At 41.5% G+C, this 72,089-nt stretch overlaps 2 protein-coding genes across 4 annotated transcripts in view; both read left to right on the top strand.

The window, feature by feature from the left end:
* Positions 1-4,276, top strand: part of LOC125466746 (proproteinase E-like) — a 15,133-nt gene extending 10,857 nt beyond the window's left edge. Inside the window, exons 6-8 of the mRNA XM_048561708.2 lie at positions 397-539; positions 2,218-2,370; positions 4,253-4,276. Of these exons, the coding sequence (XP_048417665.2) occupies positions 397-539; positions 2,218-2,370; positions 4,253-4,270 (314 nt within the window). The 3' untranslated portion in view covers positions 4,271-4,276. The remainder of the gene's footprint in view (positions 1-396; positions 540-2,217; positions 2,371-4,252) is intronic.
* Positions 4,277-15,511: 11,235 nt separating this feature from the next.
* Positions 15,512-53,099, top strand: LOC125466748 (CTD nuclear envelope phosphatase 1-like). 3 transcript variants are annotated; one of them, XM_048561712.2, is made up of 9 exons: positions 24,550-24,721; positions 26,271-26,374; positions 26,694-26,760; positions 29,861-29,979; positions 40,998-41,069; positions 42,581-42,697; positions 43,297-43,408; positions 49,226-49,310; positions 51,325-53,099. In XM_048561712.2, exons 2-9 carry the CDS (start codon positions 26,303-26,305, stop codon positions 51,383-51,385), a joined length of 705 nt encoding a protein of 234 aa, XP_048417669.1. In that variant the 5' UTR covers positions 24,550-24,721; positions 26,271-26,302; the 3' UTR covers positions 51,386-53,099. The 3 variants fall into 3 exon arrangements, with proteins under 3 accessions (XP_048417668.1, XP_048417670.1, XP_048417669.1); XM_048561711.2 differs by lacking the exons at positions 24,550-24,721; positions 26,271-26,374 and adding an exon at positions 15,512-15,646; XM_048561713.2 differs by lacking the exons at positions 24,550-24,721; positions 26,271-26,374; positions 42,581-42,697 and adding an exon at positions 15,512-15,646.
* The last annotated feature ends 18,990 nt before the right edge of the window (positions 53,100-72,089 follow it).

The following is a 72,089-nucleotide window of genomic DNA, read 5'->3' as shown; positions in this document are numbered from 1 at the left end:
GGGAGGTTGGCTTCCGTGATGGTCTGCAATACATACTGATGCCAACAGAATAGGTTCAATTCCTGCACAAGCTGAGGTTACCATGAAGGATTCTCTTTCCTGACCTTCTAACCTGAGGCATGGTGACCCTCAGGTTAAACCACTATCCAACAGCTCTATCTCAGATGAGAGAACAACCCAACAATAGGATCATGGTGACTCTACTTTACTGGAATATTTGTGAAAGTGTGCAGAGCCGTGGAGAGTGTGTGAATATATGCTTCTCAACTTTTCCCCACACTAAACCTTCAAAAGCTACCTCCTTCTTTGACCATCATATTGTGAATGTTGTTGTTTACTACAACTGTATTTTACTACAACTCTAATGAATCAACATTAATATCTGGAATCCTGCAGCTAATGGCCCACTTCCCTCAAAGCTACAGCAGGCTCTTCTGCCAATCGTTGACCATCAGACCTGTCAGCAAAGTGACTGGTGGGGTAACAATGTGAAGACCACCATGGTTTGCGCAGGAGGATATGAGAAGTCTGGATGTAATGTAAGTAATTTCTACTTCATTCCATTGAAAATGTTTTGTGCGAAATTGTGGTTTGAGAGAGAAGGGCTATCTGTGGGTCAGTGGATATTCATTTACCTCTCAATTAGAAGATTCCAGTCCCATTCCAAAGACTTGTGCAGAGAATATCGTTTCACACTCCAGTGCAATACCGCCTCCAGGTAGTACCAAGGCAGTATTGCACTGTCAGAGATGATGTGATTTGAATATGGAGTTAAACCAAGGCCCATTTCTCCCCTCAGGAAAATGTAAGAGATTCCATGGTCTACTTTGTTCTCCTTGATGTTCTGGTATCCTTCAACCAACATTCACTGAAATGGATTATTTAGGCATTATTACATTGCTGTTTACAGGATATTGTTCTGTGTAAACTGATTGTCAAATTGCAGCAGATGCTAATTATAAATGTACCTCCTTGACTGTAAATTGTTCTGGAACATCTCCAAGTTAAGTCCTCCTGAGATTCAATCCTAATCCCTTTCATAGTAACTCAAGGTAGATGATAAGGATCTAGTGATGGTTAAAACGATGTCGAGTTTCTCTTATCGGGGCAGGTGTCTGTAAACAGTCATGTTTCAGTTAAAAAAAATTGTCCTTTGATGGGTCATCCCTCTGTCACCTCCAGCATCAAATCTAGCCTTTTCTTGCAAACTCTCCTACCCTTCTTTATTTTATCATTACTAATATGGTCATTACTCCTCTGAACTGATTTTTCTTGTTGGCTCAAAACACCAGATCCAACATAATTTTCCTCCTGCCTGCAACTTCTCACCATCTCTCCATCTATTTCTGCAAACATCTTGATTTGATGTGAGCCCAACTTCAGAAACTGAAGGGTCAACTGTTGCTCCTGACTCTGCTATTTGTAAATGTATATATGCACTTTTGTCTCCAAGAGAGTCTTTTATCTGCAGCAATACTTCTATGATGTCTTGTAACCTAAGAATCTGCATATGGATATTGTAGTATAAAAGAGTCCAAAAGATATTTATTACAGCTGATGATTATATACGTACATGACGCTCCTCAGACATTTAAGTAGCTAGGCCAGTCACAACAGACACTGTTTGACACTGGCTTCTATTGATTCAAGTTAAGATGGATCTTGAGATCTTTATAGCTTTAGACAACATTGCACAGTACATTAATGATGTTATGAACACGCTTCTTAAAGACATGCTGACATGACATATCTCTTAAAGGTATATTGATATAATGACTGTAGAACATAGCGCAATGAAAATCTATGTCTATTAATTTATCTGTATATGTGTATGTTTGTGCGTGTGCGTGTGGGTGTTTGTGTGTGTGTATGTGTGGGTGTACGTGTACATGTGTGTGTGTGTGTGTGTATGGGCGTATGTGTGTGTGTGTATGTGTATATGCGGATGTATGTGTATGAGTGTGTGCGTGTGTGTGCATGTGGTGGGGGTGCATATGTGCGTGTGTTTGGGTGGTTCCACACAAGCACACACGGTCTGGAGAATTATCCCCATCTCTGAGGTGACAAATATGGATCCAGAGTTGAAGAGGTACTTCGGTACTGGACTTGTACGATCTTCTAAAGTCTTGGCTGAGGCTACCATTTAGGAGGGGTTTAGTAATAATATTCATACCTAATATTGCTTTGGCTAACCTGTTTTATCTTCTCTTAAATCAGGGGGACTCAGGTGGTCCTTTGAATTGCCAAGGTGCTGATGGATTGTGGTATGCATATGGTGTTGTCAGCTTTGGATCAGCTTGGGGCTGCAACACTCTGAAGAAACCCACAGTCTTCACCCGAGTATCAGCTTTCAATTCCTGGATAGATTCGGTGAGCAAGGCACTATACAGCAGGAAACTGTGACAAAAATGGTTCAAATCTATTTTGCTTTAGCTTCATGGAGGTTCCTTTAATTAATTTGCTAATCACAATGGGTTTAATCAAAGAATCACTACCTTCAGAATCTTGCCCCCATTCTTCGCTCGTTGCAAATGTTGTCAGATGGATTATTCATCTGCAAAGCTTGTCGGTGGAGTTGAGCTGCTTTTGTATAAACATATGTATGACATTTTTGTAGGTATGTGTTAGATAGCTTGTTATTTTCCAGTGAGATCAACAATAGTCAATCCAGAGTCCAGATGACAGCTCTTCATGACATTAAGGAATGTTGAAGAACTATAACTCAGACCAGCACAGCTCTCGTAATGTTAGGAAATACTACACAGGAAGACAAGGAAGCGCAAGCAAGAAAGACTATTTGAAAGGAACTGCTAGCATTTCGTACCTTTTATTACTGTCCTTTAGAACAGCTGGGGATACTGTACATACATGTATAAAAGTTGAACTTCTGTACAAAGCACTTTCTTACCCTTTGTGCCTAAGAATGTTATTTTTCACATAATAGCTGACGTTAGGTCGTGACTTTCTCCTCCTGACGGTGGCAAGAGAAGAGGCAAGAGCAAAAATAATTATGCTAGTTGGACCTGCAGAGTAGCCCAACCCCATCTTGCCGCCTCAGCAATTAAATGCTGAGTGTAAAGGTCACTATCAACAAAGGCCCTTTATCGTGTATCAGTAATCTATTCAATTGTTCATCCTTTGTTAAACAAATTAACGTAATAGTTTAAACACAAAATGAGGTCTGAGTCAAAAGTCACTTGACAATGGTGAGAGACAGATCCTTTGGTGGCTTGGGATAAGTCCAATAGCTAAAACACTTAGAACAATGATTATGTTCACTATCATTGACCTAATACCATAAGCTTACACAAATATAAGGATTAGTGAAGAAACCCTCAAAGGCAACATCAAAAAAACATTCAATAAGGTATTAGAAGCACTGATACTTTCATTTTGCTATAAAAGTGTACGGTAATAAGGAACATTTTTAGCTTTGTTTTGGACTTTTCCACATCTGTTTTTCTCTTATTGACACCTGAAGGCACAGAGATGTGCTACATGTTCCAATGGTAATGGCCCCATCCCAAATGAACTTCCATTCGCCTGGAAGTCAATTCACTCTTGCTTTCTTGCAGGTCTGTGGATACAAATAATTGTCTCCGACAAGTAATTATTGAATTTTATACTTAGTTTTGAAATAGCGTTTATACCTCTGAGTTAGAATGTTGTCATTTTTTGGACATATCCAGTGGATTACTTCATCTTGTCGAGGAACGCAGTGTCATGGAATGGTGGAACACAAATTGCATTGTTCATACAGTTGCATTCCCAATCGTTGTCTTTGTGGACAGCCACTAGGCACAGGCCAAAGGCTTTCCCCTTGGTATAAAGGAGAGATGAAAGGAAAATCTGCAAAGGCTACTGGAATTCCATTCAACGCTGTTACAGTACAGGTCACAGGCTGACAATCTCATCACAGAGAGAAAGTAAGAACTGCAGATGCTGGTCGGAGATAACACAGTGTGGAGCTGGAGGAACACAGCAGGCCAGGCAGCATCAGAGGAGCAGGAAAGTTGACATTTTGGGTCGGGACCCTTCTTTGACCTGAAACATCAACTTTCCTGCTCCTCTGATCCTGCCTGGCCTGCTGTGTTTCTCCAGCTCCACAGTGACAATCTCATTGCAGCTGCTTTGCAACTTAATCACAGTCAATTTAAAATTGAAAGCATTACCCCATCAAACTGCTGATATTAACATCTCTCTTTCTTTTATCATTGTTACTAACAACTCCTCCTATGTATTTAATTTTCAGACAATGGCCAATAACTGAAAGGTGGGACAACTGCATTTCATATCCTAAGCGATAATCAAGAACTGAATAAACTTAATAAAAAAAGAAAGAAATTGATAACTGTGGTCTCATTTTGTTTCCGGGAAATGGGTCTTTGCATCTGCATCGACAGTATTCATCAATGAGAACCTGATCCATCTGATTGTTTCATTCATTTCCCCATTCTGACATTGCACACTTCTCACATCTATCCCTTTCCCAACCCCACTTTACTGCCACCTAACACTTGCATTCACCTGGAACTGAATTCACTCTTGCCTTCCTCCAGTTCTGTGAATACAAATAATTGTCTCCGACAAGCAATTATTGACTTTTACAGAGATAGTCGGAACTGCAGATCTGGAGAATCCAAGACAACAAAGTGTGGAGCTGGGTGAACACAGAGGCCAAGCAGCATCTTAGCAGCACAAACCTGATGTCCCTGCCTGCCTAACCTGTTCTTCCTCTCACCTATCCCCTCCTTCCACCTCAAGCCGCACCTCCATTTCCTACCTACTAACCTCATCCCACCCCCTTGACCTGTCCGTCATCCCCAGACTGACCTATCCCCTCCCTACCTCTCCACCCATACTCTCCTCTCACCCTACCTTCTCCTCTATCCATCTTCGGTCCGCCTTCCCCTCTCTCCCTATTTATTTCAGAATCCTCTCCCCATCCCCCTCTTCTGATGAAGGGTCTAGGCCCGAAACGTCAGCTTTTGTGCTCCTAAGATGCTGCTTGGCTGATTGAATTTTATACTTCGTTTTGAAATAGCATTTATATCTCAGAGTTAGAATTTGTCAAGGAGCTAGTGGGCCCAAAGATCCACTCCAGAATTTGGTCACAAAATGTACGCTGACATTCCACTGCAATGCTGAGAGAATACTGTACAGCTGAAGGTACCATCTCAGCAGGAGATTAAACTGTGCTGTTGTTTGCCCAATTTGCTGGATGCAAGCGATCTCAAGGCACCACAGCAGGGTGTTCTAATTCAATACTCACCCATTGGCCAGGCACTAAAACAGTGAAAAAAAAATGGGCATTTATAAATGGTTATTTATTTATTTGTATCGTAACACCAGGGTAGGTCATCCAGGAAATGAGGTGATGAGGAAAATTATCCAGTGCAATGCTAACAGTAGTTTACCTTTCATGGAAGAATTTGGAATGTTTTTCCTTAAAAACTGTGCGTTCTACATTTTTCTGCAGCTTTCCTCATTTGACTGAGTATGCTGGAACTTATTTTGGACTTTTATTGTATCATAGGGATTTTAACTGAAGGTAAAGACCCCGAAATTGTTAAATACAACATAGCTAATTTTCAAAATTACTCCTAAATTTGAATGCAAGATATCCCCAGGTCGACAAATTTGTCATCCCCAGAAACGTGTTGAAAATTTGAGAAAAATAAAGGAAAAAGCTTTAAGGAAAAGATCATAGCCTTCTCAAACTAAGACTAGGCTCAAAACAATGACCATTCCATTATCAACCAACAGAACTGGCATGACTGTGAAAGAAATCTCTGTACTTGTCAAGCTTATTAATTCATCCACATATGTACAGCCTTGCAACAAGACATAAAAAGTGACATTAGCTCTAAAGATAGCACCATATCAGATACTTCACAGTGATTAGCATTGCTGCGTCACAGTGCCAGGGGCCCAGGCTCGATTCCACCCTCGGGCAACCGTCTGTGTGGAGTCTGCATGGGTTTCGTCCAGGTACTCCGGTTTCCTCCCACAGTCCAAAGATGTGCAGTCTAGGTGGACTGGCCATGCTAAATTGCCCATAGTGTTCAGGGATGTGTAGATTTGGTGGGTTATAGGGGAATGGGTCTGGTTGGGATGCTCTGAGAGTCAGTGTGGACTTGTTGGGCCAAAAGTTTCCATACTGTAGGGATTCTATGATCCACGATCAGTAATAATGACAGGATCTTGGGGAGTGGTGCTGAACAAAGAGACCTTGGGCTGCAGGTTCATAGTTCCTTGAAGGTGGGGTCTCAGGTAGAAGGATAGTGAAGAAAGCGTTTAGTATGCTTGCCTTTATTAATCAATGCATTGAGTAGAGGAGTTGGGATGTCATGCTGAGGCTGTACAGGACATTGTTTAGGCCACTTTTGGGATGCTGCACTCAATTCTGGTCTCCCTGCTACAGCAAAGATGTTGTTAAATTTGAAAGGGTGCAGAAAAGCTTTACCAGAATGTTGGTAGGGTTGGAGGATTTGAGCTATAGAGAGGGCTGAATAGGCCAGGGGTATTTTCCTTAGAGCTTCAGAGGTTGAGGGGATAATCTTATCGAGGTTTATAACATCATGGGGGGGCAGAGATAGGGTGATTTGCCAAGGTCTTTTTCCCAGAGGAGGGGAGTCCAAAACTGGAGGGCATAAGTTTCAGTTGAGAGCGGAAAGATTTAAGAGACCTAAGGTGTAACTTTTTAACACAAGAGGGTGGTGTGTCTATGTAATGAGAAGCCAGAGGAAGTGGTGGAGGTTGGTACAATTATACCATTTAAGAGACATTTGGATGGGTACATGAATAGAAAGGGTTTAGAGGGATATGGGCCAAATGCTGGCAAATGGGACTAGGTTAATTTGAAGTGGCCAGTCGGCATGGATGAGTTAGGCCAAAGAGTTTGTTTCCATGCTGTATAGCTCTATGGCTCTATGACTTCAAAGTCACTGTAATCCCTGCCACCTGCGAAATGGGAAGTGCAGGCCCTGTGCATTTGTGAAACTGTTCCTGATTTATTCATTGTCAGTGGCAGAAAATACAGGATCTCTGGCCTTCTATGACCATCTCACACCATCCTAAACGACTTTGCAGCCAATGAAGCACATTTTTGAAGTGTTAACATTTTGTAATACAGTGAAAACAAAGGCAATGATTATTTTTAGTTTACAGTTGTGGCACCTTACTGCGTGTAAATTGACTGTTGTGTTTACTTACGTAAATGCAGTCAGTACCGTTCAAAATAGTTTTGGCACAAAAGTGATTGGGAAACTTTTCCAACCAGATCCTGGACTTGTTCTTGACATTTTTTCTTGGATTTGTCTGCCAACAAAAATCATATTGAGGTTTCTTTTGAAGGACATTAATAACTGGCAGGACCTTATCAATCACTCTGAATTGCGACAACTTCCCTATCATTCCAGACCATACTTTGAGTCACAACATAGTCACCATGAGTGGCAGAAGGAAAGAAAAGGAAGCAAATTCTGCTCTCCACTTCCAACTACTTTCTAGGATACCCTGCACCATGTGCCCAAAGAGGCTGGAATCAACCTGTTCTGTCACATGAAGAGTCTTTGGCAAAGTCCATTGTGGCAGGCATGTACAAAAGGTGAAGTCACATGGTATCAGAGGTGACCTGGCAAGATGGATGCAGAACTGGTTTAGTCATAGGAGACAGGGAGTAGCGGTGGAAGGATGCATTTCAGAATAGAGGGTGATGATGAGTGGTGTTCCACAAGGGATCAGTGCTGGGACCTCTGCTGTTCATCATGTACATAAATGATTCACAGGAAAACATAGCTGGTCTAATTAGTAAGTTTGCAGATGATACAAAGATTGGTAGAGTTGAGGGTAGAGAGGAGGGTTGTCAGAGGACACAATAGGACATAGATCAATTGGAAGCATGGGCAGAAAAATGGTAGATGGAGTTTATTCCAGGTAAATGTGAGGTGATGCATTTTGGAAGGTCAAGTACTTGTGGAAATTGTACAGTGAATGGCAGAGCCCTTTGGAGTATTGATAAACACAGAGATCTGGGTGTACAGGTCCACACATCACTGAAGGTGGCAGTGCAAGTTGATAAGGTAGTAAAAAAGGCTTATAGGATGCTGGCGTTCATTGGAAGGGGCATTGAGTATAAGGATAGGCAAGTGTGCTGCATCTTTATAGAACTTTAGTTAGGCCGCACTTGGACAATTGCATACTTTTCTGGTCACGACAGTACCAGAAGGATGTGAGATAACAAGGTGTAGAGCTGGATGAACACAGCAGGCCAAGCAGCATCAGAGGAGCAGGAAAGCTGACGTTTCGGGTCTAGACCCTTCTTCAGAAGACCCTTCTTCATTTTCTGATGCTGCTTGGCCTGCTGTATTCATTCAGCACCTTGCTACCTCGGATTCTCCAGCATCGGCAGTTCCCACTACCAGAAGGATGTGGATGATTTGGAGAAGGTACAGAAAAGGTTCACCAAGATGTTGCCTAGTATGGGGGATTTTAGCTATGAAGGATGGTTAGATAGACTGGGTTTGTTTTCACTTGTATGCAAGAGGTTAAGGGGTGACCTGATGGAAGTTTATTAGATTGTGAATGGCGTGGATAGGGTGGAAAATGAGGCTTCTTCCCAGATTGGAGGGGTCAATTACTAAGGGACACAGGTTCAAGGTGAAGTTCAAAAGAGATGTGTGAGGCAAGTTTTTCACCCAAAGGGTGGTAAGTACCTGGAACATGTTGCCAGAGGAGATGGTGAAAGCAGGCACAACAGCAACATTCAAGAAGCACTTGGTGATTACATTAATAGGAAGGGAATAGAAGGATCCCATAAGTGAAGACAGTTTCAACAGGGAAAGGCAAAACGTATTGGCGCAGGCTTAGCGGGCCAAAGGACCTGTTCCTGTACTATATTGTTCTTGTTATTGAGACAGGCAAAGTGAGGTCGTTGACTTGCTCTCCCAGCTGGCTTGTTTTGGTTCACCATGCTAGGTAACATTATTAGTGAAGCCTCTGATGAAGCAATGTTATTCTACTCTGCTTGGAATTGAAACTGTCTGGTCTGTTATGGTGAGTAGTGTCATTTCTGGTTTTGAGCTGTATGGGTTTGTACATGGGGTCCAATTCTATATGTTGGTTGATTGCATTACAGGTGGAGAACCATGTTTCTAGGAATGTTAAAACTTTAAACATCGATGGGGCATAAGGCTCTAAAAATTAGCCAACAATGGGAAATCTTCGCCAACCGACTGAGCTCTGCCTGTGAACAACTTCACTTGCTCTGTGAATGCCTCAGGATGCAGTTACTGCCCCGCAGCATGAAATACAATCCTCCACTCAACAACTCACAGGCTATAAAATAGCTGAACAGAGCGGATGTAGAATGTTACGGGTAATGATTAGTGATGCCCAAAACTGACCCCACAGGTACAAACAAGATATTTCGCATCAAAGATCACAGTATCTAAACAATACGGACCAGCAGTAGACTATAACCCTAGAATAGACCATCATCATCATCCCCACACTACACAGAAGGAACCAAGGGGACAACCTGAACACATCAGAGAGAAAAGCACTAGATAAGCTCAAAAAAGACAAGAGCATCATAATCCTACCAGCAGACAAAGGGCGCATGACCGTCATTATGAACATACCAGACTACATTAAGAAAGTATCAGAGATAATTGGAACTGCAGGTGCTGGAGAATCCAAGATAATAAAATGTGAGGCTGTGTTCATCCAGCCTCACATTTTATTATCTTACATTAAGAAAGCACAGGCATTACTCGCAGATACAACTATTTACCAACAGGTGGCAATAGACCCAACACTGCAGCTAGGTAGTAGGATCGCCCAGACACTGAAGAGACGAAAGGATGCAGGGCAGATAACCAAGCCAAACTACTTGAGAATCAACCCGAAGGCATGAGCACATCACTTATTTGGACCTCCTAAAGGACACAAACCAAACAGACCAATTGTTTCTAAGGGTTTGGAGTAGATTTGTAACTCAGGTTGAGCATGTTGAGGTTGGTTGGTTGGCCAAGCTGGTTCTGCAGCAGGGTAATGAAATGTCTGCAGAACAACAATGAACCAACTCGGTGAGCCAACCAACCTTAAGACCCATTGTTTCCCTACCAGGCACACCTTCACACAAACTGGCCAAGGACCTAGACTGAAACACCTAGTCGATAGATCACTCCCCTCCATCCACTCAACCCAGGAATTCCTCAATACCCTCAAGAACATAAAAAATCAGCAACAACAAGATTATGGTATCCTTTGACATCACAGCTTTATTCACATCAATCAACATCCCACTAGCCAAAGAAACATTGGCCACATTACTAGAAGAAGCAGCAACGCAGACCAGCAGTTCCATCAGCAATAACAACATACTAAAGCTACTAGACTTGTGCCTCACCACAGGCTTTGTCTTTAATGGTCAAGCATACAAACAGATCAATGATACACCAATGGGGTCACCCATCCCAGGACTCAATGCAAAAACAGTCATACAAAGACTAGAACACCCCACCCTCCCCTGCTTGCAACCTCAGCTGTGGATCCGGTACTACACATTTGTCATTAATGCGACAAACTAGAAGAGACACACCACCTCATCAATATGTATTCATAGGGATTAAAAACACAAGGGAAGAAGAAAACAACAATCAATTTCCGTTTCTGGATCTTAAAGTTGAGCATATGACCAATGGGGGGTTCCAAACCTCTGCATATGGGAAAGCAACACACACTGATTGAATCCTCAACTTCCACAGCAACCACCCCAACGTCCACAAACAAAGCTGCATTAGGATACCATTTAAAGAGGACAGGAACTCTGCAACACTCCGAACTATGCAGGAAAGAGGAAAGGCACATATACAAAACCTTTGCTATGAACGGATATCCCTGCAACTTCATCTGCAGATGCCTACAAAACAGACAACAACAGGAGGAAACAGTACACCCTAACACACTGACCACACCTCCCTATGTCAGGAACATATCAGAACTGACAACAAGACTCCTACGACCACAAGGAATCATGGTGGCCCACAGCCACTCTACAACAAACACTCCCAAGGATTAAAGACCCATTCCTACAACATGTAGAGCCAACGTGGTTTACAAAATACCATGCAACAACTGCCACAAACATTACATTGGGCAGTCAGGAAGGAAACTAGCTATCAGAATGCATGAATATCAACTAGCGGCAAAACAGCATGACAAACTCTCCTTAATGAAGGCCATCAGTTTAACCGGGACAAGGTAACCATAGTAGCCCAAGCCAAACAGGGACACGCACGGGAATTCCTAGAGGCATGGCTCTCCAAAGCGAGCAAGTCAGTCACCTCACCCACAATCCGAATAACAGGTCTTTGCTAAAACTTTAAACAGGCAAGATTGCTGGGACCTTGACCAAAATCATTGTATCCTTACAGTAGGAACTCATGACTTTCAGTCAATGTCATCCTCTAAGCAAGAGGTAGCTGCTTCCACCAATCAATCACAAGTAATTTGTTGGCTGTTAAGAACTATGGAACAGCCCAAAGTTGTGAAATGTATACCATGAATCCAAGTCCTTGCGATTCTTTCCGTCTTGGATATGCAATGTTATAATATTGATGCGCTGTTAATTATTAAATAGAACAAAGAAGTGCTATTTCCACCTAATTTTGGAAGAGCAACCCACTCTTCTTTCATCTTGAGATTTAATTGCAGCCCATGATGAAACACTCTTTTCCACAATCGCTGTAGCTTGGATTCTAATTTCAACGTATTTGAGGGAAGTCAGCTCACATTCAAATGCACCAAAATCTATTGCCTAATTTGGTGTTAATGGCTCTAACTAGGATATGTCACCACATAGGTGCCAAACTACCAGTCTCATATGGAGGAAAAATGTCACTTTAATGGAATTAAGAGTTGTATTCTGTTTGTTATTAGCCATTGGGAGAATTGGAGGATGCTTATACTGACCATTTCAAGTTGTGCAAAAATTGTCATTATCCGAAAGAGAAAAGGTGATTCACTTTTCATTTGAAGATTGTTCAATAGAACAATACCCTTGTTCCTCATAACTTGAACAAAACAACTTAGTTTCTTTTGTTAAATAAAGGGACTCTCTTCCTTGAGGTTTGTGTCACTTGTGTGATACATGAACCCATATACTTATGCCTCATTGCGGGATGCTGGCAATTGGTTTATTTGAGGATATTTCACTAAGAATATGATAAGAGATTTTTTGGTAAGGTTACATATCATTTTGGAATGATTTTTAAAGTATTTGATCTTTACATGTTGCACGATTTGATCAAGCTCATTCTGAAACTAAAACAGTTAATTTGAGAAATAATTGGCAGAGCTCCTTTCAAAGTTCAAGTGTGAGAATATATAATTCAAACAAGCTTTTAGTAAAACAGTTACATTGAGAAAACACACTGTTCATATTCTAGTAAAAATTCTATCTTGCCATGGACGAAGTTGACGAAAGGGTTGTCAATGACCTTGGAGACTGATTGTGTGAAGTAGTAATGGTACTATTGGAATTTGACAGCAATGACCCTGTACATTCACAGGACGCCTACTTGGTCAATCCCCTCTAACATCTTGTATACCTCATTTAAATCTTCTCATTCTTCTAAGCTCCAGAGAATAGAGGCCTAAATTGCTCAATCTCTCCGCACAAGACAGGCTTCTTATCTCTAGAATTAATCAAGTGAACATTCTCGGAACTGCCTCCAATTCAATTATACCCTCCACAAGTAACTAGAATTGGAACTAACAGATAACAAGGTGTAGAGCTGCATGAACACAGCAGGCCAAGCAGCATCTTAGGAGCAGGAAAGCTGACGTTTCGGGCCTAGACCCTTCAATTAGCTTTATTGTTGCATGTATTCACGTTGAGTACAGTGAACTGTTTACAAGTTGCCACTTATGGCGCCATCTTAAGTAGAAAGGTACAGAATGTTAGGTACAAACCAGCAAAATAAAGAAACAAAGTTAAAGCTTACAGTCCTTCTTAGTAAAAAGCACCAAAACAAAGAAACACAATTAACTGTTCAGCACCAGGGTCCATTTGTGCCTAACCATGCTGAGCTCGCACACCTCACAAGGGTTTGACCTCATCTCCACCACAGCCTGGTGCTGCCTGCTCTCTCCACCTTGCAGCCTGCTTCTGCTCCCACCGCCATCTCAGGCTGCCTGCTCTTGCTTTTGGCCCCACAGGGGGGCTGCCTACTAAGGCGACAAAAACTCTACTCCAGTATTTTTTTGAATTATTACTGTCACATGCACCTAGGTACGGTGAAAAGTTTTGTTTTGCCAGCAGTACAGGCATATCATACCATACAAAGTGCATGAGGGTAATAGAGCAGAGCGAGGAATACAGTGTTACAACTGCAGAGAAGGTACACAGAGAGCAAATTTGAAATTTGAGTGGACCACTCAGAATTCGGATAACAGTGGGGAAGAAGATGTTCTTGCATCTGTTGGTCTGTGTGTTTAAGTTTTGTATCACGCAGTCTCACAATTCTTTATTTAGTTGCAACAACACTGGCCTACTTGTATACTCCATTCATTTAGCAATAAATGCCAAAGATACGTTTGCCAGCATACTAGCTTTCTGCAATTCATGCAAGAGCATACCCAGGTCCCTCTGTACCAAAGTATTTTGAAGTTTCTCTCTATTTAATTAATAGTTGTCTCTTTACTCTTCACACTTATCCATGTTAAACTTCAACTGCCAACTTTTGGTTCATTCGCCAAACATATCCACATCTATTTGTAAATTTCTTATTGCCTCATTGCAAGTTACTTTTCTACCTATTTCAGTGCCATCTGCAAATTTGATGATTGTACCTTCCATCCCTGAAATAATTAGTTAATATAGATTGTAAATAGTTAGGGACTGACAGCCAAACCTTGTGGCACCCCAGTAGTTACAATTTGCCAACTATTAAAAAAAGACCCATTTATCCATGGGGTGGCATGGTGGCTCAGTGGTTAGCACCGCAGACTCACAGCACCAGGGACCTGGGTTTGATTCCAGCCTCGGGCGACTGTCTGTGCAGAGTTTGCACATTCTCCCTGTGTCTGCATGGGTTTCCTCCAGGTGCTCCGGTTTCCTTCCACAGTCCAAAGATGTGCAGGCTAGGTGGATGGGCCATACTAAATTGCCCACAGTGTTCAGGGGTGTGTGGGCTCAAGGAGAATCGGTCTAGGGTGGTTTATATGTGGAATGAACTTCCAGGAGAAGTGGTGGATGCCAGTACAGTTACAACAATTAAAAGACATTTGGATGAGTACATGAGTAGCAAAGGTTTGGGGGCCAAGCGCAGGCAGGTGGGACTAGTTTAGTTTGGGATTATGTTCAGCATGGACTGGTTGGACCAAAGGGTCTGTTTCTGTGCTGTATGACTCTATGTCGCTAATTTGTCTTTCATAAAGCCATGGTGATTTTTACAGATTGTGTTTTTATGTTATCATATAACTTCCTTGTTTAGCCATGGATGCTCTTCACCCCTCCCCCCAACTAAAACTCACAATTTTCATCTCTGGAGTACATTTTAATTGGGAGGAGTTGAATATCTCCTTAAATGCCCGTCATTGTTTGTCAACACCTGACTGTTACTTCAAATCTTCAAGAATAAATGGAGGATCTGGTTAAGTGTTGCTTGTCACAGAAATGGAAGATGGCAGAGCAGTGGTATTATTCCATAGACTGGGAAGCTAGAGTGCCAGACTAACATTCTGGGGGTTATGGTTCTGAGTTTGACTCCTAAATTCAGAGAGACTCTAAAATTATTAAAAAAACCTAATGGTGATTGCAGAACCATTGTCACTAATCTACTGTCTTTTATGGAAGGAAATCCCCTGTCTTTACCTGATATCGTGTGGGTGGACTGAGACCACATAAAACTATACCACAATATCATAGAGAGAACTACTTTACATGAGCACAAAGATGCAAACTATGATTGTCATTTATGGGAGTATTAATGCATAATAAAGTGTTAATTAATGAAATCTAGTCCCGCAAACAATTCTTGTCTTTGCCTTGTCCTTTGTCAGTCTGCAAAGAAACCGAACTCAATGGGGCATCAAACCACGCGATGAAGGAGAATTCTACATAAAAGACAATTAATATATTCATGACATTAATTCTGTGCCTGTATTCTCTGATGCTGAGTATTGTGGCATGCTTCTGTTCACACTGATATGAAAATTGCATTGTGAGTGCACCTTTGAACACACAGGAGCAGTGTTTGAGAATAATCTATCTGTTGGAATGGAGAGATCTGCAGTAAATTTGTGGGGAAGGAAGTGCTGGGAAGTCTATTTCTCTGGCGCTGGGAGGCAGTCGGCCGACATTAAGTCGACGTTACCTTTAAGAGGCCGGGACTTTCCCTTGAAGTGAAGATGGCGGCGGGGGATCGCGGCCTGGAGCCCGGAGAGGCCGGAGGAGCCTGTAGCCGGCTCCGGGCCTAGGCGGGGCGGGGGGCTGCGTCCCGTCCCGTCCGCTCCCTAGCCGGGCCTCGGCGGCATGCTCGGCAAATACTTCCTGATGGGGCTTCGCAGTTTCGTGTGGCTGGCGGTGAAGGTGTGGAGTGTGTGTGTGGAGGCGGCCCGGAGACAAGTGCGGGCGGTGAGTGAGGGGGGGGGGGGGGGGGGGGGAGGGGGCGTGGGGGTGGCAGCGGCAGCGGGGATTGGGAGTGTTGACAGGGGAAGGGTGCTGTGTGAGGGACTGGGTGGGGGGGAGTCGAGATGGAGTGAACGTAAGGGGTAGAGATGTGTGGGGGGTGGGGAGAGTGGGGTAGAAAAGGCATAGGGAGTGAGAGGGCACGAGGGTTGGGTGAGGAGGGAGGGAGGGAGGGAGAGGAAAAAGTGTTTGGTGGGGGAGATGGAAAAAGTGGAAGGGGGAAAACCAGTGATTGGGGAAAAGTGAAGTAGGGAACCAGAGGGGTGGGAGTGAGAAGAGCTGGAGAAGCTATGGAATAGACAATAGGTGCAGGAGTAGGCCATTCGGCCCTTCGAGCCAGCACCACAATTCGTTATGATCATCCACAATCAGTATAGTATCCTGACCCTGCCTTATCCCCATAACCCTTGATTCCACTATCTGGAGGAGCTCTATCCATCTGTTTCTTGAAAATATCCAGAGACTTGGCCTCCACTGCCTTCTGGGGCAGAGCATTCCATATACCCACCACTCTGGGTGAAGAAGTTTTTCCTCAACTCTGTTCTAAATGGCCTATCTCTTATTTTTAAACTGTGTCCTCTGGCTCTGGACTCACCCATCAGCGGAAACGTGCTTCCTGCCCCCAGTGTCCAATCCCTTCATAATCTTATACGTCTCAGTCAGATCCCCTCTCATCCTTCTAAACTCAAGTGTATACAAGCTCAGTCGCTCCAATCTTTCAACATATGATAGTCCCACCATTCTGGGAATTAACCTTGTGAACCTACACTGCACTCCCTCAATAGCAAGAATGTCCTTCCTCAAATTTGGAGACCAAAACTGCCACAGTACTCCAGGTACGGTCTCACCAGGGCCCTGTACGGCTACAGAAGGACCTCTTTGCTCCTATATTCAATTCCTCTTGTTATGAAGGCCAGCATGCCATTAGCTTTCTTCACTGCCTGCTGTACCTGCATGCTTGTTTTCATTGACTGACGTGCAAGAAACCTAGATCTCGTTGTACTTCCCCTTTATCTAAATGGATTCAGGTTAGGTTGTAATCTGCCTTCCTGTTCTTGCCACCACAGTGGATAACCTCACGTTCATCCACATTGAACTGCATCTGCCAGATATCTGTCCACTCACCTAGCCTGTCCAAGTCACCCTGTATTCTCATAACATCTCACATTTCACACAGCCACCCAGCTTTGTGTCATCAGCAAATTTACTAATAATACTTTTAACGCCTTCATCTATATCATTAATGGAATAGGACAAAGGGGGAAGGAAGGAGAAAGAACAAAAGTTTAAATAGTGAGAGGAAAGGGTTGGACAGGAGTGGAAGGCCGAGTTTGTTAAATTCCCATAATTTTCAGAACTCTCCTTTTAAAGTTTGAGATTGTTTTGATTTGTGTAACAGTTGAAGTGATGTGCTGTTTGTTGCATCTACCGTAGATGTGGGCAGCACTACTTGAGAAAATTCACAAGATCATTTTGGAGGTGCAGTGTAACTGTCCATCTTGCATCAGCCAACCAGAATGATCCTGAAGTATTAATGTTGAAATTTCATTGTAATCTTTGAATTGTTGGAGGGATGTTTTCTTGTGTTGATCTCACTTGAAGGAACAAGTTCCTTCATTTTGATGTTTGCTTCTTGCTTAATTCTGAGCAATTGTTTAATTCAATTCAAGTAATTATGTTTTTTGAGATTTAATTTGAGTAATATTCGTGTAGAACAATTTCTGAAATGTTCCCTCGAATGACTGAAGAGGCTTTTTCTTACTTGCTTCACAATTTAAACCTTTCTGATGAGAGGCCACCTTGGAGATCTTCTCGATACTTATTCCAGTGTTTGAACGTTCTTATGATGTGCTTTCTGAAATACAGTTTGGGCAGATCACTAAAGTCTGATCACCTTTGATTTGTACGGACTTAGCACTATTGTTTTGAAGTCTATTGGCATTAATTGAGCTTGCTTCATTCTAGTTTCATAGTCATGTAGTATTTCTGCATTTGTTTGTTCCAGTATCGTTTGTGGAATGTTTGTCTGGCCAATATGTAAAGCTCTATATTTGCCTGTATTTTCTGTATTTGCCTGTATGTACTTTCCACTCACTTGCATATTGACCAGTTCACTTTGTGACTTGTCATCAGCCTTTTCCTATTCCACTACCCTGCTTGGCTTTGTACTTGCAACAAATTTGACCAGTTTGAATTGGGTTTCAGTTCCAAATAAATGTATTGTTAAATATGCCAATCTCTGGAATATGCCAAACTATTTCCCTAAGTATCACAGAATTACATAGAATTTACAGCAAGCAAGCAAACCATCTGGCCCAAATAGTCTCAGCATTCATGTCATCCTATCCCTCCCATTCTTTTTCCACTTTATATTCTCACATACCTACTCTGTTATATGTCCACATTTGTCACTTTGATAATTCAATGTCATAACAAGTTCCATGTTCTGTCCAGTCTCTGGATAAACATCAGAGATAATGGGAACTGCAGATGCTGGAGAATTCCAAGATAATAAAATGTGAGGCTGGATGAACACAGCAGGCCAAGCAGCATCTCAGGAGCACAACTCTGGATAAACATGATTTTTTTTCTGAATTCTCTGATTTCTTGCACTCTGTATTGATACTCTTTAGCTTTTTTGTTGCATGAAACCTGTCAAAAGTGGCCACTTTCGGAAGTTGCCATTGAAGTTTTTCCCTTGGAGAGCCACGATCTTTGGACCTCTTCCTCAAAAAAGGAGTTGAAGCAGAGCCCTTGAATATTTTTAAGGCAAATGTAGATATAGACTTGATTAAACAGGGAGTGAAAGGTTATTGGAAGGGATTGGGAATGTAGAATAGTCAGATCAGCCATTTTATTAACGAGCGGTGGAGCAGCTGAAGGGGGACAATGCTTACTCCTGATCTTAATTCATATCTTTTGTTCGTAATTGAAAATTGTTCTCGCTGTGCCTTGCAAAACCTCTCCAGTAATTTAAGGATTTGCATTGCATCATTCTCTGTTTTCTCTTTCTTTTATAGAGCTAAGTGCCCCAGCCTGTTCATTATTACTTTGCAGTTCTGGCTTTTTCCTTATTAATCCTTCTTTTACACCTTTTCTTGTACCTCCATATCCTTTGCTAAGGTAACGTGACCAGAACGGAATGTCGTATTGTTCCACCTCCCTGAAGTAATTCTTCTCAACAATATCTACTTTCTACTCAGTCAATTTCTTATGCATTCCTGATACTTGATTGAGTTCCACGTTTTTGAACTAACTCAGTCTTTTATGCAGAACATGTCCAAACCTTTTGAACTGCAGATATTGTTACCTCTTGTGAAACTTTCTGCAGACATTAATCTATTTTAGAAGTGTAAGTTTCTGTATTATGTTTATGGCTGTTTAGATGCATTCCCAGAATGCACATGAATATTTGATCATCTTACGTGGGTTTGAAATGAGACAGATTTGTAGCAAATGAAAATGAAGTCAGGTCAAAAATAACTAAAATGTACGAAAAATATTGGTAAAGTCTAGTAAGTGTGAAATGTTTACACTGCTTGATCTGAGACCAGGCGGCAGTACAGTTGGAGATTTTGTTTCCTTCGGTACTGGAATGTCGTTCAGTTGTAATACTAGTCGTTATGTGAGATGGCAGATTGGCTGTCTTCCAACACTACCGCAGCATATGTTCTTGTATGGCTTTTCTTACAGTGTGCAAGCACCAGAATAGATAGAACATGTTTAGTGATAAAGTAAATTCCAGAAGATATGGTGGGTGGTTTGGGATTACGTAGCTGTACATGTGAATGATTACATGCATTGGAAGGCGGCTACTTGTGGATACGGTAGCAACAGAGCGGTAACGCTGGAGTCTGGAGTGTAGGTTAAATGCGCTATCTCAGATATCTCATTTAATAGTTGATGGGATGCAGAAATTGTAAAATATCCAAGTGGAATTGCCATTTGCGTAGACGTGATCTCCATCACATCAAAGAGTCATAATTGTCGAGATGTACAGCACTCTTCGGTCCAACTCGTCCATGCCAAACACATACCCTACATGAATCTATTCCCATTTGCCAGCATTTGGCCCATATCCCTTCCTAGGATTAATAAGGATAAAGCCAGAACTGCAAAGGAATAATGAACAGACTGGGGCACTTAGCTCTATAAAAGAAAGAAAACAGAGAGATTTTGTAAGTCTTGCTTTCTAGGTGACTGCAGTATCTGTTGCCACATGGACCTGAAAGTACCTTGATTCTGTATTGAATGAACTGACTGTATTGGTGGGTGGCAGGCACTGTATTTGGTGCAGCCATGAATCAGCAGCTAGAAGAGTGGAGAAAAATTGTTTAGAAAAAGTAAACATGTTAAATTGAGAGAAATTTTAAAAGGTGATATGTGACAAGCTGACTAATAAGCGAATTTCTATTGGGAGATAGGTGAAGTTTGCATACACTAGTTGTATAACTGAAATGTCACCAATTATAAAAATTCACTAATTATAGTTATGTCATCTGGTTTTGATTTTTAAAAAAAGGAATCATTACCCACCGTATGTGATTTGTTAATGTATAGTCTGTTGAGTCCAAATTACTGGCTATGAGTCATTTGTTCATTTTTGGTTTTTTTTGCTGTGCGAGTCACTTTTCAACTTGTTTTTCAAGTAAAAATGATGGACTTAACCAGAATCAACTGATTCTTGTTCTTTGAAACAAGCAAGCTAACTATTGCGGGTACAATTTACAAATTGTAAATATCAAGTTTTTATTAAGGGGTGGTCTCATTCCTCTAATGGCTGTTTTTTGAGCTAAATTTAACTTCCACCACCATCAAGCCTTTTAAATGCGGCAAGGCACACTTGTCTTCCTGAGCTGCCATTTTATGCAGGAGGCTGAGGGGTGTTAGCTGGAAAGCTGAATATTTCCGTTTGAGGTACCCATGCCAGGTAAAACACAAGCATTCATTCTAAAATTATATGGAATTATATGTGGAACTTATAGCACAGATGCATTACTCAAACTAACTAGCATTGTTAATCCTCCCATGAGCAGCCCTAATCCAGTCTTGTTTCTCTAGCTTTCTATCAAGTATCCTTTGTGTTTAAACTTATAACCGGTTAAGTGCTTTTGTTATAGATCTGTCACTGTCGTTTAAATTAAAATGACAAAAAACTGCCCTTTAAACATCTGTCAAAACATTCAATTCTGACACCGTTTGTAGGTGCACTCAAATTTTGTGCACCCCCAATTTTTTGGGTCTGCATTTAGCAGATATGCCTTTTCGTTGCTTAGCCCTTATCACTGTCACTGAAACATAAGCATGGAATGTTGCAGATTTTGTGTAACAATTAAGAGAAAATAGAATAAACCAAACTATCCGCGTACAACATGCTCAAAAATTTGAAGCACCCTCCATAAAATGCAATCTCATTAATGCTAACTTCAATCCATTATAGCATGGAAATGCCATCAAGAAATCCCTTTTCTTACCACTTAGGATTTGACTTAACTGTGGCTTCAGTTCCTGCTCATAAGAATCTGATAGCCTCTTCATTACATACTGTTCTTAAATTTTCTGAGCTTCGAATGACCTCTTTCAGGTTCTGGAGCTTTTAAATCAATGTCCTTACATTGAGGTAACTTTTTTTTAAAATTTTAACTTATCTTCTCCCTTTCTCAGGAACAACCATATTACACAGCTAGCTTTGACCATGATTTCTGAAAATTGCCCAGATTGAAACTTGAAAATATTTGTTTTTAAACTAGGTTTCTCCTAATCCCCTAAAAATTCTCAAATCTTCTACAGCTAATAGTGTACACAAATTAGGATAAAAGGGGCCTTTTCAGGAAAACAGACTATAACTACTAGATTATTACAATGGGAAAAGACTGCAACAAAGGGGAATTTGATGTTCCTCGTGCATGAATCACAAAAATCTAGCAAGCGAGTTTGGTGGGTAATAGGGAAGGTAAAGGACTATTGGCTTTTATTTCAAAGGGATGGAGCATAAAAATAGGGAGGGCTTGCTAAAATTGTACTGACTACTCAGACCACACCAGGAATAGTATGAACAGTTTTGGTCTCCTTATCTGAGGAAAGATACACTGGTAATGGAGATAGTCCAGAGAATGCTCAGTAGCTTGATTCTCAAGGGATGGAGGGATTTTCTTAAGAGGTTGAGTGGGTTGGGCCTGTACTTGTTGGATTTAAAAAAAAGGGTGACCTTATTGAAACACTCCAGGCTCTTGGCAGATTCGTTGTTTTACCTTTGCAGGAGAGTTTAGGACCAGAGGGTACAATCTGAGTAGGAGGTCACCCTAGCTCTACCTAAAGCTGTGCCACATTGACTTTGATAACTGTTTCCATCATGGCATTATGTGAGGACAAATCAGAGCAGGACTTGGACATTTAATGATAAAGTCCTGCAGAGTGTTGCTGAACAAAGAGACCTTGGAGTGCAGGTTCATAGTTCCTTTGAAAGTGGAGTCGTGGCTGGATAAGACAGTGAAGACGGTGTTTAGTATGTTAACCTTTATTGGTCAGTGCACTGAGTAGGAGTAGGGACATCATGTTGCAGCTGTACAGGACATTGGTTAGGGCCGCTTTTGGAATACTGATGCACTTCTGGTCACCCTGCTGTTGGAAGGATGTTGTGAAACTTGAAAGAGTTCAGAAAAGATTTACAAGGATGTTGCCAGAGTTAGAGGGTTTGAGCTATAAAGAGAGGCTGAATAGACTGCGGTGTTTTCTGTCGAGCATCAGAGGCTGAGGGGTGACCTTAAAGAAGTTTATAAAATCATGAGGGGCATGGATGGGGTAAATAGTCAGGTCTTTTTCCTGGGGTAGGGGAGTCCAAAACTAGACGGCATAGGTTTAAGGTGAGAGGGGAAAGATTTAGAAGGAACCCAAGAGGCAACTTTTTCAAGCAGCGGGTGGTGCATGTATGGAATGAGCTTCCAGAGGAAGTTGTTAGAGGCTGGTACAATTACAACATATAAAAGGTATATGGGTGGGAAGGGTTTAGAAGGATATGCTCTAAATGCTGATATATGGTTCTAGATTGATGCAGAGTATTTGTTTGGCATGGGAGAGTTGGACTGGAGGGTCTGTTTCTATGCTGTATATCTCTGTGACTCTGTGAAAGCAAAGAGTGGGAAAAGGCCATTCAGGTCCATGCTTGCAAGCATCTTCTAAAAATTCATGTTACCCCATCATACGTTCCACTTATACATTTTTATCATTGCCTGTTTTGAGCAAAATGCCTCCTTATTTTGTTTGCCTGCTTGTTGTTATGAAGTTCTGTAGCATATACGTAAATTGGAAGGCAAGAAGTTAGAATTTGTTTGTTTTTAAAAAAAAATACGGGGGTGGGGAAGAGAATGTAATCCTTTTAGGAGGTGATATGCTTTCCTAAGCTTGAATATTTAAACAAAAAATGGGTTTGTAAGCAGCCGAATAAGTACAGCCAGTTCTGAAATTGAAACTAGCTGGAATCAACCAATTAAACCAAGCACTTAGCAAATAAAAGCCAATTGAATTTAAAACTGATGGTTTTGACAAATTTAGCCCAATGCTGTCGTAAGAAAATCCAGGGAATATAAGGGGAGAGTGTTGTAAAATCGATGTGAACATGATCCATCATCTGAGAAATAAGCCTCTAGCTCTCTAAGAAAGCACCATCTATCCACGAAATGTACCACATCACTTCTAGCTAAGAGTCCTTGCAGAAGACCTCACAGAGAAAACATCCCTGACAGCTGGATCAGGGGAAGAAAGGCGTTTATGACTTGGAACAGCAGAAGAAAAGCGTGTAGACTTTGAGAGACTAAGTTTTAATTTATTTTCTTCATATTTGGGTTCATGTAAGCAGGATATGTGTATATTGGAGCAGCATACTAGTAGAATTTAGTTCAGTTAGCAAATAGTTGGTAGTTAAAGGGGAATTGGTTGGTTTGTTAGTCATTCTGTTAATGTGTTCAATGTTAGGGTTAAATAACTAAGTTGTTATTTGCTGTTGAAAGTGAACATAAGGGATTTTCTTTCAGTTAACCTTCCCTCCTCTGTAACAGTAGTGTAACTCAAAGAGTTATTCTGTGTTTGCTTAGACCCCCCTCCCACCCACCCATTTCTGATGAAGGGTCTGGGCCCAAAACGTCAGCTTTTGTGCTCCTGAGATGCTGCTTGGCCTGCTGTGTTCATCCAGCTCCACACTTTGTTATCTCGGATTCTCTAGCATCTGCAGTTCCTATTATCCTATGCTTAATGTGATTTCTGCTGGGTAAGGCTTTTAACCATGAAAGGATAAGGAAGTGTGGGTGCAGATCCAATTTAAGCCAGTGTTTGAGGATTAAATTCCTCATTGATGTAAACAGTGAGGGCCGGTCCCATTTCATTTTGATGCCTGGCTCTGTCTGTTTTCTGGCATTGTATTGAGATGGAGTTATTGGGCACTTTTAACTTTGTGCACAAGCTGGGCACATAGAGCCACATTGGAATGAAGAATTAGGTACGCAGCCAATTTTGCACAATATTTCTGTAAGTTCCTGTTCAGTCAATTAAGGCGACAATAATGGAGCTGGCGTTTTAATGTCAGATACCCAGAGTTGAACAAATCTGCAGAAATCTATTGCTGTCTTTGCTCCATGGCCTGTAGGAAATGAGTCCTTCAAGCCTGCTCTGCCATTCATCAGGGTCATAGCTGATCTGTTTGTTTCTAATTTCATAATTCCAACTGCCTCCAATGGTCTTAGGTCATTGGCCTTTTATTACAAGAGAATTGGATAACAAGATTAAAGAAGCTGCTACATTTTGCAGAGCTTTGGCGAGATCAGATCTAGCGTCGGTTTAATCTCCTGTTTAAAAGAAAGATATATTTGCATTAGAGGCTGTTTTGCAAAGGCTCGCAAGATTCCCCTTAAGGATGTGAGGGTTGCGTCAAGAAAAGAGGTTGACTAAATTGGTTGTCTATACGTTGGAGTTTAGAAGAGGTGAGATGATCGTGCTGAAACATACGAGATTCCGAAGGGGTTGGACAAGGTATATACTGAGAGGGTGTTTCCGCTGGTTGGGGAATCTGAAACTCGAAGGCTTGGTTTTAGAATAAGAGGTTGATAGTTTAAGACAGATGAGGAGAAATTTCTTCATTAAAGAATTGTGAACCTTGGGAAGTTCTCCTTTTAGATGGTTGTCAAAGTTTAATCATTAAATATATTTAAAGCTGAGAAATCTTTGGAATGTCAGTGAATCAAGAGATGGGAGGGATAGGGGTGCATGTGAAAATGGTGTTGAAACAGAGGGTTGGACAGCATTGAATGGAATAGTGAATCAGGCTCATTTTGCCAGATTCCTCCTATGTTCATGCGCTCCTGATCTCCCCCTGCTGGATGTTGCATGTGATGACCACATGGAGCCGAGTTGTGATAACGCTCAGAATCTAGCAACTCAATATTTTGAGATTGCGTTTCTGAAGAAGGGTCCAGACCCAAAGCCTCAACTTTCCTGCACCTCTGATGCTGCCTGGCCTACTGTGTTCATCCGGCTCAATGCCTTGTTATCTCAGACTCCATCGTTGGCAGTCCCCAGTATCTCACGATATTGAGAATTGGCTGAGTTCTAGTAATCTTTTCATAGCCAGAAGTGTGTGTGTGCAACGCACACGCACACACACTGGATATATATGCACCAGCACTGTGAAGAGTCATGATAATACTGGAATGAAAGAATAGTGGTGGGATTAAAAAAAATAGTTTTAAGCAATAAGCATATATTAGTTAATGTTTAAAAATAAACTCAGATTCTGCTTTGCTCCTTTAGGCCTCCTCCAGGGTATAAACTTTTGGTGAAGAATGTTGAGGCAAGCAGGTGGCTGAAATTGGGTGAATTATATTTCACCATTTGAAATGATCAGTCCCTTCTTTTTGGGAGACTCTTGGAAGACAAATATGGAAAGAACCCACGCTGCACTTCTGTGCACTTGAACTGATAGATTAGGTTTAGAATCTTTGATATTAATCCCAGTGAGACAAGGTAAAACAGGCCAAACATGAAGGAAGCCATCACTCCCTGCCTATTTATTATTAGGCCCTTTCCAGAGAGTGCTCAGTACAGTCCTGCTGTTGCCCACTGAAAGCAATGCAAAACTTCCTAGTTTAAAATTTACGATTAATTTCATATAGCTTTCCTGAACTGCCAGACTCCGCAGCATATGAAAGATGTATCCCTCTATTCACTATTAATGTGCAATACGCTATGGGTTACCGGATGTGAAATATTATGCTGCACCTGGGGAGCTTTGTGCGACTGTCATTAAATCATTGTGGATTGGTCCTCCTGATCCAGCTCAGTTCCGGGCCACTTACTTGTCTGGAAGAGCGCACTGAATCATTGTGGAGCCACTCTGGATTGAAATGTGAAGTCTAGCTGGGGCATTGGACAAAGATTTGAAATGCAGCAACCTGTCATTTTGGCTATTGTGTTGTGGGAGATGGGAGTTAATTGATACTTAGAGTGGGCAATATGGAGGCCTGTTGAGATTGTATCGAATTGAGAGGTGTGCTGTGACTTTGATCCTGAACCCCTCATACAGGGACTGATTGTTAGATTGCTGATCACATTGGGATGGCCATTGCCATTACTATTCCACAATCTGTGGGAAGCACGGTGCACTACCAGCAGCATCCGCGAAGTGAGGTAAGACAGCTAAACACTTGGAAATAGGGAGTGAAGCAAATCCACTCTACAAACAAATATAGAAAATCGGCAGTCTAAATATCCAACAATAAAAAAGAATTCTTGGATCTCAGCCAGTCTTCCAGCCCGTACTGGCGCTTGTATTGAGACTTTTCAGATTTCTAAGGGCTTTCATTATAGCTTCAACAATCTTGTTCTGGGCAGCAAGAGTAACTGAATCTAAGGCTACAGGGGCCCAGCTTCTTAAACCATTCACACCACCACCCCTGTGTTCAAGAAAGAATGCCTAATCTCTTATTTAATGTTTCTTGTTTTGTAGATTATCCAATACCAGACAGTTCGCTATGACATTCTGCCTCTATCTCCTCTTTCCCTTGTCAGAATAAGTAAGTACCAACTGATCCTGCAATCTAATGATTTATTTTATAGGGGAAAAGTTGATCTTTTTCAGTGTCTGATCGGATTGTGACATCTAGTACTGATTTTAAAAATGTTTGGCATTTTCAGTGTGACTTGAGACTTTTGCATTTTGGAAGGAGCATCACACATCCTAGCAGACCTTGGGTTTGTCAGTCCTGTAATAGAAAAAAGATCAGTGCTTCTGTCAGCTGGAAGTCATGAAGTCTTTACTGCTTGGATCATGTCTGGTGATAGCCTGCAGACCCAGATTGTATGTGACCGCTTTGTATTTCGATAATGTTGCTGTTTCTCAGTCTGAAAGCAAAAACATTAGAACACAATATGGACTGGCTATTTGAGGGATGGAATGTGCAGAAACTCACAGTTAGATTAATGAACTCGATTAATAACCAGAAGTCTGTAAAGTGACCAGTCAGAAGATAAGTGCCTTCCTCCAACTTGCATTGAGCTGCACTGGAGCGTTGTGCCAGGCCAAGGAGAGAAGTGACAGCAAGATAGTATTTTTTTTAAATAACAAACAACTGGAAGGCCTGGGACATGTTTATAGACTGAGCAAAAGTGTTCTGCAGGGCAGTCCCCCCATTTGTGTTTGCAACTGCATTATGAGCAGCAAATGCCATAGATTGAATTAGAAGAAGTACAAATAAATTCTGCTTTGGCTGGAAAGAGCATTTGGTGCCTTGGACATCGAGGAGGGTCACAGTAAAGTCGCTGATGTTACCACCACCTCTTTTTGGTAAGGGGATAAGGTATTGCAGATAATAACATTACCCAAGTACACTCTTCTGAGGGTCCCTTCAGAGCTTGGATTTGAAGGGGAAGGAGGATGTGTTTGGTGGTAGCGGAAATACAGAGGCTGATAGTTTAGTTATGGAGACTGATGGGATAAGTGTGGGGACAAGGGAAACGCAACCTTGGTTCAGGGGTGGGCAAGGCATAAGGATGGGGCAGAAGTGGTAGAAATGAATTAGACATGGTTGAAGTCCCTCTCAGATATGGTTGGGTGGAATTTGCAGTTGAGTAGAAAGGAAGACTATTTGGAACTGCCATTGTGAAAGGTGACATTGTCACAACAGATCACTTATTATTTTTCAGAAAAATATCTGGGAACCCTGGCTGGTGGGAAGCACTTTTTTTTATTTTAAAATAACATTGTGAAATGTAAGTTTGAATAGTAATGCTTGGAGGAATGTAGTCTTTTTTATAACGTGTGCAAAATCCTTGAGCTTATAACCTCCATGGGTGAGGTATGTGATGAATATGTTTAATTTTTAATCTTGGTTTTCAGTGATAGTACCACTTTAGCCCACTATCCCCTCGAGTCCTGCGAGTATGCTAGAAGGGTTTCAACTGATATTTGTAGGTGAGCCGGAGCAAAATGCACTTTTGATTTGCCAATCTTTTAGGCTGCACTTGGCAGAAATGATCCTTTCCTTCAGCTGATTTTTTTAAAAATGAATTTTCATATTACACACTAAACAAATGCTGTAAAAGTCGGCTACAAAATGTTTTCAATTTGGCTGTTTGTCCCTTTCCTTCCCTCTTCCCCCCCCCCCCCCCGATTTTCCCATCTTCTCATTTTTAATTTCAGTATGTTCCACTTAATTAACTGTTTTTAAACCTGATTTTCCCTTATAAATAAATTATCTGAGAATCTTTTTTGGTTGCTTTTCCCTGGCTCCAGTTTTAAAGATGAGAACTATTCTTTGTAGATTGGCTAACAGTTTTTACTTCGGGCCCTGTTTATCAGCAATTAAAAGTTGAGTATTGCTATAATTGAAACTGTCTTGTATTACAAATTAGTGTCAGTCAGTTAAGGAAAATATTTGCCCAGAGAGAGAGAGAGAGAGAGCGCCTAGTAAACTAATCTGGCATGCTAAAAAGTTTTGCTTTTGGACCTAATGATCAATGAAAGTTCAAGGGCTTGGATGGTTGATTGTAGACTTTCACAATGGCCTTTGCATATGGGTTGAATTATGAGGATAATAAGGCTAGAAACAATTGGCTCAAAATAAATTGCAGGCAATAAGATACCTTGAAAGGAAGAAGCCAGGCTGAATAGAAAATAAAAATAACTCTTGCTTGGATTCCTCGTGACGTCCCATGGAATTTGATTTTGGTGAAATCCAATAGTACAGAGCTGTGGTACATAAAGAACATAGAACAATAAGGCTGAGGAACAGTCCCTTTTGCCCACCATGTTATGTTGAACTTGATGCCAATTTAAACCAGTCCCTTCCTTCTGCCTGCCCTTGGTCCATATCCCTCCGTTCCTTGCATATTCCCACCTTAAATGCATAACACCCAGTAATAAACATTTCAACTCTAGGGAGAAAGATTCTGACCACCAACCCTTTCTATTAATCTCATAAATTTTTCAACTTCTGTCAAGCTTTCCCTCAGCCTCCACTGCTCCAGAGAAAATAACCTGAGTTTTTCTAGCCTGTCCTTACAGCTCGTATCCTCTAATCCAGGCAGTATCCTGGTAAACCTCTTCTGCACCCTGTCCAAAGCCTCCACATCCATCCTATAATGTGGCAATCGGAATTGAACACAATATTCTAAACGTGGCCTAGTCAAAGTCTTATATATACAACATCCTAACTCTTGTACTCGATTCCCTGACCCATAAAGACAAGCATACCATACACCACCTTTACTACCCTATATGTGCTGTACTACTTGGTAAAATATGTTGGCTGTTTTTGACTGGGAAAGTGAAATGGGCAGTTGAAAGGGGAAATATTTCTTTTCGTGAACTCATAGTTTATAGTGGAACAAAAATAAATTAAGAATAAAAGAGGATGGTACATAATACAAAGCAATGCCACTGAGTTTCCAGAAATGCTTGGCTGTTGCTGGATCTGATTGATCCTTACAGGTATAAACCAGAATCTGACTTATTGAATATTGCTTGCTCTGAAGCTCAGGCAGTCTTGGATCTGATGGGTTTTTTCAATTGGTTAGAGGAACACCATACTGCTACATTTAATGTCAGCTCAAACCTCAGCATAACTTCTGTTACCACAAACATTATTCTCTCCTGTCCTTTCTCTATCTTTGCAGATCAAATGAAAAGGAAAATCCTAGTTTTAGATTTAGATGAAACATTAATTCACTCGCATCATGATGGTGTGTTAAAACCAACTGTGAGGCCAGGCACGCCACCAGACTTCATGCTAAAGGTGAGTCAACGAAGGAGCCTGGACACAATTATCTTAGTCTTTTGAGTTCTGATATGAAACAGATGCAGCAACATTTTAAAGAATAAACTTCTGCCACAGATCTGCTAATGTAATGTTCATATTGTAATGAAATCCATTTCCTGTATAAAGAAAAACTGAAAGAACTGCGAATACTGTGAATCAGGAACAATGACAGAAGTTGCTGGAACAGCCCAGAAGTTCTGGCAGCATCTGTGAAGATAACAACGCGAGTTAAAGTTTCAGGTCCAGTGACTCTTCCTCAGGCCATTCTGAGCTTCTCCAGCAACTCCTGTTTTTGCGAGTTTTGAGAAGATTTGTAGCTCAGGTTGAGGTTCTGGATGCGAGTTTGCTCGCTAAGCTGGAAGGTTAGTTTTCAGACATTTCGTCACCATTCTAGGTAACGTTATCAGTGAGCCTCCGACGAAGCGCTGGTGTTATGTCCTGCTTTCTGTTTATCTGTTTAGGTTTCCTTGGGTTGGATTTCCAATGCAGGAAATGACATCAACCCAAGGAAACCTAAACAGATAAATAGAAAGTGGGACATAACACCAGTGCTTCGTTGGAGGCTCACTGATGATGTTACCTAGAATGGTGACAAAATGTCTGAAAACTAACCTTCCAGCTCAGCAAATAAACTCACATCCATTCCTGTTTTTGTTGCATTTTCTGCTTGTCCAATTGTACCCGTGAACACAACTTTCTCTGTAAGGTATCATACAGTACATTCAGTTCCAGGGTAGTTTGATTGTAACATTCACTTCTCTGTGTTTGGGGTTGAACTTAATGTGAGGTTTTACTTGGTCACTCAGGAGAGGGAAGAGTTCACTAAGAGCTCAAAGTACACATCAGTTCAAGCTCCTGTGTTAGCTTGGGAAAACTGGGAGAACGAAAGAGACTGAGATTAGGGCATGTGCTATGTTAGGAATGCTGATTTTTTTTAAATTTAGCTGCCTTGAGCAAGAGTCGTTAATGAGTTGAGTGTCTCTGTTATTAAGCAGACATAGGAAGAAGTTCTAGGAAGTGGTAAGCTGCTAAATGTTAGAATCGGAACGCTGAAGGCCTAGAGAGTTGAGTAAGTGGGTACATTTCTGGCTCAGTTTTAAGAAATATCTGAGGGACTCAGAATCGCGTCAACATTAATGCTTCAAATAAGCCAGGAGAGTACAAGAGCTAATTGACGCAACTGAGCAAGTTAGAGCTCTGAACACCCCAGGCAAGGATGACTTCAGCCACAAGTTACCTGTTGGCAAAAAAAAACTGTATCTATGCTTATGAATAAATACATGTGTAATTTCCAGAGCCTGGAGGATTGTGGACCTGGCAAAGGAGTATGATTGACCAGCACAGGAAGAGTCATGAGTCAGCCCATGACAGTGGCTCTAGAGAGGGAGTTTCAAGAGCAGATTGGCAAAAGTAAAGAATAGAAATCCCTTGCGAAGTTTAATGAGATGATGACTCAATGTATCATTTAACTTTGGGGGCCAGGGGTTTAGTAGTAGGAGTTCCTGAGAAACCCAAGGGATCCGTCTTGATTGAACTTATTTGGTTGCAGTATATTAGTTCCTGTTTACCACATTCTTGATGTTTTAAATAAGATTTTTATTTTCATGTGATGTGTGTCTCTGGCAATTGGACCAAGTGGCTTGCAAGACCATTTCAAAGGACAATTAAATATCAATTACATTGCTGCAGACTGTAGTCACCTATAGGCCCAATAGGGCTGGCAGATTTCATTTCCTAGAAGACATTAGTAAGAGCAGCAGTGTTTTTACATAGTTTCATGGTTCCTACTTATGAGAATAAATTTTAATCCTAGATTTATTCATGGAATTTAAATTCCCTACATTGTACATTTAGTGGTGATTATATTACTGTTCTAACTTGTGAAGTGTTGTTGTTTGTTCAAAACCATGGGATTTTGTGGCTGTATTCTCTTAGTTGGGCCGCTGAACCTGTCTTCGTTCTTTTATCTTTTTAACTAAAAGTTGCTGGTCCCTATCCAGTTCATAACATGTAGTTAGTGGTCCAGTTTGGGATCTTCACAAATGTGTGTATACCCATTCAAGAGTAGACCTGGTGCTATTCTGCTGTTTGTCTATTTTAGCCTGATTGGTTTTCATTAGGATACTGTAATAGAACATCCTCAAGTCCCTCAATCTTTCCTCGTAAGACCTTCCCTCCATATCAGGCAACAGCCTAGTAAATCTCCTCTGCACCCTTGCCAAAGCTTCCACATGCTTCTTATAATGCGGTGACCAGAACTGTACGCAATACTCCAAATCTCGAAACTACCCTAATATTGTGAACAGTTTTGGTTGCTGTAACTAATGAGGGGTTGCTGCCATTAGAGGGGATCCAGAGGAGGTTTACTAGAATGGTCCTGGAGATGTAGAGCTTGTCATATGATGAGCAGTTGAGGACTGTACTCAATGGAGTTTAAAAGCATGAGTCGGGGTGTGGATCTTGTTGAAACTTGCATAATTCTGAGAGGCCTGTATAGAGTGGATGTGGAGAATTTTTTTATTGCTGGTAGGAAAGACTAGGACCTGAGGGCACAGTCTCAGGGTGAAGGGGTGACCCTTTTAGAACTGAGATGAGGAATTTCTTCAGCCCAAGGGTGCTGAATCTGTGGGAGTCAACTGCTGCAGGGGGCTGTGAAGGCCCTCTTGAGTATTTTCAAGACTGAGAAAGATATGTTCTTGATTGGTAAGGGGATCAAGCCTTATAGGGAGAAGGCAGGAGAATGGAGTTAAGAAAGGTATAAGCCATGATCGAATGGCAGACAAGACTCTATTAACCAAGTAGCCTAAATCTGCTCCGCTATTGTATGGTCTGTTGAAGCTGTTGTATAAGCAGCACAACTCTGTGTTCTCTGAATGATTTAGTGATGTGATTGCAGAATGTTTAAAATGCTGTTCTTGTGCTGAGCGAAGTGAAGTGATTCCTTCTGGGAAGGAAGAACATGGCGACATAATAAAGTAAAAGCTGCAATTCTAATCTTTTAAAACAGCATCTAGTTCCTCTTTCCCCACCCTTGTGGTTCCATTTCACATAAACAGCATTGTTTTTCACAGCCAGGTCGACAGCCTTTCAAGATTTGTTGGGATTTTGCTTAGCTGTGTTCCAGGCATGGTTATATCGTGCAATGCTTTGGGTGTAGCCTCCCATTTTATTGAAAGCTGAGAGTTTGTGATTTAGATCTCTGGGGCTGTAGCGTGGTGAAGGCAATGGGGAGAAAGGGGTACGCATTCAGCCTTCAAAATCAGTTTGAGCTGAGAGTGAGTTAATAATAGTTGATGGATAACTCAGGTTACTTAAAGGAAGGGGGTGAGACACCATATCTTTGAGGATGGTTTTTCTGTGTGGATAAAGGCTACCTGGCAATTAGCTGAAATAGTTATTTGAATGAAAACCAGGTGTTTTTGATCTTCTGGTTCTGTGTTAGGCTTGACCATTAAGACTGAAGTAGTTGCTGTTCCTTTAGTTAGCGAATACTTCTTGGTATGTATCTCACTTTCAATAAAAGATTAGTGTTGCCTCCAGCAACGATACAGTGGATATTTGGAGGAAGCCATTCATGTAACGCAAAATGAATTCAGTATCTGCAGTGGCAAATACCCACACTGATACAGGATGAAATTTGAAAATTATGGCACTGATTATAATTCTGTTTTTCCTTTTTGACCAGAAATGTATGCAATAAACTATGTTTAAAAATCATGCTGTTGGGCTACATAGGCTTACCTGAGACGTGATTAACTGGTGGGTACAGTCAGTCTGTGGAAATGCTGTATTGAGGAAACGGCCCACAGTTCAATATAGAGACAAAGCCAAAACATTGTAGATGCTGGAAATCTGAAATAAAATATAAGTCACTAGGAAGGTTCAGGTCTGGCAGCATCTGTAGAGAGAGCAAGCTAAGTGTTCATCTTTCGGGTCCCCAGGTGGTACTGAGGACTGGAGAATTGTAAATTTTGAATCATTTTTCAGTAGATAGTATAAACATAAGCCCAGCAATTACAGCCAGCAAGTTAACCTTGGGGATGCTTCTAGAGAGAGATTTTCACGGCAAAATTTGTGTAGCACATTGAAGGCAGGAGATCGAGTTGGAAGCGCATTTGAAGCATACAGTACCTGATATTTCAAAAGGGGCACTTGTGCTGCCATAGTGCCATTACCCCTGGAACTGGAGGCCTGAGTTCAAGCTCCATGTGCTCTGCGGCATGCAAAAATATCTCTGAGCAAGTTGGGTAAATTAGCCTGGAAAGGCATTGAAGACTTCAGTGTAAAAAGGCTTTGCAAGAATGGTTGCAGAGATGTGCAAATTCAATTACATAGATTAGATCATTTGGGACTGTTTCTGTTAGAAGTAATTTCATATTCACAGAGATGTTTAAATTCATGGGGATTCTGGACAGGTTCAATAAGAAGGAAAACTTTCCACACGTGGCAGGATCAAAAGCAAGAGGGCACAGTAAGGCAACTGGCAAAAGAAACAATGGAGATATGAGAAGCTCTTGCTTGCGCTGAATGGCTAGGATCTGCAACGTAGTGCCGTGGTTGTTGAGATTGGAGGCAGATTCAATCGAGACATTCAATAAGGAATTGGATTATTGTTTGAAGAGAAAGTGTGCAAGACTGTGGGAACAGTAGGGCAGCATGATGGTGCAATGCTGAGCACTGCTGCCTCACAGTGCCAGGAACCCAGGTCCAAGTCCAGTCTTGGGTGACTCTGTGGAGTTTACATGTTTTGTCATGTGTCTGCGTGGGGGTTTCTACTAGATACTGTGGATTCCTCCCATAGTCCAAAGATGCGCAGGTTAGGTGGATTGGCTGTGGTAAATTGCCCGATGGTGTCCTGGGATGTGTAGGTTATGTGGATTAACCGTGGTAAATGTGGGGATAGGATGGGTTTGTGTGGGATACTCTTTCGAGTGTCAGTGCAGACTCGAAGGGCATCTGATTGCACTGTAAGAATTCTATAATTCTAAGTTTTGATGTGGCACTAGTGCATGTTCTTACAGAGAACTTGGCTGGAAATTAAAGGCTAAATGGCCTCTTTCTATGCTGCCTTTTATGATTGAGACCATAGATGTTTTTCTTTAAAATTGAAGGAAGGTAGAAATATAATAGATTTTAACATTGAAACCAGTATTAATATTCTTATGTAGCAATTCATATGGTCTAAATTATTTGATATCTTCATTAACCCAATAGAATGCTTTGTTTTATCTGAAGCTAAGATGATGTTACACAACAAGTAGGAGTAATTGTATCTAGAAAACATGCTACAAAACTCCTTCAGACTCTTCAGCCCAATTTGCTAACACCAGTCCCCAGCCCCAGCTAAACCTCTGGCATAATCCATCAGGCAACATGGATTTTCAACAGAATATTAAAGGCCAAGTACCAGCAGAAAGTGATCACCTCCAGTCCTTGATTTATTGCTGCCAGCTATTTTTGGTTCAAACCGGCCTCGGATTTTCTTTACACTTCGTCCAAGCATGTTGGATAAATCAATTTCAAACCTAAATAAGAAAGCAATGTGTCCCCATCATGTGAGCTTAAAGGTGTCAAAATTAGGGAAGTTCCATAAATAGAAAGCATTAAAACTTTAGATACTGAAAGCAGTTACTTGTTTAAGGAATGTATAGCTTTCAGTTATTATTATTATTATTATTATTATTATTATTATTATTATTATTATTAATAATAATATTTTTTCAAATGTTTTTAACAGCAGTTAATCTCTACTTATTACAAATTTACAATTAAATGATTAACTTAGCTCACAGTAATGATGGGGCAGGCATTTGCGTGGCACCTATGGAATAGAGGAGCTTCAGGACCTGGAAGTGATCTAAAGCAAACAGATTTATCACAAATGTCTAAAAGTACAGGAATCCCAACTCAGAGTAACTGAATCAAAGGCTATGTCGAAGACGTTACGGCACATCAAGGAAGAAGAGAGGTATGGTCATATCCTGATGATAGGGCAGTCTGATTCCATCTGTAATAAGGGACAGGAGGGTGTGATCACAAATGAGGCAGGCAAGGGCTCAGAGTTCTGTAATGCAGGATCCTTAACTCGCAATTATCTAACAAACTTGAGCTGCTCACCTGAGTGGACAAAAGCAAGGTCTAGGGAAGAGGAATGGGTTGGCATCTTGGTTCAGGATGCTTTGAGTGGGTTCTGTTAGCTCAATTGGCTAAATGTCTGCTCTGTAACGCAGAGTGCTTCCAACAGTGTGAATTCAATTTTTGCACTGGCAGAGGTTACCATTAAGGACTCTCTTTCATCTGACCCCTCCTCTGAAATGTGATAACCCTCAATTTAATACGCCACCAGTCATCTCTCCAATGAGAAAGCAACCCTCTGGTCTCAAAACTGTGGCTACTTTATTTTTTTTTTAAGTAAAGAGGTGTGAAGTGGTAGTGGGACATTTTAGCGCAGGTTCTATGCAGCCAAGAGTGTCAATTCTGAAGACCACATTAGCTACATGGTACCTGGGTTTGAGACATCCGCTCAGGGCGGTAATGGGAGGAAATAGATCCAGTTGCTATACTTTTATGTAGGTACCAATCACATAGTTAAGACTAGACATTATTATGAGCCATGTACCAGTTTGCAGACAGCACATGACATTAGTGAAATGAATGCGATTCAATGACTGGCATCAGAGAAGTGGGTTCTGGTTTGTTGGGTATTGGCTTCCATGCTGGGCAAAGTCAAAACTCTACTGTTGGAATGGTTTACACCTGAACCATCTTGGGATCAATATTCTAGAAAGCCATGTCACCTTTGGGATTGTCCGAGCCCAGGCCTCATGACTGGGAGTTAAAGATCCGGGATACCAGACTATTCGGAAGGACAGACAGGAAGATAAGGGAGGTGGTGGAGCTCTGATATTCAAGGACGACATCAGGCCGGTGCCGAGAGATGATATAGGTTCTATGGAGAATGAGGTTGAATCCATTTGGGTGGAAATTAGAATTTCTAAGAGGAAAAGTCACTGATAGGCCACCAAATTATAACATCACATTGGGGCGGCCAATAAACAAAGAAATAACTAATGCCTGTAAAAATGGTACGGCAATTATCATGGGAGACTTTACTCTACATGTAGATTGGTTGAACCAGCTCAGTCAGGGTAGCCTTGAGGAGGAGTTTGTTGAGTGTATCAGTGATAGTTTTCTTGAACAGTATGTAATGGAACCGATGAGGGAGCAAGCTATTCTAGATCTGGTCCTGTGTAATGAGACAGGAATAATTAATGACCCCATAGTTAGGGATCCTCTTGGAAGGAGTGGTCACAGTATGATTGAATTTAGAATACAGATGGAGAGTGTGAAGATAAAATCCAATACCAGGGCCCTATGCTTGAACAATGGGGACTGCAATAGGATGAGGGAGGACTTGGCTAATGTAGACTGGAAACAAAGATTTTATGGTGGGACAGTTGATGAGCAGTGGAGAACTTTCAAAGCATTTTTTCAAAGTGCTCAGCAAAAGTACATTCCAGTGAAAAGGAAGGACTGTAAGAAAAGGGGTAATCTGCCATTGTTGTCGAAGGAATTAAGGAAGGCTATCAAATTGAAAGAGAAGGCATACAAAGTGGCCAAAAACAGCATGAAACTAGAGAACTTTAAAGGAAAACAGAGAGCCACAAAAAGAGCTATAAAGAAAAGCAAGATAGAACATGAGAAAAAACTAGCCCAGAATATAAAGACAGATAGCAAAAGTTTCTATAAATATATAAGCGAAAAAGAGTGGCTGAAGTAAACATTGGCCCTTTAGAGGATGAGAAGGGGAATTTAGTTATGGGAAGTGGTGAAATTGCCGAGGCATTGAACAGGTATTTTTTTATCGGTCTTCACAGTGGAGGACGCTAATGACATACCAGTAATTGACAAAGAGACAAAGGTAGGTGAGGACCTGGAAACAATCATTATTACGGAAGAGATAGTGTTGGGAAAGCTAATGGAGCTAAGGGTTGATAAATCTCCTGGCACTGATGGAATGTATCCCAGGGTACTAAAAGAGATGACGGGAGAAATAGCAGGTGCGTTGGTGGTAATTTTCTAAAATTCGCTGGACTCTGGGGCATTCCCAACAGATGGGAAAACAGCAAATATGGCACCACTGTTTAAAAAGGGAGGTAGACAGAAGATGGGGAATTATAGACCGGTTAGGTTAACCTCTGTAGTGGGGAAGATGCTTGAGTCTATTATCATGGAAGAAATAGCAAGGCATCTTGATAGAAATTGTCCCGTTGGGTAGACACGGCACGGGTTCATGAAGGGCAGGTCATGCTTGACGCATCTTTTGGAATTCTTGAAGACATTATGAGTAAGGTTGTTAATGGGGACCCAGTGGATGTGGTGTACCTAGATTTTCAAAAGGCCTTTGACACGGTGCTGCACGAGAGGCTGCTGCATTAAATAAGGATGTGTGGTATTAGGGGTAAAGTATTAGCATGGATAGAGGATTCATTGATTAATGGGAAGCAAAAAGTAGGGATAAATGAGTGCTATTCTGGCTGGCAATCAGTGACTCGTGGTGTGCCTCAGGGATTGATGTCGGGACCACAATTATTTACAATTTATAAACATGATTTGGAGTTGGGGACCACGTGTAGGGTGTCAAAGTTTGCAGATGACACTAAGATGAGTGGCAGAGCAAAGTGTGCAGAGGACTGTGAAGCTTTGCAGAGGAACATAGATACATTGAGTGAGTGGGCAAAGGTCTGGCAAATGGACTACAATGTAAATAAATGCAAAGTCGTTTTGGTAGGAGTAATAATAAAAGGGATTTTTACTTGAATGGTAAAAAGTTGCAGCATGCTGCTATGCAGAGGGACCTGGGTGTCCTTGTCCATGAATCCCAGAAGGTTGGTCTGCAGGTACAACAAGTAATTAGGAAGGCAAATGGAATTTTGTCCTTCATTGTGAAAGGGGTTGAGTTTAAAAGTAGAGAGGTCATGTTGCAGCTGTACACGGTGCTGGTGAGTTCACATCTGGAGTACTGTTTTGGTCTCCTTACTTGATGAAGGATGTACTGGCACTGGAGGGGGTGCAGAGGAGGTTCACGAGGTTGATTCCGGAGTTGAGGGGGTTGGCTTATGTGGAGAGATTTAGTAGTCTGGGATTATATTCATTGGAATTCAGAAGATTGAGAGGGAAACTTATAGAAACATATAAAATTATGAAGGAAATGGATAAGATAGAAGTAGAGAGGATGTTCCCACTGGCAGGTGAAGCTAGGACAAGAGGCTAGCCTCAAGATTAGAGGGAGCCAATTTCAGACTGAATTGAGAAGGAATTTCTTCACCCAGAGGATTGCTAATCTGTGGAATTCCTTGCCGAGTGAAGTAGTTGATGTTACTTCAGTAAACATATTTTTAAAGCTAAGGTAGATTTTTTTTTTTGAACAATAAAGGAATTGAGGGATACGGTGAGAATGTGGGTAAGTGGATCTGAGACCATGAAAAGATCAGCCATGATCTTATTGAATGGAGGAGCGGGCTCGAAGGGCCAGATGGCCTACTCCTGCTCCTAGTTCTTATGTTCTTATGTAAATAAGGAAGTTGAGAGGGCTAAACAGTAGGGGTTCAGGGATCGAGTTTAGGTAGCTAGACCAAATCAAGGGTTATCATCAGTCCGGAGAACACAATAATAAAATAAGAAATGAGAGTCAGAGAATGGCAGCAAGGGCAAAGAGAATAAACCCAACAAGACAACATTCAAGACTTCATTTTACAAGCAGACTAAAGACTTGGTACCTGAATGCATGGTGTTCATGCATAAACAGGAAATAGAAGTAGGATTGGGTTAATCGGTACTGAGCCAATTCTGCCATTCAGTATGTTCGTGGCTGATCATCCAACTCAGTACTCTGCTCCCAGTTTCTCCCCATACCCTTTTGGCCCCTTTAGCCCTAAGAACTAAATGTGACAGTTTTGAAAGCATTCAGTGTTTTGGCCTCAACTGCTTTTTGAGGCACAGAATTCCACAGTCAGAGTGAAGAAATTCCTCTTTCTCTCCAGCTTTGTATGAGCTGTAGTTTCAAGAAGGGCGAAGGCTAGATGTTAATGACAAAGTTGAGGAATTTGTAGAGGGGCTCAAAGACTAGGTTTTGGTCTTACTATTTAGCTGAAGGTAATTACCACTGCACGAGTACATGTTGGATGAGCGTTGTGACGGTACAAAATGAGCAAAGGATGGTAGAAAGTTGAGGTGGATGTCATTACTACACGCATGAAAAGTTCTCTTTTTGCATGGTGCTGCCAAGAGAGAGGTGTGTGTGTGTTGCTCATTGTCAACCACATCGCTGTTGGTTTGCAGGCATTTGTAGACCAGGTAAGGGCGGTGATAATGCTTCCCTAATGGAACAATGGTTACAAGGCCACTATTGAATGCACATTTCATCATCTGACATTGTAGAATCAAACTCATTGCCTCAGAATATTGGTTTCTCTTTCTGGATTGCTAGTCCGGTAACATTACCTCCATACCACAACTTCCCCGTGAGGGAGAAGAGAGCGTCTTTGAGGAATTTCTCAGGTGACAATTTGGGAATAGACAGAGAGGTTATTGGTAGTGATGCTTTCAGCGTAATTTGACAAATAATAATTCAAAGAAGCTGCTTGGCTGCTTCATGTAACTGGACTACGTGGTAACCAAATGACAAGGAAACATTCTGGATGGTCTGAGGGATATGGTGTCAATTTTTAAAAAAAAAATATTCTGCACAGTGAATGATTGAAGTATTGATGGTCAACAAATCTGTTAAAAGTTGTATGAGGAGTTGAGGTTCTGGTATTTCTCTTAACTCTAAATGAACCTTGTGATAAATTATCTTTTAATTGCTGCATGATAGACCCAAATTGGGTTTTAGTTTTAAACTGGATTGAAAGATATTTTGCTAAATGCTGATAATATGTTGTATGTTTACAGTTGGATACTTATTTAAAGGTTTACATTCTCCTTCTCTTCAGGTACTTGTTGACAGGCATCCAATCAGATTTTTTGTACATAAAAGGCCTCATGTGGACTTCTTTCTTGAAGTGGTAAGTTTTTTTTTATATACGTTGCAAGATGATCACCTCTAATTCTTCTAAACTCCAGTGGGCATAGCTACAAACTTGCTTCAGTGCTTCTTCGTAAATAAGCCCTTCATCTCAGGAAGCAATTGAGTGAACCTTTCTTTTGAATTGCTTGAACAAAATTGTTTCCATTTTCAAGTAATCCAGATGTAGAGCCAAAAGGGCCCAGAGAGATGCAGAAAAACTTCACTATTTTTATACTTCATTACCCTCTCAATCAAAGCCCCTCTTTCATTTTCCTTCCTATTTCCTTGCTCTGCCTGCACGCTAGCTTTTTGTGATTCATATACTAAGACACCCCCTCCCCCAACTCCGATCCTTCTGCACTATTGACTTACGCAATCTTTTGCCATATATGTAGTAAACTGCTTTTCTGTTCTTCCTGCTGAACAGCACTGGGATTTTGACCCATGCATGCATGTATATGTGGGGATTTCATTCTAAGGAAAATGCAAAATGAGTAAAAGCTTAAGTCTTTAGCCATGCAGTAATTGTTCAGTGTGAATGCAGGGGCATCAAAGTCGAGCTCCTCCTAATTCATACATACAATATTTCTTGAATGAACCCAACTCAGTCCAAATTCAGGAATGAATTTGCACCTTCATTGTTTATGTGGCCCTATTCTGTAAGTAATGGATTCTATGAAATAGTAAACTGCTGGAGAATTTGTTCATGGAGCAGTAGGACACCAATGTGTTTTTTTTTTAATTCGTCTCTCTCAATGCTGTTATTGTGCATTCTCAAAAGCAGAAATCATTTGGTGTGAGTCTCCAGTTTGTATTTAAAGTACATTTACAGCTAAACCAACTGATTCAGACTATCTTGTGCTTATTTTACCATGATCAAGATATTATGTAAATCCTAAATAAAAACCAAAAGAACTGCGGATGCTGTAAATCAGGAACAAAAACAAAGTTGTTGGAAAAGTTCAGCGGGTCTACCAAGAGGAAGGGTCACTGCACCCGAAACGTTAACTCTGTTTTCTCCTCCACAGATGCTACTAGACCTGCAAAGCTTCTCCAGCAACTTCATTTTTGTTCTGATGTAAATCCTAATTGTTTTCAGTGATTATAATCTGCTCTGAGTTTGCAGCAATAGAATATAAATGGGGTGACTGGTGCACAGAAATACTGTAGCCACTGATCTAATGTGCAGTGCATCATTGCTTTTCCTACAGTGCAGGACCTATACTTCCACAGAGGCATTTTTGCATATTAGCTGCTTTTTGACATGGTATAGTTCTGGGATGGAGAGTAGTGCTGGTTGTAATAGTTGGTTCTTGCAGCAGTGGAAACAATACAGCTGCACATTGTGAGGACCTAGGGGAAACTTAAACATTATTACTAACTTTTTTCCTTTTTTTTAGTAAATAGATGGGACTTTGTTTACGTATAGATGGGGCATTGTAAACAATGATAAAAGAATTGTGTACTGTTTCATGGTAATGAAGAACTGTGGCTGTGTACTTTTGCCAGGCCAGCCAGTGGTATGAGTTGGTGATTTTCACTGCTAGTATGGAGATCTATGGTGCAGCTGTAGCAGACAAACTAGACAACAACAAGAAAATATTAAATCGACGATACTACAGACAGGTACGGAACAGCAGATCCTCCGTAACCAGCGCAGAATGTAATGAGATGTCTGAAACATTTGTCTCGTGAGTGAAGTTTGATATAATTTCTCTTCTCTTTGCTGTCGTGTGTTTTCTGTCACCCTCTTGTTTGATCTGTCATTTTTTGCACTCTAGCTCTTTTTTTGAGTGTGCTTGCTTATTTGCTTGCTCTGTCTTCTGGATATTCTACTTTCAAACCAACTAAGATTCATTTGACCTTTATATATTTCTTTCAACAAAGTTTATTGCTGTGTTTATTTTGAAATATACAATGACAGATTTTAAAATTTTAAAAAATTTCAAGTAAGCATTCAGGTTTTGTTAGTTAAAAATGACAATAGTAATTCAAGTGTAGACATACCTAAAAGTTAGCTATTGTAAGATAATGGAAAGAATGGTAGACATTGTGCCTGTGATGCAAAGGGAGCACCATTGACGATGGAAAAGATGTGTTGTTCCCTTTTTCTCCCTCCGCTCTCATCCACTCTCCTCAAAACAGAATTGCAAAGGTGTGTTTGTGGACTTTAGTTTATGCTGAATGGAGTCTTGTGCTTGACCGTTTTATTTTTATTTCCACAGCACTGCACACTTGAATTGGGCAGCTATGTGAAAGACCTTGCAGCCATTCACAGTGACCTCTCCAGCATTGTAATATTAGACAATTCGCCCAGTGCGTACAGGGGGCACCCAGGTAAGAACATCATAAATAGAAGCAAGAATAGAACAAATGGCTTATCGATGATGATCCGGCATTTAATACAATCTTGGCTGACTTCTGTCTGAACATCTCTTTCCCACTTGCTTCTCCTGTCCCTTAATTCTATGCATTAGAAAAACCTATTCATTTCAGCCTTTAATGTACTCCAATGAATGATTGTAGCTTTCTGTCTCTTGGTTATTTTAAGCCTTTCTCTTGCTTCGACCATTATGAAGTCATTCTCACAAAGGGAAACAATTCAATCCATTGAGTCTGTGCCAACTCTGTGAAACAATCCAGTCAGCCCCAGTTCTCTGCTGTTACCACGCAGCTCTGCAAATTCCCTCGAGTGATCATTCAATTTCTTTTAAAACTCATTGATCATCTCTTTGTTAGCCTCCTAAGCAGTAATTTTCTCAGATACTACCAACTCCTAATTTTACAAAAACAAAAGTTCCCTCTCCAATTTCCATTCCCATTCCCTGCAATTCCATGGCTAAATCCTTAAATCTGTATTCCTTGTCTTTGTGCTTTCAGCTAACGAGAACAATTTTTTTTTGTATTCCTTATCTAAATTTTACATGACCCCATATATGTCTCTCACATCAGTCACCTTTTTGCTCTAAGGAGAACAGCCTCAGCTTCCCTACCTAACCTTGTAGTAAAACTCCTCAGCCCTGGAACTATTATAGAGTCATACAGCACAAAACAGACCCTTCGGTCCAACCAGTTCAAGCCGACCATGTTCCCAAACTAAACCAGTCCCACCTACCTGCACTTGGCCCATATCCCTTAACCTTTCCTATTCATGTACTTATCTAAACACCTTTTAGATGTTGTAACAGCACCTGCATCCACCACACACTCTCTGGCAATTCATTCCATACCTGAACCACTGTTTTTTTTTTAAAAAGAATTGCCCCTCATGTCCTTTCTCCTCTCACCTTAAAAATATTCCCCCTAACTTTGAACCCCCTCTAGGAAAAAGATGTTTGCTATTCATTTTATCTATCGCTGTCATGATTTTATAAACCTCTGAAGTCACCCCTCAACCTGCTATACTCCAGTTTGGGGGGGAAAAAGAGCTCCATCTGTCCAGCCTATTTTTATAACTCAAACATTCCAATTTAATAATATTCTTCCTATAACAGGGTGACCAGAACTGCACACAGTACTCCTGAAGAGGCCTCACCAATGCCCTGCACAACCTCAAACTGACATCCATACTGCTGTACTCACAAGGTCTGAGCAATGAAGGCAAGCATGCTAAATGCCGCCTTAACCACCCTGTCTACCTGTGATGCAAATTTCAAAGAAATGTGTACCTGACCCCTTAGGTGTCTCTGTTCTACGATGTTACCCAGGGCCCTACCATTAACTGTATAAGTCCTGCCCTCGTTCATTTATCTAAACGAAACTCCATCTGCCCCTCCTCACCCTATTGATCAAATTAATCAAGATCTCTTTGAGATAATCCCCCCCCCCACCCCACCCCACAAGAGTGGACCCAGTGTCGATCCCTGTGTAACAGGCCTCTAGGCTGAAAAGCAACCCTCCACCCCATCCTTTGTCTCCTACCACAAAGCAAATTATGTATCCAGTTGGCAAGTTCACCCTGAATCCCATGTGATCTAACTGTACTAACTAGTCTACCATGCAGAGACTTATCAAAGGCTTTACTAAAATCCAACATCTACCACTCTGCCCTCGTCAGTCTTTTATGCTACTTCCTCAAAAAAACTCAAGTTTGTGAGACGCTGTTTCCCTTGCACAAAATCAAGCTGACGATCCCTAATTGTTCCTTGCTTTTCCAAATGCATGTAAAGCCTATCTTTCAGAATCCCCTGCAACAACTTGCCCACCACTGATGTTTTCCCCAACGTCCCCTTAGAGCCTGCCTTAAATAAAGGCACAACAGTAGCCACTGTCCAGTCCTCCAACCCCTCACACATAGTTAGATAAGAAGATACAGACATTCCTGCTAGGGGCCCTGCAATTTCCTCCTTTAGCTTCCTGCAATGTCCTGGGATACACTTGATCAGGGCCTGGAGATTTATCCCACTTATGTTTTCTGAGGCCTCTAGCACTACTTCTGTAATGTATACTGTTTTTAAGCGTTCACTGTTTATTTCCCTGAATTCACTAGCCTACATTTCTTCCTCCATTGTAAAAACTGACGTGAAATAGTCATTTAATATCTCTCCCATCTCCTGAAGTTCAACACAAAAAGCCTTGTTAATCTTTAAGGGGTCCTAACCTCTTTTTCAGTTGCCCTTTAGCTCTTAATGTTCTCGTAGAATCTCTTTGCATTATCCTTAACCTTATCTCCCCACGCTATCTGACAATCCCCTCTGCCTTTCTAATTTCCCTCTTAAGATTGTTCCTACACTCTTTACAACCTTCTAGAGATTCATTTGTCCTAATTGTCCATAGCCAATATGATTCTTTTGTATTCTTGACTAGAACCTCAATTTTTACTCATCCATTGTTCCGTAATCGTACCATAAGACTATAAGACATAGGAGTGGAAGTAAGGCCATTCGGCCCATCAAGTCCACTCCGCCATTTAAATCATGGCTGATGGGCATTTCAACACCACTTCCCTGCACTCTCTCTGTAGCCCTTGATTCCATTTGAGATCAAGAATTTGTCGATCTCTGCCTTGAAGGCATCCAACGTCCCGGCCTCCAGTGCACTCTGCGGCAATGAATTCCATAAGCCCACCACACTCTCTGGCTGAAGAAATGTCGTCTCATTTCAGTTTTAAATTTATCCCTTCTAATTTTAAGGCTGTGCTCACGGGTCCTAGTCTCCCTGCCTAATGGAAACAACTTCCTAGCGTCCACCCCTTCTAAACTATACATTATCTTGTAAGTTTCTATTAGATCCCCCTCAACCTTCTAAACTCTAATGAGTACAATCCCAGGACCCTTAGCCGTTCATCATACGTTAAACGTACCATTCCAGGGATCGTCCGTGTGAATCTCCGCTGGACATGCTCCAGGGCTAGTATGTCCTTCCTGAGGTGTGGAGCCCAAAATTGGACACAGTATTCTAAATGGGGCCTAACTAGAGCTTTATAAAGCCTCAGAAGCACACCACTGCTTTTATATTCCAACCCTTGCTTTTCACTCTAACAGGCACATAATGCCTCTGAACTCTCGTTATCACACTTGTTGAAAGTGTCCAACTTGTCAGTTGTCTCTCTACCTGTGAACAATCTACTCCAATCCAATTTTGAAAGTTGTCCTCCCATGCCATTAAAGTGTGCCTTACTTTAATTTAGACCTGTAACTTGTATGGAAGGCTTATCATTTTTCATGACTATTTTAAAGCCAATACAATTATGATCATGGATAACAAAGTGTGAGGCTGGATGAACACAGCAGGCCAAGCAGCATCTCAGGAGCACAAAAGCTGACATTTCGGGCTGAGACCCTTCATCAGAGAGACCCTTCAGAGAGCTGTCTGATGAAGGGTCTAGGCCGGAAACGTCAGCTTTTGTGCTCCTGAGATGCTGCTTGGCCTGCTGTGTTCATCCAGCTCCACACTTTGTTATCTTGGGAACTGCAGATGCCGGAGAATCCATTATTTCTGATACAATTATGATCATTTCTAGCCAATCCTCTTGGCACCGCTTCAAGGGCCAGCACACCCTTAATATTAGTGGTGTTTTGCATTCAATGCAATGATATATATCAGTGGGGAAAAATATATTCCTGAGTTTGGGCAAATGCTTATCATATGAAATTTTTGCATCCATTTGAACTTTGAAAATGGTTGGTCTTTAGATTGGACACATGGGCTTTAGTTGAAAGAGAACATGTAACCGTAAGGAGGAATCTTAACTAAAATTAAATACATTTTTAATGTCTTTCTGCCAACAATTGGCACAATGAATTGAGAATATATTGGGCAGATGTTTATTTTACACAAGTAGTCTTTCACCCTACCCCTTTTCAAAGGCTGTGAATTCCATCATAGCACATTTTAACACAGGCTGCCAGAGCACCTGCACTTTGTGTGATCCATGGTGACTCTTTATTGACAGGACACGAGAATGACATCTGAAGGATAGGTCTGATGTCTATCGTCTGAAGTATAGGAGGTCAAGGGGTGATACGATGGACATCTTCATAAGATTTGATAAAGAAAAACTGTTCCCTTCGAGAAATTGTGCCATTTGGGCTCAACCTTGAAACTAGAACTAACCGCTCAGGAGTAAAATTGGAATGTGATTTTTCAAATAAGTGGTAAAAGTATTTAGAATTCTTTGCTGAAGCCTGTGGATGCGTAGTGAACTGAAGTCCAGAGAATGGTGTTGACATACAGATTATTTGTGAACAAAGTGATGGCGGAATTGGCCCAAGTCCTGCTATGTTCTGTTCCTAACTCTCCGATTATAACCTGGATTAAATTATTGATGAAAATCCTGCCGACATCTGCAATTGTAATGTGAATTATATGAGGTGCGCTGGCCATAGGTATCAACATTGGCATTGTTGATTAATATAAATCAAATCTTTACACGAGTATCTGCTTTGGTTCTTTTCTCAACATAATGTTTCTAATATGCAGAGTTCCTTTCAGAGGACAAAGGGAATCATTGCAAGGTGTGAGGCAGTAAACACAGATTTTAATAAACTCTTGATATCGTAAATTGAGAAGTCAAGGGAACTGACATGTACACATGAAAAATATTAAACGCTTAGCTGAGGTAAACCTTGAATTTCGATCATTTTTAAGACCAATCCACAGTTTAGTTGATTAAAGGCCGACTGTTCCTATTGGATTTTCCTTTGAGATGGAACCGCACATGCAAGACACCTGCCAATCTGTAAACTTGCTTCACTGATCACTGTCAATCTCAAATTTACCTCAGCCCTGCCAATTAAGCTTTGCAGCCTTGAGATGGGCTATGTTAAACTGACAGCAGAATTTTTTTTAATTGGATTGTAAAATTTAAAGTAAAATGTCTGTTTCATTATAGACATGAGAATATCCAAGTTAAAGTAAGCTGGCATCATTCATGTTAAAATCAGGCAGCTGGTAGGATTTGAGATAACAAGGTGTAGAGCTGGATGAACACAGCAAGCCAAGCAGCATCAGAGGAGCAGGAAAGCTAATGTTTTGGGCCTAGATCCTTCTTCAGAAATGGGGGCGAGGAAGGGGGTTCTGAAACAAATAGGGAGAGAGGGGGAGGCAGATAGAAGATGGATAGAGGAGAAGATAGGTGGAGCGGAGACAGACTGGTCAAAGAGGTGGGGATGGAGCCAGTAAAGGTGAGTGTAGTTGTGGAGTTAGGGATGAGATAAGTCAGTCCAGAGAGGATGGACAGGTCAAGGGGGCGGGATGAGGCTAGTAGGTAGGACATGGGGTGGAGCTTGAGGTGGGAGGTGTGAATCAGTGGGAGGGAGGCGTGGATGAGCTGGGCTGACTTTTGGGATTCAGTACAGGGAGGGGAGATTTTGAAGCTTGAAGTCCACATTGATACCATTAGGCTGCAGTGTTCCCAAGTGGGATATGAGTTGCTGTTCCTGCAACCTTCAAGTAGCATCGTTGTGGCACTGCCGGAGGCGTAGGATGGACATGTTATCTGCGGACTGGGAGGGGGGAGTTGAAATGCTTCACAACTGGGAGGTACTGGTAGTCAAAAATAATTAAAACAAAAAGCAAACATCAATCTGATAGCAGAAGGGTGGTGAATGTGTGGAATAATCAGACTGGATGGAGGGGTCACAGTGTGGACCTTTTTCTTGTCATTTCCTCAAAGTTGTGTTAATTTTGTTTGTAATTCCCCATCCTACGCAGATAATGCAATTCCAATAAAGTCTTGGTTCAGTGATCCTGGGGATACAGCTTTATTAAACCTATTACCTATGCTTGACGCATTAAGGTAAGTTAAAAGTGAACTTATTAAATGTAGTCCGCTTTGTGAATCATTAATCCTGCCCAAATGTGGTACAGTTTCTTATTTAACAATTCTGAATGCATTCATAGGGTTTTGAGAGAAAAATTGTCTCAAGGAATTCTTGCTATGCCCACATGAAGACATTAGGTGGCTGCCTGTGTTTTCATTTTAAAATTATATAAAGTTTGCATCCAGTGGTTCATTGGATGTATACCACTTGATGTGGTTCATGTTAACTCAGTTACACTCTCCACGAATGATTCCTGACCTGTTGACTATTTCCAGCATTTTCTGTAGGTATTTCTGATTTCCAGCGCTCTAGTACCTTGCTCTTATTTAATTAAAAACCAAAAGAACTGGATGCTGTAAATCATGAACAAAGACAGAAATTGTTGGAAAAGCTCAGCAGGTCTGGTAGCGTCTGAATCTTAGGAGCGCTAAAGCTGACGTTTCGGGCCTAGACCCTTCTTCAGAAAAGGGGGATGGGGAGAGGATTCTGAAATAAATAGGGAGAGAGGGGGAGGCAGACCGAAGATGGATAGAAGAGAAGACAGGTGGAGAGGAGAGTATGGGTGGGAAGGAATAGGTCAGTCCGAGGACTGACAGGTCAAGGGGGCAGGATGAGGTTAGTGGGTAGGAAATGGAGGTGCGGCTTGAAGTGGGAGGAGGGGATGGGTGAGAGGGAGAACAGGCTAAGCAGGCGGGGACGAGTTGGGCTGGTTATGGGATGCAGTGGGCGGGGGGAGGGGAGGGGAGATTTTGAAGCTGGTGAAATCCACATTGATACCATTGGGCTGCAGGGTTCCCAAGCATAATATGAGTTGCTGTTCCTGCAACCTACGGGTGGCATGATTATGGCACTGCAGGAGGCCCAGGATGGGCATGTCGTCTAAGGAATGGGAGGGGGAGTTGAAATGGTTCGCGACTGGGAGGTGCAATTGTTTATTGCGAACTGAGCATGGGTGTTCCGCAAAGTGGTCCCCAAGCCTCCGCTTGGTTTCTCCAATGTAGAGGAAGCCACACTGGCTACAGCGGATGCAGTATTCCACGTTGGCGAATGTGCAGGTGAACATCTGATTGATGTGGAAAGTCTTCTTGGGGCCTGGGATGGGGGCGAGGGAGGAGGTGTGGGGGCAGGTGTAGCACTTCCTGCGGTTGCAGGGGAAGTGCTGGGTGTGGTGGGGTTGGAGGGGAGTGTGGAGCGGACAAAGGGAGTAGCGGAGAGAGTGGTTTCTCCGGAAGGCAGACAAGGGTGGGGGTGGACAAATGTCTTTAGTGGTGGGGTCGGATTGCAGATGGCGGAAGTGTCGGAGGATGATGCGTTGTATCCGGAGGTAGGTGGGGTGGTGTGTGAGAACGAGGGGGATTCTCTTTTGGTTATTGCGGGGGCGGGTGTGAGGGATGAGGTGCGGGAAATGCAGGAGACACGGTCAAGGGCGTTCTCGACCACTGCAGGGGGTGGGGGGAAGAGTTGCGGTCCTTGAAGAATGAGGACATTTGGGAGTGAAATGCCTCATCCTGGGAGCAGATGCGGCGGAGGCGAAGGAATTGGGAATAGGGGTTGGAATTTTTGCAGGAAGGTGGGTGGGAGGAGGTGTTCCTGCAAAAATTCCATCCCCTATTCCCAATTCCTTCGCCTCCGCCCTCTGATGAAGGGTCTAGGCCCGATACGTCAGCTTTTGTGCTCCTAAGATGCTGCTTGGCCTGCTGTGTTCATCCAGCTCCACACTTTGTAACATCTATCATAGCCTCTCTGTGCCTCCCCTACCTCTTACTCTGATCAGAATGTATTGCTGCTAAGACTTTCTCTTAGAATGAAGAGCAGTAGCAATGTGCTGCTGACATCTCTCGAGTCATATTTTAACGAGTGTTTCGCCTTATTAAAAAATTGGCGAAAACAGTGGAGAGATTTGGGCAGGAGTGGAGTGGAGCTGTGGGGAGTCTAAAAAGAAAAATGAAATTTGCATTCCAAGTTTTCTTTTCTCTCCTTTTCCTGCAGGTTTACGTCAGATGTTCGGTCTGTCCTCAGTCGGAATCTCCATCAACACAGACTATGGTGACATTGCATTCGATATTGCTAGTGTACCTTGTTGACAGCTGATACCAGTCCTCTGGTGCTTTGAACATTGTAAAGCCTGCGCACCAAGGAGGCATTCTGAGTATGCATGAGGTGACATGAGCTCAGTGGGCAGTCAAAATCTGTTCCCTTATGCGTGGACAGATGTATGTGAATGTTACAAACATTCAAATCAGTGCTGAAACAGTGCATCGTCTAATGCATTTTATTATATCTTTGTTTATAAAATGGTATTTTTGAGCTCAACTTCCCTCATTTGTCCGAGTTGGAGGTTTTGTTTTGATGTGTTCTGCCTTTTAATGTTCGATTATGTAAAGATAAGATGATATCCACAAGAATTAACTTATCAGCTTAAAGGCAACCGGGTTGCTTCCCACTGAAAGGGAGTGAGGTTTCTATTATCTGCTCCGTCCTTCTACACAATGCCAAGTTTTCTGCCTAGTAGTTTGACCAGACAAAGCAATCCCAAGTCTGAGCCTATCAATGGTGCTAAACCACAAATCTAGAAGAAGGCTTTGTCTGGGCCTAGATTTTTTTTTTAAAAGTTCTCCCTAATGTGAAGCAATTCTGTCAATTCAGCTTTTATCAAAAAAGTATTAATGCATATCAAATGAAGAATAAAATCTGATTTGCAGTACAGTAATGGATGATTTGTATCATGGCTTCATTTGTGGCCTGAGGAGGTACAGCTTAATTGTAACCATCAACCTTGACTCAATGTTTTATTTTTCCCTAATCCAATGATCAGTATTTCCACTTAAAGCCCTGTTCATTTCTGCCAGGGTTGCTCCAGTTATTTTTTTTTTCATTTTATGTAATCATCTCTCTCTTCCAGCTTCTTTTTCTGGGTCTGGGTTCAAGTCTCAGCTACTCCAGAGGTGTGTCATAACTCCCTGAACAGGTCAACTGAAAATATTTATGCACAAAATGTAACCAGGGAGGGTATCTCCTAATTTTCAAATGCGACTTGCCTGAGACTATTACTTTAACAACTGGCATCCAGTTACTTGAAGAATGCAAGTCTTGTGCAGTTCAAATACAGTGGTATTGCTGGGAGAGCTCCCTTTCTAAGACATCAAACTGTTGGTTCAAGTTGAGCTTGAGCCCACAGCAATATTTAAAGAGCGGTATATTCTCCTGATAACCTGGTTTACATTTTTTCCCAATGATCAGGCCAACATCAGACTAAGCTAATCATTCATCTCATTTCTGCTTGTAGGATTTTGCAATGTGCAAAGTAGCACCCACATTTACCTAGATAACCATCTCTGTGCTTCCAATAAATGTTTTATATGGGAAACATTGGGACATCTGGATAGATGTAAACGAACGCAATGTAAAAACAAGTGTTTTTTTTTCTATTATACTTCCTGAGACGATAAGCAATATTTTGGAAGCGTCTTCCTTCGCCGAGAGCATTTTTTTACATTGAGTAATGAGCAAAAGGAGAATGGGTATATACTCAGAAAATGAAAATAACTTTGAGCCAAATAGAAGATGCCAATGAAGACTGAAATTGGTAATGGATTTAGGGTAGCATGGTGATTTTAGGAATTGTGTGGTGATGACTTGTTTTGCATTCTGGCCATTTATAAATTGAGATTTTACAGATACACAGGCCTTAAAATGTCTGTGCTGCTGATTTCTATTTTGATGGTACAAGACCAAAGGCTGAGTCTGGTACCAAGCAATTGGTTATATTAGAACATAGAACATAGAACATAGAACATAGAACAGTACAGCACAGAACAGGCCCTTCAGCCCACAATGTTGTGCCGACCATTGATCCTCATGGATGCACCCTCAAATTTCTGTGACCATATGCATGTCCAGCAGTCTCTTAAATGACCCCAATGACCTTGCTTCCACAACTGCTGCTGGCAACGCATTCCATGCTCTCACAACTCTCTGCGTAAAGAACCTGCCTCTGACATCCCCTCTATACTTTCCACCAACCAGCTTAAAACTATGACCCCTCGTGCTAGCCATTTCTGCATATTATGGCAGGTTGGCTTCAACAAGTGGCAATCACATCACTCTGGAACTAGTGCTTAGCACAGATTGTCTTGAGCCTTCATTATTCGTTAGTTGGTGCCATGAACCAGTGGAATAAGAACTGCAGATGCTGTAAATCAGGAACAAACAAAGAAGTAGCTGGAAAAGCTCAGCAGGTCTGGCAGCATCTGTGAAGGCAAAAAATCAGAGTTAATGTTTCGGGTCCGGTGACCCTTCCTCAGAGCAGGGTCACCTGATTTTTTGCCTTCACAGATGCTGCCAGACCTGCTGAGCTTTTCTGAGCAACTTTGTTTTTGTGCCATGATCCAGTGGAATTCTGATTGTTTTGCCTGCAAAAGTGAGATACCTACAGCAGGGAGAGTGTTATTTTGGGTGTTTTATGTTTAATGTATCTAAACAGACACACTGGTATGATGCAGATGATGAATTCAAATGCTATAACTTATTTGTGTCCTTCATATGCGGTCATTTTCTTGACATCTGTTATCTGACCCTTACTTACAGTAGTACCTCAGGTAAATTGTTTGTTGCCATTTTTGATTGCACAGCCGTCATAAATGGAATGTCTGTCAGTATGCCTGTCCATATCGTGAAACTGCCATCTTCAATCCTAGAGCATGTACTTACCAAAATCTCTCAGACTAATTTCACCACTGACCTGATTGCATTCTTGTTGGAGAGATTGCGTGAAATTTGTAATGTTTCATCTCTTCACCTGCCTGAAAAGGCATTAATAGTATCATTTATGATTTCCAAATCTTTTGCACGTAAAGTCTTTCAGTGACATTTTGGAGTAATTAGGATACAATTAAAGCAGTTTGCTGGGGGAATAGGTGTAAAAATAGACCTTTCTCCTAGAATGCAGTACGTACATAAAGGCACATTGTAACAGGAATCCTACAGTATTGACCACGCTTCTGTAGTCTGAGCTTTAAACCTCTCGCAACCCTCTAGGACCTCATCAACGTCAGATTGGGATGGAGGGAATGGGAATGAAGCAGTTAAAACTACATTATTTTAGCAGCCAGGCTGCTGCTTCACACCACTTTTGTGGATGTTTTGATCATAATCTTAAAACATGGTCATTTTAAAATTGGGCAAGCTTGCGTATTTCAGCTCCTGATGGGCCTGACCTACTCGATGCTGGCCCGTAAATCAAAAGGTCTCAGTAATGCAGCGAAAAAGACAAAAAAGAATGTTCAAACGTTACCCTAAATATAATGTTCTGTCAAGCAGAGTGATCTGTGGAAATTAGCTGCTTGTAGTAGTTTTTTTTCATAGAGCTTAAAGATCTTGCTGGAATGTAGTTACGCTTGTATTTTTAATTAATTTTTCTGCTAGCTTCTTGAACAGTCAAGCAGTACCAGTTGCTGTTTTTAGCTGCTGACTTGATAGGCGCATTGCTCTGCCATTTGTGGGTGATGAGCTCCATTCCATGGTCCAGCACTGACATGAAGATGTGCTCAGCAGATTATAATGTCAGCAAGTTTTAACTGCTTTGTTGGACCTAATACTGATTTTATTACTTGTTTGCAATGGCTGAACATTTTTGTCGCCACCCGTACTTGAGGATTTATAATTTAAAAGCCGATGTTTACCCTGCTAAGCTGTATTTTCGAGCATTGAGGAACATTTGAGGTTTCACAAAGTTTGCCAGGTTATTGATTACTGAGCACTGCTTAAGCATTAAATTGTGTTGTGAACCAGTAGTCCCAAGTGATGTCAGAAGCCCAGTCTAAAAGAGCTTTGTGGACTTGCCATTTTCTGTGATGGTGATCAGTGGAAGTACCTGCTCAAATCAAATTTTTAACATCCACCCCTGCAATTCCCTGGCAGGCCTTCTCTTAATCTAATTACAAAGGGACAAGATTTTCTGTGTCTTGCTAGTTGTTCTTTTCAGGCCTGCTCTAGTGAGGAAATGAATAACTTGTAATCCTAAAGGATCCAATGAAATGTCCTTCACGCAAGTTTAGTTGAAATGTAAATGAGAGCAGTGGTCTTAGTGACATTGTTTCATCTGCATATTGAATTGCCACTTTAGTTGGTCCAGTATTTTCCTGCTGGTGTTAGCTTGCCTACAGTGGGTTAGCTATCATCAAAGCCATTGGTTCATTGATTTCATGGAACAAGAGATGGACACATGGAAGACTTTCCTCAAAAATCTGTATTCAAAGGCTAAACTTTGATTTAGTAATACAGTTTTACTGTCAATTTAGTCCACTAGCTACGCAGTTTCCACAGTTTGGGTTTCTTTGTTTCACAGTTTGATTTTTAACAGGAGCCTGAAATAAAGTTGAAAATGTGATGAAACTATTTCAGTTCAAAGCCAGGCATGTAAATTTTCACATTTTTAGTAATATAACCCTAACCCTTTGAACCTACAAGAAAAGTGAAGAATGAATCATAAAACCAATCCCTCTGTAGTGACCAGCTCCTCCCATTGTACTGTCCAGCTGCTATCTCCCCTCCATTCTCCACCCTGCCTGGAAAATGATTGCAAACATTTTCCCTTTTGACTAAAGAGGTTCTTTGTAACTTTTAATTCAGTGTACTGAAACACGGCGAGAAAAGAAAAGTAATGCCATCCCGACCATAATGGAACTGAAGTTCGGGTCTCCTTAGCTAATGGGGAAGAATCTCAAATGCTGGAAAATAGTTTTTAAAATAATCTTTGTTCCAGGTAGGAGGATGAATGTTTGTGTAGTAAGACTTTCCTCTTCAGGTGTCAGTTTGCAACCTGGCTTTGTACTGTCACAAGCCTCTAATTGCTGAATTGATTTGCATTAGCTTGCCTGTTTAATACCCATTTTCTTAGAATTTTGCTATAACTGGACACAGACAGCATGTGAAGGAAGCAAAAGCTGAATCCTGTAAGTGCACAGGGGGGTTTTCAATCAGCCTGTAAAAATGACTGGATAGAGACGTTACATGGAACTTTTGACTGAGCCCGTTGGTTCAGGCTGAGTCTTGCAATTAATTTTGGCCGAAATCAAAACCTGCTGTGAAAAGCCAACTTCTTTTTTGTCAGAAAATCTTTAGTTACTGTTTTTGTGTGTCTCCAGTGAGTCATGATACACTTGTTTCCCATCAAAACACTGGAAATAATTAGTTGTGCACAAGTTCAGCACTTTGCAAATTACTACTCCAACCGTGTCTCCAATACCCCTTGTCATTTGAATCTTCATTACTTCATTATATTCATCCAATGCAATCTTAAAATTCTTATTACAATTGAGTCTCTGCAGGGTCTTGTTCCTTTCCTCTTCAGGTAAGCATGCAGCAATGTGGAGCTAATAGGCTTCCTTTGCACTGACCTCTCCCTCCATTCTAGAGATACTGCTGCTAGCTCTGCCTCACTTTGCAATATTCACCCCTGAGTGCTCTGCTACAACTGCTATGCAGTTTCCTTACAGCTTATCTCGCTCCTCTGAATATTTTAACCTGAACTTCGCTTTTTGTAGAATTTTGGGATGCTTTCTGTTGATTGCTGCTATAAAAGTGCATGTTGTAAATGATTGCTTATACTGGAACTTTTGTTCTTGTTTTTATGGGAGTTTAATCTGTGTGTTACACACCTGTGGAGTATAAACTGGGCTGGGTGACATGAATAAGGAATTCAGGTCAATTATGATTTGGCTAGCCAACTCAACACCAGCTGTCATGTTCAAATTTGACAATCTTTCTTATAGACCAGAGCAACGTGGTGCAAATCTGTTACTGGGGATTCACATGAATGGTGTACCAGCTGAAATGAACTTTGTTTTTCCTATTTAATATCAATACCAATATGTTCGATCCTAATGGATGAATCCACACATGGAAAAGCCTCAAATCTGGTCTGAAGACTGCTTAATTCACTTGAGGAAAATGCGTGTTCTTCACATACTGTTTATATTGAGATAGACTTGAAGTTGGAGAAGTTTTTGTATCACTTTACATGCAGAGATCAGTGAAATATTTTTGTATGTTTTAAAATTTACCAAATCATGCTGGTAGCTATTAAAGGTCATTGATTGGATATTAATGCCCTTGTTCTAACTCCATGGAAGGGTGGGGCAGTGTTTTTTTAAATGATGTATTTTGAAATGTATTTACAAATGTCAAAACCCAACAAAATTGGAGCTTCTGGAGAAAATAAACTAAAATAAATGATAACTTTTTCCAGTTAGTGATTGTACTGTGGTATGGCTTGATTGATTAATGTGCAGCTGTGTGTTGGACAGAACCATTTTATCGGAAAACTGGATGGAACCAGTATTTGATATTACTTATTCTATGTTTAATGAACTGAGTTTTAAGTTCTCTGTTGATTTGAATTCAAGTCACACAATCATTTGTCCAAGTAGCATCTTGAGCTCTTTCCAAAAAGGGTGACTATTCCAGGTCCCACAATTGGTGGCAAAAGATTCTCATCTTTCCTCTGGCTAGAAGAAAGTCCGAAATTTTAATCTATGACCTGACACTTGACCCACCTAAAAGGGAATAATTTTTCGCTGGCTGCTTTATATTTAAAAATCTTCAGTGGCCACGTCTCAACCTGATCTGAGAACAGCCTTCACTTACGCAACTCTTCCTTGTTACCCATTCCTAGGAACACCCAGGAAAACTACCTCTGTACCCTTTCCAAGGCCTTTCCTGAAGTGCGGCCTGAATTATCCACTGTATTCTAGCTGGGACTTTAACTTGTGAATTTAACATAATTTGCTTTTGCATTCTCTGCTTATTTCATAAATCTGAGTCACCCGTATTCTCGCTTAGCTTCCTGATCAACTCGCCATTGAAGAATTATCGTGTACGGTTTTGTTGTGTTATCTCTGTGTTCATTTTCTGGTTTACAAATTGTATCACTTATACTGTCTTTCCGAATTTATCCTCCTAGCCCACTTCCCATGAATAAATTAAAAATGTGATGGAAGCAAATTCCATAAACCTACAAAGCATTTGAACAGGAAATTGACAAGGAAATAATAGAGCTTTGGACAACAAAAATTTGACTAGGCGTGGCAAAGCTTTAAAAATCCAGTATAGGCTTGATGAGCTGTAAAACCACATCCTCTGTGGTAAATTTCAATGATTCAGTGAGCAGGAAGGTTCCATGTACTGAGTTAATCAGTGAAACAGCTGCTACGCTTCCCCGTGAATGCTCCTGGAACAAAGGCAGGGACGTTGTGATCCATGCTCAAGACTATCTGTTAAGCCATCTCTATTGTGTGAGAACATTAGTCATAACTAGGCTGCCCTTCACCGTTGATCAGTTGCTGCCTCTGGACAGTTGACCAATCCCTTTGGCCAAGGAGTTGAAGTATGACTATCTGCGGAGTCCTATTGACCATTAATCAGGAGGTGAAAGCTGTGGACAATTCCTGGAGAAATGATGACAATCACATCTTGATGTTGCCACTTCCATATCGGTACCATAATGAACCCAGGTTGCATTTATCATTGAAACTGGAAGTTTCATTTCTAGCTAAACACTCCTCTATTGGCTTTAAGTTCAAAAATAATTGTCTCGTTTGTATTCGATGAGAATTAAAGTGACCTTACCACAGATCAAAGATGCAGACAATAGATCATAAGGAAGTATCTCAAAATTTAAAGTCTATACTCTATATTTCTTTTGCATTCTCAAAATAATTGTTTTCAAGGGTCAACAGCTTTTGGCATTGAAACAAATAATTCTCTTGGCTTGAGGTACCTGTATAGCACAGTCACTTTACTCATTTTTCATCTTATTAGTATAAAGTGCAAATTATGTGACACTTCTAATGTTTGAACCAAATAGTGTTCACCAATGTAACTCTTCACCTCTTTAATACTACTTCTGCTTTCTGTAATCATAGCTTGCTCAAGAACTGGCCAATATCTATTGATTAAAGCATCATGTATACCTAATAATGCAGCTTTGGGCTTGTCACTATCTTACTAAATGCTTTTGAATTCTAGTTTCATCTGTCATTTTCATTCCTAACCCTGAGCTGATCTGCTTTTGTTGCAACTAGAAATAGTAGGAAAAGATTCAACTTCCTCCAATGTACAAAGAGCAGCAATCAAATTTGGTCTGTAAGAATTGCCTTGATATAATGTGATGTAAGTTTTAATTTGTGTGTGTTGTATAATTTAGCAGCAAGTAGTTGATTGGAGAGTGAAACAAATGGCACTGTATTTTCCAAAGTTTAAATATGGGGCCCAGTTGGAGTGTTTTAGAAGTTCCATGCATCAGTGAACAGCAATGAGAGATTTGGAGAAGAGTTGAGATAGGGTTAAAAGTCACTAGTACCCTGCAGTTGAGATGCAGGGAAATCCTAGGCACCATTTATTGCTTGTGTTGTGTGGCAGTTGTACTTTAGAGCTGACAGACAACCCAGGCTTCTCCAGAGTTGATGAGATACTGCAAAGAAAAACCAATAAGTAGATTGCCCCAACTGCCAACTCCATTTAAAAAGACAAAGGTATGTTCACGAGTAGGGAAGTGCTAGAATTGTGCCTGTGTTTAGATGCTGGAGAGCAACTTTGTGAATCTGGTCATTTTAATATGCGGTTTATCTGTTCATGTAAGTTCTGGATATTGATGAGACACCAAAAGTCTCTCTTTATTGTTCGCTTTGTGGACATATATATTTATTTTATTTCTTTTACGCCTGCAAAGTCGTGTTTTTAATCTTTTAATGAGTAACTGATATTTCAAGTTTCTTCAGCTTTTAATGGCCCTCAACTGAGTTTGGTGAATATGCTCTGGGATCATTCCCACCTCCACAGTCCTGGGAGTGTGCCAATGCATTGCAGCCTGCTAGGGTTTAAGAGGGGTCACCACTATCAGTGACATTTCCAAATTAAGACAAAGCAATGACTTGGCAAATGATTCACGTTTCTGACCTGGGAAGAAATGCTGTATTCAGGTGACCTATGATTTCTGGATTGTTGCAGAAATATTGATATTTTAGCCCAGATTGACAACTGCAGATTTTATAAAATCAGCTAACCCTCAAAGACTAAGGTACAGCCTTACAGAATGGACATTACTAGTACTTTCAGACCAACGCAGGATGGGGGTGTAGTGAATCCTCAAGTGTGTGTTAGAAGTAGATAGCTAGTATAGCTTTGAGGCTGTTTGGAGATTTAAGACTGTGTTTACTGATGAGTTCTATGAAGAAATTGATAGTTCAGAGTACAATAGTAGAGTCTGGTAAATATTGTTTTTCCTTGATAAAGGTTTCAATAAAGTTTGTGTTGGGCCTTCCCACAATTCTTGTCTCCTTTGTCTGGCTCACCATGTAACACACCTGAATTAAAAATGAGGACAGTAAATTAAGGTTAGTCAGGGTAAATTTACCCACCTTTCGCTTTACTTTCGCTTTGGTGCTCCTGAGTGAGCCCAATTTTAAAAAGTACCTGAGAGGATACTCTAGTAAATATGTGCATGTGTGTGAAATGACTGTAGGAGGTGGAGGGGTGATCTTTTATAGAGTTTCATAAAATCATGAGGACTACAGATAAGGTGAATGGTGGGTCTCTCTTTCCCTTGAGTGGGAGATTTCAAGACTGGACATATTTTTAAGGTGAGGGGAAAAAGATTTACTGAGACATGAGGGGCAACTTATTTTCACAGTAGTTTGTGTGTGGAATGATGTCTGGAGGAAGTGGTGGATATGGGTACGGTTAGAATTTGGATAAGTACATGAATAAAGAAAGATTTGGAGGGTCATGGGCCAAGTGAATGCAGGTGGGACTAGTTTAGTTTGGGAACATGGGTAATAGACCATTTGGGTCAAAGGCTCTCTTTCTGTGCTCTGTGACTGACTAGACACTAAATCTGATCCCATCAACAAGGAAAGGGAACAGTCCAGAAATTTGCGCAGAACCAGGTGCTTACATAGTGAGATTCACAAACTGTAGATTTTGAGATACAGGACGATAAATATTCAGGCCACTAGCATAAGATGGGAGGAAACCCTAACAGGATATTTAAATAGGAAGTGGCCTGTGTGGGTAAAATTTTACAAGCACCTTGCATCAGGTCTGAGAGGAACCACATCAATATTTAGGGAAGCACATTTCCAGAGTAGTTCAAGCTGTAGCCAGAGCTATTTGTTTGGAACAGTTCTGCAGTAAAGGAGTGGAGATCTTCAATTTAAAGAAGCATGCAGATTGCAAAGAGAAGAAATAGTTCATGGCACACATGACAAAGAAGATGAGAGAGACAGCAAGAGAGCCAAGGATCCTCAGGCTTACTGAGAATTTAGAGGCTGCTAAGTTAGAATTAGAATGAATTTGAAGCTCCTTGAGCAGAATCACTGCAGCCAAACTGATCACCTGTATTCAGAGCAGATTCAGGCCCAGTGTGAGAATGCCAGCAGTGGGTGATCAGGGATCACCATGCTGCCCAGAGAAATAGCTGAGTTGGCAGAGCAGTGTAAAAGATCTACAAGTGGCAATCAGGGGCCTACACCGAGCGAGTAACAAAATTTGGGGTCACCCAGCTGATTGCTCTGGAGTGCCAGAGTAAGAGTGTCAGACTGCAGTCATTACTATCATTACAGAAAGGCCTGATATGCACCTTCAATACTGTGGGAGCTCTGGGAGAACAGCCGCTTATCCCAGTACATGTACCCTGTCCTAAAACAGCCCCTGCCCAGCACAACCCAGTTTCTAATGATCATGCTGAGGCTTGGGCATTGAGAAGATTGACCCAGCTTGGGAGAAAAAGGCCTCTGAATGAGAGTGCCCCAAACAGAGCAAGGGAGGCGAGGCAAAGCACGGGGTATGTGTCAAATGTGGAACCGAACCCTCTGTACTCTAAGCCTGGCTATCTTAATGCTGTCGGACAACAGCCAGATCCTTTGTGGTGGGACGAAGGGAGTGACAGATCTGGTGGGGTGGGGTCTTGCTGGGGGACCTTTCTGGGAGTTAAACAGCCCCATCCACCAACCTTCCCCATACACTCTGCAGTGAGAGCCAGGGGCATGCAGCAGCTGCACCAGGGAGAGGTAAGGGTTATCATTGTGAGCACACAGGCCACTCACTTTGTTTAGAGATTGGAGAGCACCTCATTAGCCAGCACCACCCCAGGAACAGGAGTAGAGACTCTGCTAGAGGCAGGCTGCTGTAGATGTAAGGGGGGGGACGGTGGGAGAGATGACCCACTCCAGCCTCGTGTATCCTCCCAGAGCAGGACAGTGCCAGGCATCTCCACAGGATGTAAGGCCCTGAGACGGATAGTGTAGGTGAGGCTGCCCCATGGAGTTCCAGTGGGACACAGGGATCCCGCGAATGTAACCATCCATGAGCATCTGGTCATTTGCCAATGTGTGGTATTGGACCCTGACCAGACACGGTCCAATCGCTGGCAGAAAACTGTAAAACTATAAAACCCCAACTTGACAGCCTGGAGGTTGTAGAGAGGGCAACAGCAGCTGTGACAACAGTAAAAGGAGAGAGGCTCATTCGGGCGGATTTCACTGGGAGAGTGAGCCTGGTCAAATATGGAGCAGGAGAGCGGCTCATCGCCCAGGACTTTCAGCCAGAATCATTGCTATCCCTAACCCTCCAGCTCCCCACTCTGTTCTGGATAAGGCAAACCTGTCAGCATTTAAACTTTTACTGGGCTCTGGGGGAAAAATACTCGGTATCATGAAAACCACTTAAAGGCAGATGGAGCCCACAGCAATAATCATGGCTCCACCTGTTTTTAGAGGGAGTGGAGCAAGCTGACCCCGATCCCAATCTCATGGCCCCTACTGATCCAGTGCAAGCCCCAGTCACTGTTCCCAATCCTGACTCAATGCGAGTCCCAGTCACTGTTCCCAATCCTGATCCAGTGCAAGCCCCAGTCACTGTTCCCAATCCTGACTCAATGCGAGTCCCAGTCACTGTTCCCAATCCTGATCCAGTGCAAGCCCCAGTCACTGTTCCCAATCCTGACTCAATGCGAGTCCCAGTCACTGTTCCCAATCCTGATCCAATGTGAGTCCCAGTCAATGTTCCCAATCCTGACTCAATGCGAGTCCCAGTCACTGTTCCCGATCCTGACCCAAAGCCAGCCCCAGTCACTGTTCCTCCCATTGATATTTTAACAAATGAATAATTTTATTAATTACTAAACATGAGAAGAAATCATAATGTAATGCACTTTTGCACAATGTGGAACAAGAGATGAATTAAAAAAGATGAAAATAACGAAGATATGTGGATCAATCTGTGAATTTATTTCATGAAGAACATGAAGATGATGTTACAGCCTTTGTTCAATGGCACTGGTAACTGATCTTGGCAGCTGAACAGTTAATTTCAGGATTGTTGGTGTTGTAGAAATTCTGCTCTTCTGATTCCTTTTAGCAGCGACTGAAATCCAGCATTCTGGGTGAGTCAGAGTAGCTCCTTTTGTTTTGCGTTCAGTGCAGGGGTGTTTAAAATGGCTATTCTCCAAGATGTGATATAACAGCATTCTACTTCACACAGTAGATAACCAGCTGTTTGTGAAGACAGCCTAGTGTTGCAATCAGTTTCTAATCCATCTTTTAGTACATTCCTGAAGGCTGCAATAGACAAGTCTGCAGAAGATGGCTTTGTCGAGCAAGTGATAGTCAGTCCCTTGATATTTCTTGTTAAGCCTCTCTCTTTCTCTGTCTATGTTTGATGTTTCTCTGACACTTTACAAGCACAGAATTCCATGGGCTTCATACAGGGCTTTGTAAGGTTTTGACTGAATTTAAATTTGCAGCATGTTTTATTTCTGTAGAAGTCCTTCTGTTTAAAAAAAAGTTTGGAATTAAAAATAGAAGCGATTTATAAATATGTGAGTGCTGATGTGTTTTCATAACAATACAAAGATGAATATTCGCCTAGCATTTTTGATTATTTTTAATACTTGATTACATTTTAGTGAACTTTTTTCACAAGGGATAAAAATACAGTTCAGTGCACATCGTTTGTGTTGGTGTAATGTCAGGCACAAGCTTAGGCCTTTGGAACAATTCACATTCAGCCACTGGCATTTTCACTGAATGAGGGAAAGAATCAAAGACGTTTAAATGTGTTGGCGTTGTGAAACCACAAGAAGCTAAGTGTTGTTAATGAGATGACTGAACATAAAACCAGGGAATACAGCTGGCCTCGGTCTTGCTGGGGTCCATGGCTTTGTAAAGTAATGACTGTTCCGTGCCTTGGATCACTGCCTCAGGAATTGCATATGTGTAGACACCCGCTAGAGACACAATTGGGTCTGACTTTGGTAGTTTTTGCATTTGGATCACTCTATTGACAGCTATTTACTTGGGCCTATTGTTAGAAGCAGTGCCTGTTGGGCTATCTCTGAAAATGAGCCAATGGCCTCAAAGCTGAGGAGAAATTTGAAACAAGTTAAAAGCAGTGAGTTAGAGAAATGCTGTGCCTTGCTCTGGATAACAGCAGGAGCTCCGACAGGTGTATTAAATATTTTTATGATTGACTGCATGGCCGGTTATAAAATTGGTCAAACAGGCATCCACAACAGTTTGTAGCAGCCTGAACATATATAATGGGTGTGAGTTACCTTGATTTAAGTACAGGAGTATTTTGTTTGCACTTAAGAGACAGACAACTGATTTGTAGCATTGGAGAAATTCCAAACCCTTTCACATTAAGGAATAAATGCCCCGTAGTAAACAGTGAAATACAATTGTATTAGAGATAATAGAAACTGCAGATGCTGGAGAATCTGAGATAACAAGGTGTAGAGCTGGATGAACACAGCAGGCCAAGCAGCGTCAGAGGAGCAGGAAGGCTGACGTTTCAAAAACGAAAATTTCTGAAGAAGGGTCTAGGCCCAAAACATCAGCCTTCCTGCTCCTCTGATGCTGCTTGGCCTGCTGTGTTCATCCAGCTCTACACCTGGTTAATACAAATGTATTGTTTGGTATGTAACAATACAATGGCTTTAAGTAGTGTTTTCTTGTCCTGGGTGTTTTTATGAAGAAAGGTTGAGCAGTAGACTCAGAGCTATTAGAGTACTGTAAACAGCTTGTGAAGCCTTGGGTTTTTTTTTAAAGAGTTGGAGCAATCGAAGGAGCCTGAATGGGTCAACAATGCTCCCACAGAAACCAACATTTTTAGTTGTAAGTTTTCAGTAACAATTGCCTGGACCTTGAAGCTAGGTTTGGAAGCTACAGCACATCTGTCCCTGCCACACTCTCTCCCAGAGTTTTTTCTTGATGTTTTCCTCTTGGACTGGAGAATTGCCTGTGAGACCATCTATTTTACTGAATTTGCCTTTGCCAAGGGTGCATTTAAGGGATGTTACTAAATTGGAACAGCTAGTAGTAAAATTATCTATTATTCTGTTAAGATTTCTGATAGAGTTAAATTATTCCAATTTCTTCTTTCCTTGGTTTGTATTTTAATTATGGTGTAAAAATAAAGTGTGTTCTGCTTCGAATCTGGTGGTGTGAACAATGGAATTGCATCTGGGAAGTGATGCCGGGCATTTACCTTGAAAATAAGGAAAGTTAGGGTCTATACTAACTTTCGAATATAATTTGAGGGAGTTTGGTCTGGCCCATGACAGATACACTTATTTTACTATGATGTAGGTTTTACATTTCTATGGGACAGAATGAAAAGTAGCAAAACAGAGGGCTTGGCGTAACCAGTTGCCACATTAGAATCTATAAACATGTTGATGGGGTCCCATATTTTAGCCCTCCTGATCCCATGCACAAGGTATACTTTCATTGCTACTCCCATTTCTCTCTGATTTTAAATACACAAAAGGCTAAACAACAAACTAAAAATTGGATTTAAATGGCACATTTAATTTTTTTTCCTTTATTCATTCATGGAATGAGGGTGTCACTGGCTAGGCAGCATTTATTGCCCAACCCTAATTGCCCAGAGGGCAGTTAAGAGTCAACTGCTGCGGTGTGTCTGGAGTCACATGTAGGCCAGACCAAGTAAGGATGGCAGCGTCCTTCCCTAAAGGACATTAGTGAAGCAGATGGGGTTTTCTAACAATCAACAATGGATTTATGGCCATCATCAGATTCATAATACCAGACACTTATTGAATTCAAATTCCATCATCTGCCGCGGGGTCCCCAGAATGTATGGCCTCTGGATTAACGGTCCAACGATAATACCACAAGGACATCACCTCCCTTAAGTCTAACAAAATATCCTAAGGTGTCCCTCATGCTTATAATTGGATAAAAATTTTCACAAGCCACATTATGGGTTTCAGACTCAGTGACCAAATACTTAAAAGAGTGGGAGAATGCATGGTAGAGCCATTGAAAGACTTGGGAAGTGTATTTCAGAGTCTAAGAGCACAGCCAGTTGACAGTACAGATGCCAAAGATACAGCAGTGAAAATTGACAATGCACGAAACAGTTAAGAATTAAAGCAGTGATGGGAGTTCAGTGAGTTACAGGGGATCGTAGTAGGAAGCTGAAGCCATGGGCAGATTTGCAAGCAAGACTGCAAGTTTTAATATTGAGGCATTTCCAAACTGAAAGCAAATGTATGTCAGCAAACACTGTAACTAAAGCAAGAACAAAGCATATGAAAACTTTAAAGCATGACCTTCCCTTCACAAGACTACCTCAAACCAATTTGGGTCAGATCAGAGTATAGTTCAACTCCAGTGATTTGTAGGGAGCGTAGAGAACCAAAATCAATTTCTCAACTTGACACTTTTACATTAGTGAAAGAAGTCATCCTGATTGAGAAACTGTGCATGCACAAAACCTATTCTGAGGGCTTACTGCAGGAACATCGATCTTCAGTCAGCTGCACTACTCGAAAGAAAAGTGTACAAGTACCTGTATTAAAAGTGTTCCTACAAGTGCTTTTTTCAAGATAGAAAGGACTTAGCTTTTGATCTTTTACAATAAATTGCTAAAACTGTTAAAAATAATCAGGGTCTTCTTAAAGGGTGTATGTATTTGCAGTGATAAAAATCATTTAGCTGCTGTTGGAAGTATTAACATTGATAGATTTTTTTCAGATAAAGGAATTAAGAGTTACAGAATCAAAGCTGGTTAGATGGGTTCAGGTTAGCTATGATTTAAATGAATAACTGAAAGAGTTGAATGGCTTTGCCTTCTTCCTGTGAACACTGAATAGCAGCTTTTTATTTACAAACACACACAGATTCCGTTCAACTCATGGCATATTTTGCATATTTCCCGCAAGGTTCTCATGTTGCCATAGCAAGGGTGACCTCTTCTGTTCATTGCAATGTGCTGGTAAGGGGCTTGAGTATTGAACCCAGTGTTGTCCATTCTCAAAACTCAGTTTGCATCTGTCGAGGAGTGTGAATTGTAAATCTAGGCCAGTGAACCCTGCTGTGTTTTAGCCTCTCGGTCCCCCTCTTGTGTACACTATACCTCTCACTCAAATTATACACAAATCTCCCTGTTTACTCTCATTTCCTAATGTCTTTTCAGGTTTTGCTTTGTTTGTCTGGCATTAAATACCATCATTTGCTTGGTAAGCCTTTGACATCTGGCTACAGGAGGAGTGCATGGGGTGAGATGTCAAGTTGCTCCTTGTGTTATAAATCAGTGGATACAAAGAATGACATTACACTTCTGATCTCCGATGCATTTCTTTCTGTCTCTTGGAGTCAGTGGCGCAAAATACTCTGGAAGTTTGGACAACAGCAGAATTATAGCAGCATTCTTTAACCCAAGAATCATCCAAACACGCTGAAGGTGCCAGGTGAGGAGTTAAATGAAAGAAATTTAGCACATTCTTCCAGATGTACATTGCCCTGTCACTTTTCTTTTAACGCACCATATTTTGCACTTTGTTGCAGTATAAGTTTCACAACAGGGTCAAGCAGTGCTGCGCAACGGGCTTTTCTTTAGCTCTTGGAATATCTGCTCTTGCTCTGCAGATTATCCCAAATCTCACAGTCTGCTGGAAGGTGAGGCGCCCTTTTCATGGTTTGATTTAAGGCTGCCATTAAATACAATGATAGCAGCCAACGCAATGGACACTGAAGCCTTGTAATAAAGGGCCATCTGTTTGTTTAATTAGCTTAACAAATGTCCTTCTGGTCATAGGATCATGCAGCATGGAAACAGGTCCTTCGGCCCAACTTGTCTGTGCTGACCAGGTTCCATAAACTAAACCTGTCCCATTTTCCTGTGTTTGGCCTATACCCTTCTAAACCTTTCCTACCCATGTAGCTTTTAGTGTTTGTAATTGCCTCTACCACTCTCTCTGGCAGCTTTTTCCACATGCATACCATCCTCTATGTAAAAAAGTTACCTTTCACGTCCCTTTTAAATCTTTCCCCTCTCATCGTAAGCCTGTGCCCTTTAGTCTTGGACTTCCCCTAACCTGTGGAAAAGCTGTCACCCTCTCTACGCCGTTGTGATTTAATAAACCTCTATAATGTCATCCTTCAGCCTCCTGCTCTGTAGGGGTAAAAACTCCCAGCCTGTCCAGTCTGTCCTTAGAACTCAAACCTTGCAGTCTCTGTAACATCCTTGGAAATCTTTTTGCACCCTTTCCAGTTCAATAACATCCTTCCTATAGCACAGCACCCACAAAACTGGAGGTATAAAAACTCCAGTTGTCCCAATAAACCTAATTTGAACACAAAAGTTCCAGATGTCTGTTATCCTTTGTGTGCAAAAATACTCTCTACTTTTTCCACCAAAATGGCCTGACTCTAGTTTTAAGATTATTTCTCCTTGCTGTCGATTTCCCAATCATAGGAAACACCCCTCAATCGTTTGTACTCATGTAAACCATTTATCCAAGTGTTAGTTAAATATTTGCAAGGTTTCCTGTGCATTACTCCAACCCAGCCAACCACTTCTTGTTTGAAGAGCTGCTGGATCTCAGACATAAATCTGCCTTTTGTCAGTTTGAACTTTTGTCCTGTTGTCATGGCTTAGCTTGAAGTCATAATCCAGAATTTAGATTTTCTATTTGGGCCAACATGGATCTAGCACCAGGTTCTGGGATTGCAAGCTTAAAGATTTATACTTTTGGCTAAGTCCATGAATAGGAAAGTTTTGGAGGGATATAGGCCAGGAGCAGGCAGGTGGGACTAGTTTAGTTTGGGATTATGTTCGGTATGGACTGGTTGGACCGAAGAGTCCATTTCTATGCGCTATGACTCTATCATGAGTTGATGCTGTTCAGTTGAACTATTGACAGATTATAAAGGGACAGGAATCGTTCTGCATTACCTTCAGGATAGTCCTGATGAAGTGATTTTCTCTGGAAGAAACAAACGTTGATCAGCAGTTGAAAAAATCCATCATTTCTGGAAACAATCTGAAGCTAATTTTAAACCCAGTTCGGCAAAACCAGCTTGGTTAGCACTGGTCCCACTGTTGAACTCACAGACTCCAGTGTTAACCAATTCCTTCTTATGACCTTAAAGCTGCGGGACCTCTTGTTCAATGTGATATATTGTTTCCCGTACCATGCTTGTGTCACAGAATCTTCCCAACTGATGTCCAAAAAGTTTTTTTAATTAACCATCTCTCTTCTGGAACGCAAGATGCAGGAGACTCTCCTGGCCATAACTCTGTCAACTCCCTTTGTACAATCATCATTATCATCTACAACAAAGCTACCATGAGCATCATAGATTCAATGGAGAATAATGGGGCACACAAGCGGTATGGTGGCTTAGCGGTTAGCACTGCGGCCTCGCAGTACCAGTTCGATTCCAACCTCAGGCAACAGTCTGAATGGAGTTTGCATATTTTCTCCGCATCTGCGTGAGCATCGTCCGGGTGCTCTGATTTCCTCCCGAGGTCCAAAGATGTGCAGGTTAGGTGGATTGGCCATGCTAAGTTGCCCATGGGTTAGCTGTGGGAAATGCAGGTTTATGGGGGTTGGGTGGGATGCTCTTTGGAAGGTTGGTGTAGACCTCTTGGGCTGAATGGCCTGCTTCCCCACTGTAGGGTATCAATGAAGTTCTATTGAACTGTCAGAAGAGCACAGAATTTAAGTCGCTTGCCAATATGTTGAACTTATGTTCAAGCTAGAATAAGCTCTAACAGCAGCTTGGTTTTATATAGCTCTGTTAATGTACTAAGGTGCATTGTCAAGCAGCTTTCAATATCGGGCCAGATAAAGACCAGTGATCGAAAGCTTGGTTCCAGCAGTTGGTTTGAGGAATATGTTAAAGGAAGGCAGAGAGGTTTAGGAAAAGAATTTCAGAGTCTGGGAGCTGAAGGCGAGGCTGAGGATGTTGTGTAGGCATGAACTGGAAGAATGTAGGACTCTTGAATAGCTGTAGTGAGATTTGAACACAAGGATAAGGTGTCAAAATCTAGGATTTGACAATGCAGACACAAAGCGGTTGAGTGTGTAGGTAGCGATGCTTCATGTCAAGCTCATTAAACAAAAAAAACCCAAAGAGTTGCGAATACTTGAAACCCAACACAAAAACAGAAATTGCAGGAGAAATTTGGCAGGTCTGGCAGCATCTGTGGAGAGAAAGCAGAGTTAACATTTTGGGTCCAGTGACCCTACGTCAGAACTCTTCCGAACAGATCAAACCAAGCAGCAGCCCCTCCTTTTATTAGTTAACACTTCAAGAAGAAAATCACAAGTAGTTGTCTTTCTGTGTAGTTGTGTAGTCGGAGAGCGCTGCCCCATGTTGTAAATCAATCCATAGCTGCCAAGAACGACCTAGACTCAGTAGGTATTGAATTCAATGTGTTTGTGACTGGGCCTCAATGCAACAAAAAAAATCCTGCAGATTTCTCCCTCCTAATGGCTAAATGACGGAGAATTGGCAGAGGACAGGGTGAAACTGCCTTGCTGACAGGCTTATGCCTGATGAGTAGCTACTCAGTGAGGTACTAGGTTTTCATGTTCCTGCTGGAAAGCACACCTGGCTAGGTGTCAGATGGGAACAGCGATGAGCATTATTGTGATGCCATCCACAGTGGGATAGCTGACTCAGACCAACAGATGAGGGACAACACGGGGACTCTGGATATTTGTACAACCTCACCAAGAGTTGGCGTATTCAGCAGAGGGAGCGGGGCAGGAAATTAAGCCCAGCACGAATTCTTTCGAAAGCACAAGCTTTGCATTTTTGTTTTGAAAATATCTGGCCAAGCGGAAGGATCGCAGCCGGCCTGGAGCTGCTGCCACTCACCGATACAAATGGCTGTTTACATTTTCTCCAAGAACAGCAGGTAGATCGAAGGCATTTTCATCCTCATCAGACTGTGAATGGAACTAAGGAGACAGGAAAGTGATGCAAAGCTCCTCTCCTGACTGAGGCAGAGTGGAAAATGCATTTCCCTGAATTGCTACTTAAACCCACAATCCAATGTAAATCTAGAATGGGCCCATTGTATTAGCAGGATACATTTACTTACATCTCCTCTAGGGGAGGCTAGAGCTAGAAACTTATCTAACAATTAGATTTCTCTCTTTTAAGTTGGAGGTGAGGAGATATTTTCTTTCTGAGTTTGTGGAATTTTCTTCCCCTGAAAGTAGTCGGGGCTGGTTCATCAAAATTATTTAAAACTGAGTTTGATAGGTGAGGGAGTCAAGGGTTATGGGGTGCATACTAAAGTAGGGTTGAGACCACAACCGGGTCACAGAATATCTTATTGAATGGTAGAACAGGTTCAGAGGGCTGAATGGCCTATTCTTGCTCCAATGTCCTAGTTTCTATATCTGTTGCAGCTCTGATTTGTTCTGATTT

The sequence above is a fragment of the Stegostoma tigrinum genome, chromosome 28, assembly GCF_030684315.1.
Source record: "Stegostoma tigrinum isolate sSteTig4 chromosome 28, sSteTig4.hap1, whole genome shotgun sequence".
Taxonomy (NCBI): Eukaryota; Metazoa; Chordata; class Chondrichthyes; order Orectolobiformes; family Stegostomatidae; genus Stegostoma; species Stegostoma tigrinum.
The sequence above is the reverse complement of the archived record's forward strand: the minus strand, read 5'-3'. Positions and strand labels throughout refer to the sequence as shown.

Excerpts from the sequence above, each read along its gene's own strand:
- LOC125466748 (XM_048561711.2), top strand. The coding sequence starts at position 15,545 with ATGCTCGGCAAATACTTCCTGATGGGGCTTCGCAGTTTCGTGTGGCTG. Across the intron at positions 15,647-26,693 it reads CCCGGAGACAAGTGCGGGCG|ATTATCCAATACCAGACAGT; the intron begins GTGAGTGAGGGG and ends CTTGTTTTGTAG. Across the intron at positions 41,070-42,580 it reads TGGACTTCTTTCTTGAAGTG|GCCAGCCAGTGGTATGAGTT; the intron begins GTAAGTTTTTTT and ends TACTTTTGCCAG.